We start from the raw sequence: 58,986 nt of genomic DNA on the forward strand, positions 1-58,986 counted from the left end.
CTCAGCAGAAGAACGCTGCTCCCAGCTAACCGAGCCCTCCCCTGTGGACCCTCCAGTCTCTCCAGGGCCCACAGGAGCCGGTTTGGCAGCGTCTGGGCAAGAAGCTAGGTGACATCATCCGGCCAGTTTATGGTCCAGGTTTCTCAGAAATCACACTTGGTTACACATTAACCACCTGGCCCTGGAGGGGGTGGGGAGCCTCAAAGGAGTCCCTGGCCTTTCATCCACAGGATACGGCCCTGCTCGGCAGGCACAGAGTGGGCCTGGTGGAGGAGGGCCAGGCCCCAAGCAGGGGCTGGGACTTCCTCCTAATGCCCTGTCCCTGAGCTCCACAGAACCCAAAGGGGAAGTTGGTTGGGGTCAGAAAAGGGGCAGGGGCTGCCTTGCGGCCACAGAGTTTGGTGGGGCAGGAGGCTGGGCAGGCCAGGGGAGAGGAGACCTTGGCTCAGAGATCAGAGTAGAACGGCCCTCCCCAGGGGCGTCATCGGCCTCCTGCTCTCCAGGGCCCTGTTCCTGCCTGCTCTCATCTTTCTTCCAATCTGCCTTTGGTTTTCTGAAGCTGAGTTTCCTGGCTTTAAATCCCAATCCCACTTTGGCCACATTAGCTGTGTAATTTTAGGCAAATTACTTGACTTTCCTGAGTTTGTAAAATGGTCCTTCTCTCACAGGATTGTGGGGAAGATTCAAAGTGATGACACTTAACTGGGCTTACACAGCATCAGTTTTTTTTGTTTTTTTTTTTGGGTGGGGGGAGCAATATATGAACTCTGTCCTAGGCAAAGTACCCACCTGACCTGGCTAATCAGTTGGTGCTTGAGGACTCAGGCTGAGGGCTGAGCAGACTCACAAAAGACGGACAGCCCTGGGAAGGCTGCCTGGAGGAGGGGGCAATGGAGAAGCTGGCCAACCAGTCCCCCACAGAAAGGCGATGGGAAGTTGGGACCACAGGAAACCACTGCCGAGTCACCGAGTCCTAATTTAGGCTCTTAGTGTGCACTCAGCCTCTGAGTAGCTGAGAGGCTGGGGAAGAGGAACCCCCAAGAAGTGGAAAGTTGCTGTCTACCAGGAGAGCAATTAAGGGATGATTCAGGCGGGTGCAAAGTCATCTGCAACAAAGGCTGGCGAGCTGTAGATGGGAGTTGGGTTGTCCGAGAGGAGGAGGCAAGGCTGTGATGTAGCCACACGGGCAGCTGGTGGCCAGAGCACTGGCCCCACAGAGAATGGGAGGTCACTAAAGGCCCTCACCTTTCTCTCCTGGGGTTCCAAGACCCAGGCCCACTCAGGGAAGGGTCATGGAAGGGCTAAGGCTAGGCACCTGGGTCTCCATCATGGATTCTGCGGTCCGCAGACACCCTCACTAGCCCCGGCCCCAGAGGAGGGAAGAGTTCAGCGCCCCACAAGTTGGCAGGGCTCTGGGAAGGGACTGGTTCCGCAGGGCCTGGCCACTCCCAGATGTCCAGGATGGAGCAGCCTGGGCCTGGGAAGCGTGGCCAAGGGTCATGCTAGCTGGCTCTGAGTTGGGGCTCAGGCCCCAGCCTGGCTGGGTGGACTGGGGTCTCCATCAAATAAGGCCTGGCCCACGGGGACATGCACACTGGAGGAAGACGGTCCCTGCCCCCGTGCCCCTCCCCCGCACACACTCCGCCCAGAGCCTGGCTCTGATTCAGCCCCGCTGAGACACAACAGGGCTGCAGCTTCCCTGTTTCTGCCGGGCCCTCCATCTGGCCCTCCCCCGCTCAGGCCGCTCTTCCTGTCCTCACTGACCCGGCCCCAAGAGGAGCCCCAGTGCTCAGCGCACCCTGGGTTCCAGGAGGGGACGCAGGGCTCCCTCCGTCCTGGAAGCGGCTTCCGCACTCCGGAGAACGTGCCCGTTTCAGGAGCGCCCAGGCCTGGGTCTAAGGCCGCTCCTGGCCACCGTCCCCTGCTGCTCAGGCTGCCTTCCGCCAAAGCTTTGTGGGACCACCCGTTCCTCTGCAGCTCAATTTTCTGGAGTTTCACCAGTCACGCCCGCGCCCACAGAGGAGACCGCGGTAGCTTGGGGGCGGGCTACCCGGACTCTCGGTGGTCTTGGGCGCGAGCAGACGGCACCCGGACAAGCCGATCGAGAGCGCGCCCCGGACGCGGGGACGGGCGTCGCGCGCTCCCGAGACCCCGCCCCCTCTCCCGGGAAGCCCCGCGCGCGCTGGGGGCGGGGCTCTGTGACGTCATCAGCGGGCGCCGCACCCTAGCCGGAGGCGGAAGTGCTGCCGCGGCGACGCGAAGCCACGTGCGGCGCCTCCAGGAGTCGGAGGCCGACGAGCGTCGCCGGTGAGGCTCGGCGGGGCTACAGTGGCAGAGCGCGGGTAGTGTGGGGGGCGTCTCCCCGGCAGGCCCTGCACGTCCCGGCACCCCCCCCATGGCCGCGCCCAGCCTTGTTGCCGGCCTGGCCTGAGCCGCCGTCCCCGGCCTCTACGCAGGCCAGGCCGATGTTGCTGTTTATTGCCTGCTGCACGGCCCCAGCCTCCGCTTGGGGACCCGTGCATTTGCATCGCCCCGTCACCCGTCTGCCCAGGAGCCCGCCACGGGGGAAGGTGAAGAGGGGGTTTTCTGCCTGGCCTGGAGGTGACCTCGCGGGCCCCCCCTGCGTGGTTCCTCTCTTGTCTCACAGCTAGAGAACGGGAGCCAAGCTCCCAGAGAAGGATGCCGAGGGAGAGGGTCAGGCCCTTACTTTGTGGGAATCCTGGGACCCGGCCTCAGTCTCTCCGTCTGAGGTTTGGGCTGATGGCTCTCCTCTTAGGACCAGACCAGGAAGGGCTTTCTCCCTGGATGCCAGGCGCACAGTCCCACCTCCTGGCCCCTTACACGTTCATGCCCACACACCTCCCAGGTCCCCGGCACCTGTGGGACCAGCAGCACCATGAGCTTCGTGGCCTACGAGGAGCTGATCAAAGAGGGTGACACAGCCATCCTGTCCCTGGGCCATGGCGCGATGGTGGCCGTGCGCGTGCAGCCGGGGGCCCAGACCCAAACCCGGCACGGCGTGCTGCGGCACTCAGTAGACCTCATCGGCCGCCCCTTCGGCTCCAAGGTGACCTGCGGACGAGGCGGCTGGGTGTATGTGCTGCACCCCACGCCGGAGCTCTGGACACTGAACCTGCCGCACCGCACCCAGATCCTCTACTCCACCGACATCGCCCTGCTCACCATGATGCTGGAGCTTCGGCCTGGCTCCGTGGTCTGTGAATCCGGTGAGTTCCGCAGGCTGTCTCTGTTGATGAAGGCGGAGGTTAGACCCAGTGTCCAGGCAGCCTCAGCCTGCCCTTCCCAGGCAGAGGCACAGTTACTCACCATCTGTCTCTACAGGGTCTTTCTGGGGGGGCTCACTGCAGCGAGGTGGGGGGACAAACACAGGGAAGCTGGTTAGGAGACTGGTGCTGTCCTCTGGTGAGACTTGATGGGATCTGACCGAGGACAGCCTGCAGGAGGAACAGGCGCCCAGGGGGAAGCCTGCCTGTCTGAGGTGGGGAGGGGGTGGTGAGCGCTGCCTGGCGCTGACCAAGGTGCTGACAGAAGGGCAGGGGTGCCTGGCCTAGGAGTCCCTCACTGCCGCGAATGGGAGCTGAGGCCCAGGGCTGAGAATCGCCTCTTTCTGGAGGGAGGCCAGGGCTGCTCCAGGGTGCTCACTGTGGGGGAAGAGCCTGCCCTGTGCTCCTCCCAGGCCATCGCCTTCATCACTGAGGCCAGGCCTGGGGCGCAGATGAAAGTACCCGAAAGCCAGATATTCCCAGACTCTGCATGTGTGCATGCACACATGCGTGCGTGCACACACACACGTACTGGGGACCGAAGCTTGCAGCCTGGCCAAGAGAAGGTGTGCCTGGATTTCCAGAATGTTCTGCACACCCCGGGCCCCTGTGCTCCAGGCTCATGAAGAGTTCCTAGCAGCACTGCTGCCAGCTTTTGGAGGCTTCAGGCCGTCTCCTCCATCTTTGGGCCTCGGTTTCTCCATGCGGACAATGGGATGGTTGCTTTTGCCTAGCTGATCACTTTGAAATGGAGAGAGTCAGATGCAGAATCTGAACAGTGAGTAGGTTCAGAGAGTGGGTTAGGGGCTGGGCAGGGGCTGGCTGCTCAGCACCAGGGGAGCTGGGGGTGGACAGGATTCAGGGCCAGTTCATCCCCTGGTGCCTCCCACACCCACCCCTGGCCACAAGGCATCCACGGCCAGGACCTGGCTCCACTCAGCTGAAAAGCGCGGTCAGTGAGCGGGCTTCTGGGCTCCTCTGAGGTGCCAGCTCCCCTTCTGGGAACCGTGGTAGAGCTGCGACAAGTCAGGCTGGGTTTCTGCTTCTCGAAGGGGACAGACAGTGGGCTCAGCATGACTGTCTCAGTATTACTGTGGACTGCACATTTGAGGGTGACTGAGAGGAGTCCCTCCGGCTGGGTGGTCATGGAGGACCTGATGGGGAGCCGTGAATAGCCACAGGGGAGGGTCACCCTGAGGGAGAGCCTCGCAGAGACCCTGCATGGGGGACTGTCGAGGAGGCCAGGATGGCAGGAGCAGGAATGAGGTCAGGGAGGAAGTGCATGCCTCCGGGGGTCACAATGAGTCCGACTTGGCCATGGAGCAGAGGCCTGGTCTGACGGAGGCTGCAGAGAACCACCGGCGGCTGTGGAGGCAGGCCTGAGGGCAGGGCTCGGGGGCTGTAACGGAGGCGGCGGGGGGGGGTGGCCCAGGTGGGCGCTGCGGGCAGCTGGGGAGAAGCACCTCCTAGAGAGATGGGGGAGGAGGTACCAGTGGGGGCGGGGGCGGCTCCATGGCGTCTGGCTGGGCAGTCACCGCCCTGGTCACTGGCTACAGAGGCTTGGCAGGGAGTTGCCTGGGCCTGGATCACTCCAGCTCTGCACTCGTAAATGCCGGGCTCTGTTTGCAGTCACAGGGGAGGTGGTCAGTGTGTAGTGGACACAGAGTATCTCCATCAAGCTTGGCACCTGGAGCCATGAGGGCTGGGGAGGTCGTGGGGGTGACCAGGGACTAGGGGGCCCCCCCCCCGGCACTGCAGGACAAGATAGCAAGCAGAGGGGTAGCCTGAGGCTGGAGGAAAACAGGGATGATGACATGGGTGCACGTTGGTCACTGTGTCACGGTGCCATGCGCTCACGCAAGGTGAGGGCAGAGCTGCACCGTGTGGCGGCAGCAGACTGGGGGCAGGAAGGTGGACGGACCTGCATCCCTTGGGCCCGGCCACATGGGGCGAGGCCAGCCTCCGCTCTGCACAGACCCTGCAGGGCCCTGGGGCAGTCTGGCCCCTCTCAGGACCCCTGTTGGAGCCCCCGGTCGGGGCAGCAGGGTTTGCTCCAGAGCTGGGGTGGGCAGGGCTGCCCCCTCCCCCAGCAGGACCTGCACCAGATCAATAGGCAGCTCCCCCACCCCCACCTGGGACAGTCCCTGTGTCCCAGGACCCCACAGGGAGCTCCAGACTGGTGCCTGCTGATAACCCGGGCTGGGCTGACCTCGTGGGCCCTGGTGGGTCTCCCCAGGGTGAGGGTGCGCTCGTTTCCCACCTGACTCCTGCCCCACCCGGCCAGGCACTGGCAGCGGCTCCGTGTCCCATGCCATCATCCGCACCATCGCGCCCACGGGCCACCTGCACACGGTGGAGTTCCACCAGCAGCGGGCGGAGAGGGCGCGGGAGGAGTTCCAGGAGCACCGTGTGGGCCGCTGGGTGACCGTGCTGAACCAGGACGTGTGCCGCAGCGGCTTTGGCGTGAGCCACGTGGCGGACGCCGTCTTCCTGGACATCCCCTCGCCTTGGGAGGCTGTGGGGCATGCCTGGGATGCCCTCAAGGTCGAAGGTGAGCCGGGCTTCTGGGAACGAAAGGGTCAGGGTGGGTCAGAGTGGCCCAGAGAGGTTGGAGGGTGGTTGGAGAAGTCAGGACTGGGGAATGTGGGGCTCAGCTGGGCCCCTGCCCCTTGGCTTGGCCCACTTCCACCCCAAGGTGGGTGATATCTGAGGTCTCTGGGGAATGTCCTCGCAGCCCTGCCTGAGTGAGAGGCAGGGCATGCCAGAAGTCAGAGGTCAGCCCCTGACCCCAGCCAGTCCCTGCAGAGTCTCCCCTCCCCACCAGCCGCAAGCCGGGCGAATGCACCCCTTTTAGGGAAGATGTTGGGTGCAGAGGCGGGGAGGTCGGCTCTGAGCCAGGAGGCGCTGGCGAGGCCTTGGGTTTTTCCCTTTTCTGGAGAAGTTGCTGGCTCTGGCAGCCAGGCCCCCCTGCCTCCTCCCTGCTGAGCAGAGCAGCGGGAGGGGGAAGCCTGGAACCCACGGGGATGGCCCGCCCCTCTGAACGCCGATGCTTGGCCAGTGGGTCCCAGTGGGTCCCCTGCCCGCTGGCCTTGGACTCCCGTGTCCCCGGTCTGTGCCAGGGTGGCCAGGGAGCACCAGCTCCCTTGCCCCCGCCCCTTCGGCTTGGCCCCCGACGCCCGCAGATCCCTCCTGCCCCGGGGACCCCAGCGGGCCCAGGCCCTGGTCCCGTAAGGCCAGAGCTGGGTGCACGGCCTGGGCTGAGAGCAGGCGGTCCCTGGCCCGGGAGCCCTGTGTGTTTTGTCCTGTCCCCTCCGCCCCACTGAGCCCCGCTCTCTGCATCTGCTTGTTCTGGCCCAGAGGCTCCAGACTCCCTCGTGGTCTGGCGGTTCTCCAGGGCTCTCCTGCCTGCGTGAGCCCGGCGCCGGCTCAGTTCAGCCCCCGGGGATCGGCCCTGTCCGGTGGGGCCGCTTCGACTGTGCACACAGGGGCTGGGCTCCCCGAGGTGACCCTGTGCCCTCCAGCTTGACCTCAACTCTGGCTCCGAGCCCAGGCCTCCCTGGCGGGGCTGAGATGACCAGGCCTCGGGGACCTTTGAGGGCTGTCCCCGGGCACCTCCCCTCCCCAACCTCTCCCCTCCCCCAGCCTGGCTTCCCCGCCCCTGCCCTGCAGGGGGGATCTGGGAGGGGCCTGGGCCCGTGCCCGTCTGGGGGCGGTGGCAGGCAGGAAGGGGCTCCCGCCCCCGCCCGTCATCCCTGAGCCTAGGGCTGGCTCCGGAGGCGCCTCCAGTTGCAGAAGCCTCTAATTTTCTTTGACAGCAGCCCCCGCCCCAGGCCGCTCCTTGTGGCTGGAGCTGTTCTGGGCTCAGCGCTCCAGCAGCTGCCGTGCGGAGACTCCACCCTGGCCCCAGCCCTCGGCCGCCAGTGGGGGTCGGGGTGGCTGTGCCCGCTGGCGGCCCAGGGGGTGAGGTGGTGGACTTGGTGCAGGCGGCCCCTTCCTCGTGGGCCCTGCCAGCTCCTCCGCTCTGAGGCCTCAGCTCCTCGTGGCCGGAGGGCTTGGCCGTCCTCGGAGCCCAGAGCCGGGGTCTGGGCGTCCACGCCTCGCACACCGGGGTGTCTCCCAGCACCCACTCCTGAAGGGGCCAGGCTGCATTGCCTCTGCGCTGTGGTCCCGGCCACAGAGCCCTGGGCAGAGGGACGCCGGCGGCGGGGGGCTGGGCTCTGGGGTGGCCGGGGGCGGGGCTTGGCGCCCGCCCTCTGACCCGGCCTCTTGCTTCCCACCCCCACCCCCACGCAGGTGGGCGCTTCTGCTCCTTCTCACCCTGCATTGAGCAGGTGCAGCGCACATGCCAGGCGCTGGCAGCCTGCGGCTTCTCGGAGCTGAGCACCCTGGAGGTGCTGCCGCAGGTCTACAATGTGCGCACCGTCAGCCTGCCCGTGCCCGACCTGGGGGCCCGCCCCGGCCCCGACGCCGCCCCCTTCCGCAGCGGCACGCCCATGAAGGAGACCGTGGGTCACACCGGCTACCTGACCTTCGCCACCAAGACTCCGGGCTAGGGAGCCGCGCCCGGGAGCCCCAGGGGCTGGGAGGCGAGCCTCGGCCTGAGACTGCCTTGTATGGTCAGCGGCCGCCTGCCAGGGCTGGTGTTTAGAAATGGACCTGCAGCGGGGAGGCTGGGGCGAGGGTGCCTCCCCGGACGGCTGGCGGGGTGATGGGTGGGGGGCTGCCGCCGTGTGCAGCGTCATGGCCCTGGCAGGGAGCGCTCCTGCCTGCGGCCCCCCGGGGTCAGTGTGCCCGCCCTGCCGGCTCGTGGCCTCGCAGTCTTCACTTCCACGGGCTCCTCCGGGTGGGCACATGGCCCCAAACAGGGAGGGTGGAGGAGGAGGCCCGGGACGGTGGCCTTGGGCCCAGGACCCCCACCGCCCAGCTGCCAGCAGAGAGGTGGCTTCAGGCCCGACACCCCCACTGGGCGCTGCACCGGCCGTGTGCCCAGGTTCCCTCCTGGCAGGCCCCATCCGCCACCTGGCTTCTCCACCCAGGAAGCGCCTCCTCCGAGGCCCCGGCCCTGCCAAAGCCTCAGGTGCGGATCACGTGGCGGAGAGCAGAGCCGGGCGTGGGCCTGCCTCCTGGCGGCTGGCGGCGCTAGAGCTGGTCTGTGTGCCTGCCCGGAGGGGACCCGGGGTCCTGGACTGAGCTCCGCGCCGCGCCGCACCGCCTCGCCCGGCCTCCGGTTCCGTGTGGCCTCCCCCAGCACCCTGTTTCACAAAGGGCTGGGGTGCCTGCTCTGGTCTCAGCCCGCCCGCAGGAGCCTCAGTGACCCCTTGTTGGCACGAGAGCAGCTGGTCTGGGGCTGCTGCCCAACCACCCCCGGCGGAGAAATAAACGCTGTTGCCCCCACGCAATGACTGGTCCCCTGGTGCCTCGAGCCTGGTCCTCCGCTCCCTGCAGCACCACCCAGCTGGACCTCACCACATGGCCACCCGGCCCCTGCTTCTTCCTCTCCCAGGGCCACTGCCACGGGGCTGTGGACTCCAGGACAATGGCCTGGGACATGGTGGACAAAGGGGCCAGTGTGAAGCCACCCCCACCCGGCTGCAGAGAGGGCTGCTTGTTCCTGGAGTGGGGGTGGGAGAGGGGAGAGAGCTCCAGCTGTGTGTGTGTGTGTGTGTGTGTGTGTGTGTGTGTATGTGTGTATTTCCGTCCATGTCTGGCTTGCGGGGGTGTGTGCATCCGTCCATGCATGTCCGGCTGGGCCCGACCTTCCAGGCCTGCTGTTCTGGCCCCAGCCCACCTCCCAGGTTTTGGGGGTCCTTGGGGTTGTGCCAAATGAGGTGAACCTCCAAGAGGACCAGTCTCCTGTTTCATCACAGGGCAGGGTGGCGGGGGGTGGACACCCTGTCTCCTAGGAAGACCTGTGTCCCCTGTGAGACCCTAGGGTCCCCTGAACGCCTTGCTCTGCTCCAGGGGTCATGTCTGCCTTCAAGGACCTGTGCTGACCTCTGACGACAAGTCTAATGTGGGGACAGGAAGGGCCTGGGCTCTCCTTGGCCTTTGGGAAAGGCCCATGTGGTGTATGTGTCGGGGGCAGGCCCTGTGCTGCCTCGGGGGAGGTTCTGGGGCCTGCGCCAGGGTCCCCATGAGCCGGAAGGGAGGCCAGCCCAGGACGGATGACGGGCGTAGGGCCACCAGGTTCGGGGTCAGGATTCCTGGCCTCCTGTCCGCGTATGTGGTTATACTTGGCACAGAGCTGCTCTTTTACGGATGGATGGTCCTCCAGCCCCTCGACTGGGCCCACACACGAGCCCCCAGAGCTCCACCAGACCTCGATCCCATCCCAGGGGCTTTAGCCTGGAGCCCCACCTGGCCCTGAGCCAGCAGTGAGCTCCCGCGCACCCTTCAAAGCCCCTCAAGCGTCCTGGTGCCTCTCACCCCTGCCCCCAGGTAGTCTCCCACTCAACGCTTCGCTGCGCCCCAGCACCCCAGCTAGCGATCCCCTGCAGACAGATGGCCAGAAGCCAGGCGGTTCCCTTAAATCCTTCAAATGGGGAGTGTGCCACCCAGGGCCCCTGGTGAGCGAGTGACCGATGAGCAGGTCACTTGGTCACCCCCTCGAGGCAGCAGCCTGGGGCTGGTCACAGGACAAGGATTCACCGGGAAAGTCCCGTCCAGCCCCAGACACGCACCCCTGGCCTTCAGTTTTTCCTCGGGAAGTCCTGCACCCACGTGGCCCCGGCCCGAAGGGTGAGACGCATCCCCCCGCTCCTGGGCCCAAGCCCCCGAGACAGCTGGCCTGGCTGTGAGACTCACCTGCCCGAGGGCCCCAGGTTGGGATCAGAGCCCACTTCTGTGGGGGCTGCCTCCAGCCAGCTCCCCTGGAAGACCCCAGGCCCTGCCCCTCAGCCCCAGGGTGAGCTGCCCCGGTCCCCCGAGCCCCCCTCACTCCATCACCTATCAGAGGGGCTCATGCTCTATGCCCAACCTGGGGCGGTGCGGGTAGGGACCCTGGAGGCAGTACTGGCCTCGTAGGGTGTGGTCAGGGTGGGGGTGGGCTTCCCATCCCTGCCCCGCTCCCCATCCCCTTCTCTCTGCCTCCGTGGCCTCTGTTCTCCCAGGAATGTATGGCTTTCGGGCGTCTAGCCTGTGTGGGAGACAGGTGGGCTGTTTGGGATCCTGGCCCGGGATTGGAGCTGGGGATGGTGCGGCTCCTACCCCATCCCAGCCCAATGCGTGGGGGGAGAAACAGGCCTGTGTTGCAGAGGTGAGACTGAGATCCGGCCCATCCCGTCCACCCGGGACCTCCCACATCTGACGCACTGCCCCCCTATGTGGTTGTTGGGTGTGACCACAGAAGCCAAAGAAGAGAGATGGCTGTTGTAATCCTAGAAGGCTCCTTGGAAGAGGTGACAGTCCTGCATGTGGAAGAGCAGACGGGACTTAGAGGCAGGTGAACAGGTGGCCTCCCCAGGCAGGACATCTTCCCATGACCCGGGAGAGTGAGTGGAAAGCGCCAGGAACAGCTGCTTTGGAGCAAAGTTGGATCAGAAGGCAGCCTCTGGCTGCAAACTGCCAGCCACGTTTGCAAGGCTTCTGAGCCCACGCAGATTGCAGGACCAGTGCTCTGCTCTGCCCAAGGGCTGCCGGGCTCCCGTGCCAGCCAGGGTGGTGGTGGTGGGGGTGCCCCTTCCTTCCAGTGGTGCCTCAGGTGAGAGGGTCTCGGGTCGGGGGGTTGGCCCTGCCAGAGGTCTTGGCTCCCAGTGCCCCCAAGAGGGAGCAAGCAAGACCAGTCCTCACGGCAACTTTCATCAGCCTCGGACGCCCTCACCCAGCAAACAGGCTGAGCACCCTGGGGCGCTGAGCACCCGGGCCTCCAGGGCAGCCTGTCCTGTCCTCAAGGGCTCAGGGGAACCAGGCACAGACAGTGCAGGCGAGAAGTGCCTGCTCTCAGCAAAGCAAGCAATGGGGGCAGGGAGGAACAAGAAGGCCTTGCCAGGATGTGGCCTCCGCAGTCACAGGGGAACAAGGACTTTGGATGGGGCCCTGCAGGCCTCCTGTCCCCAGCAGGGATGGCCAGACCCCACGCTGCCCTCCCGAGGATGCGCTTAAGGGCTCAGGCTTCCAGAATCACATCCCCCCTCCCTCCTGCCTGCCTAGGGGGTGCAGGGGAGGGATGGCTGCCAGGAGATGAAGCATCACATGGATGTGTGGACAGTCTGTGTCCAGTGTCTCGCTGATGGTCAGCACCCGTGGGAGCCACCACTGCCTCCAGGAAGACCTGTGATCTTGCTTTTGCCAAGGCCAGAATCTGAGGACGGCTTCTGAATCCGTCTGGGACGTGGCCTCCGCACTTCGTAGCATCGAATAGCTTTTTGCACCTTCAGGGACACTTGCATGTTTATCAGAAGACTTGACACTGAGACTCCTCTGGAAAATCCGGGTCATCCAGTCCCTGTGCCTATAGCTAGTCGTGTAACTAAACCAGAAACAGGCTGTTGGACCACGCACGGGCAGGCAGCACAGCTGACCCGCGCCCCCCCAGGTTCAGAAGTAGGTGTATTAGTTAGCTGTCCCGACAAACATGCTGCATAACAAATAATCACCGCCCCCCACCCCACCCCCGCTCCCAAAAAAGCATTCGGGCTTAAAGCCGCAGCCAGCTGCTCTGGGCCTGTGGCTTGGCGGCACTCGGCCGACCAGACCCGGCTCTTCCCCGTGTGGGGCCCGAGCTTATGTAAACTGCCCCTCCCCTTCCTCCTGGGGCCGGCTCCTCGCGGCCAGCGGCCCAGGCGCGGTAGGGGCGAGCCCGGTCATGCAGGCGCTTTTCAAGCCTTTGGTCACATGGTCTAACCTCGGGTCCCAGTGGAAGGAGACCCTGTGATTTTAGGGGAGGAGCTGCAGGGCCGGGGCCGGGGGGCACGCGGGGCCTCGCCCTCCCCCCGTGTGTGCGCACGTGTGCGTGTGTGTGCCTCCGGCCGGCCTCGGGACGAGGGCATTTCAAAGTCAGGCTGCCTGGGAAGCGGCAGCGCCGGTGGGAGGGAAGCAGTCGCTCCCACCAGGCTGAGAATAGCGCGGAATTGGGTCACGCTCCCGGGAGCTCGGCACAGCCTCCAGCCCCGGACGATAATCAGCTTTCTACCCGACAGCTGTCCCTTCAAAGAGCAGGGCAGGCCGGCTGCTGGCATGTGTTTAGAAGCCGAGGGGGTCGAGACAGACGGAGTGGGGAGCGTCCGCTGACCTGCCCCCGCTTCCTTTGCCGTCCCGCCTGGCTGGCCGCCTCCCTCCTTCCTGCTCGCCCCGCTGCTCCCCGACTCCTCAGGGCTCGGGCACTCCAGGGGCATGCCACGCCCCAGAGGGTGCCCCCCACAGCCTCCCGCCCGGACTCCTTGCAGGATGAAGGTGTCGGTGGGCAGCGGGAGGCCCCACCCCTCCGAGAACGCAGGAGGCTCAGGTCTCTCCAGGCCCTGAGGCCTGGACGTGGCCCCGGGGCACCCACAGTCCCACCAAGCCGCGTGTGCCCACCCCTCACCTGGCACCGGCAGGCCTCAGGCCCCGCCCTCCGCTCCCTCCCTGGGCGGAGCCCCTCCCTCCCGCACAGCCAGGTGTGGGCGCGTCTCTCTGTGTCTGCACACAGCGTGCCTCTCGGGGGAGGCGACAGGCTCGCGTGGCCTCGCCTTTGGCCGGATCCAAAGCTCCGCCCGCCCTCCACGTCCTGTCTTGGTCGGTCCTCCCCAGGACGAATCCTGCCCCACTGCCCTCCCTACCCCTGGGAGGCAGAAGTGTCCTCCCATCGCCTGGCCTTTGGTTCTATCTCTGCTGGCCACCAGCCCTGCCGACTGCTGAAGCGTCCAGACGTGACCCTGCTGGAGAGGCGGAGGTTGTGGGGCTGCTGCTGGGTGGGGGGCAGCCTCAGACCGCCCTCGCCTGCTGCCCTGCACAGGGCTGAGTCCTGCTCCCCCCACACTCTTCCCCCCAGGGACACTGAGTTGTCCCCGGGATGCAGTCTGTGGGCAGCTGCCCCTGCGTGTCTAGTGGGGTGGGCACAGGACTCGATAAGAATCTCAAGCTTGGCCTCAATCCCAAGCCTTGATAAGAATCTCAAGGTGTGTTCTGAACAGATGCCCCAGGTGGTTCCTTGAGAAACACTAGTCTAGCAAATCTTGTTCCCTCTGCTTCAGCCACTAGGAAGCTCAGGGCCGAGTCTGCGGTCCATCTGGCAGATGTGGAGAGAACTTCACCTCTTTCATCTTATTTCCCACCCAGCTTTTCCTGATGTCCCCCTCTCTTCCTCCCACAGTAGCCTTGACAGGACTGAGGAGGATGATGACGCAGGTTCTCCGAGCCCATGTTCCCTTTGGCTCCTGGGTGCCCTGCCACCAAGTGGCACATTAAAATGCCAAACCCCTCCTTGTAGCCATTCGGTAAGTCCCTCTGGCCCGCACGCAGTTACTTCAGTCGTGTCTGACTCTTTGTGACCCCATGGACTGTAGCCACAGGCTCTTCTATCTGTGGGATTTCCCAGGCCAGAATCCTGGAGTGGGTTGCCATTTCCTCCTCCAGGCGATCTTCCCAACCCAGGGATCAAGCCTGTGTCTCCTGCATCTCCTGCATTGCAGGCAGATTCTTTTACCACTGAGCCATTGGGGAAGCCCCAGGTACCCCTGACCGAGATAGATATAGATATGATCCCCTGGAGGAGGACACGGCAACCCACTCCAGTATTCTTGCCTAGCAAATCCCAGGGACGGAGGAGCCTGGCCGTCCATCGGGTCACAGAGAGACGTGACTGGGCGGCTAACACTCCAACTATACATGTATCGTATCTTTCTGCTGTGGACGTTTTCGCCACTGTTCTTGGTTCTTTAATCGTTACAAAGGCACCAGGCAGTCATCACGTTTCAGGTGACAGATCCTGAATGTTGGCTGCGGGTGTGTTCAGGAAATGTTGGAGCTGCTACGGAGCGGGGTGGGGCCTGGATCAGCTGCCTCTGCGTCACCTGGGAACTCGGGGAAGTGCAGATTCCCAGGCCCACACCTGACCACCTGCACCTGGAGCTGGGGGCGGGTGGGGCGGAGGGCCCAGTGACCCCCAGCAGAGGAACTGGGACCTCTCACACTGCTCTTTTCTTTCTTAAACAAAACCTTGACATTCATCAAACTTTGACGTGGTCACAACTCGGGGAGCTTCCAGGGCCATCCACCTGGCTCTTTCCAAGGCCGTGCTGTTGTCAGCGAGAGGTTAATTTTGTCTCCTTTGGTTGGAATGTTTGTACACAGGCCCCAGGCCCCTCTGGGATCATCGTGTCTCCCAGCGGCTTCATCACACTAGGCCCCTGAGATCCCGGAGTGAGAGCAGCAGGGACCTCTTTTGGTTCTGATTTGAACAAACCAAATGTTTTATTTTACAAAATAAGACAGCTGGAACATTGGAAACCCGAGTGGATGTCTCGAGGGTTTGGGAACGACTTTTAGGCGTGCTACTGATACTGTGAAATGACAGGGTGGCTGCAATCTGCCTCAAAATAACCTAGGTGGGGGAGGGGGGAGCTGAAATCCAGGTCCCCCGAGACCTGGCAGCCTCTGGGATTCTCTCTGCTTCTGCATTTCTTTTATATTTTCCATAGTAAAACGTTTGTTTTTGGCTTTTTTTTTTTTTAAGAAGCAGTGCTCCAGGCAACCATTAAGAGGCCAGCAAGGTCAATGCCCAGGGTCACCAGACTCCTCCTAAGTCAAAGGTAGTGGCATGTCCCGGGCGTCGCCAGCGCTGGGGCAGGGAGCCATGGGTCACGCGCTGTTTGCCACGAGAGACACACGGGCTGGTGCCGGCCGGGCACACAGTGAGCCACGCACTCTGCTCCTCCCAGCGCGGGTCCAGTGGCCGCTGACCCGGGAGCCCACTTGCAGATGGGGAGGGTGGACCTCAGGAGCCAGCCCCCTGCCTCGGAGGGCAGGACGGGCAGGGCTGCAGGGACCCCTCACTGCCCCCTCCGAGCTCCGAGGCGGCCCCTGTCCTGGCCCGTCTGACTCCAGACACCCGCCCTGTTCCTCCTGCCAGACCTTCCCGCCGCCCTGGCCCCCTGGTCCCCTGCTGCCACCAAGGCCTGACCTCATCCCTGGCCCCCAGAAAGTAGCTGAGGCCTGCACCCTCTTGCAGTGAGATCTGCATGCAAGGACAGCCCAGCTGGGGGAGTCCTGGGCCCACACACGCACCCCCGGGCCCCCGCCCCTCCCTGGTCTGTCTCCTCCACGCCTGCCCCCGATGCCACTTGTCTGTCCTGTTCCTGTCACTGCATTTGCTGAGAAGGTGAATCTGGGGGGTGAGGGGGGCGGGGGGAGGGCATGAACCAGGGGATGAGGCATCACGGGCACCCACAGGGCCAGCAGCGGGCCAATGGCTGCCCAGGACCCAGGATACGCCGATGGGAAGGCTCAGGGCCACTGGACACGCTTGGTGAGCACGGCCTGGGCCCGCGGGGGCGAGTGCCTGGCTGAGGAATGCGGGTGGCTGGCCCTGGGGTGGAGGCGCAGGGCCCTCCGAGGCCTGTTGCTAAGCTACAGGCACAATGAACATTCCGGGCCCAGGGTGACGGACGGGCCGGAGACCTTCCTGGGTGAGAGGAGAGGGGACCCAGGCTGTCCCACCCCCGCTCCCCTGGCCCCCAGGACACCTGAGACAGCCAGGGCTGAGCTGGGCACCCAGTGGGAGGCTGGTGGGCCCGGGCTCCCGCGGCTCAAGCTGCCCCAGCCTCCTGGCCGGCCGCCCCCGCTGGGCCTCGGCCTCGCAGACCAGGCTTCCTTGATGGTCCTTCCAGGTCCAAGCACAGGGCTCTCACCGGGTTACAAGCAGGGCTTAGAGGCCTCAGTAGGACCCTATCCTCTGCCCCAACCCGTCCCCAGCCTGGAGGCTTGGCACCCCACCTGGCCACGGCCGGCTCTGCCAACGGCCACGCCTGGCAGGGCCCCAGACCCCCAGTGGCTGGCCCCGGCATCCAGCGCGCAGCTTTTGTCTGGGACAAGACAAGGGGCCATGTTGGCTCCCTTCCGGCTCTGCTTCCTCCCTCCGTGGAGAGACTGCTAAGGAGCTCTGGGCCGGCCGCCACCAGCTGGCGCCTGGGGCAGGGGCTGGCAGCCCCCGCCCCGCCAACAGTCCCTGAGCTCCTGGTCCAGCCCAGCCCTCACCCTCACAGCTCTGCCTCCACCTGGGCAGCCGAGACCCCCGTGTCCCCCCGCGGCCCCCAGAGATGGGTGTCCAGGACCCCGCCTAGCCTGCCTTCTCCCTCTCGGTGGTGCCCGGGCTCTGCTTGAACTGGGCGGTCCTCGTGGGCCCGGAGGCAGCAGCTCCAAGTCCACAGGACCGGCGCTGGCCCTGCCCTTTCTCAGCTTTTGTCCCTCTTCTCTGCTGAGCCCCCCAGCCCCCCCGCCAGGTCTCTGCCCGAGGAGGTGCCCAGTGCTGTCTGGAGGGGGGCCCTCACTGTGGACGGTTGGCAGGAGCGTGGGGGTTTCTCTAGTCCCACCGCCCCTGGCGGCTGGGCAGTTTTGGACAAAGGCCTGCAAGCCCCTCACCCCAGCTCACATATGTACACACACATGCACACACGCACACACACGCAGAGATGAGTGCACAGGTGCACATGCCAGGAGTCATGGGATCCGGGGAGGTAACGGATTCAGAGCCCCCCCCCGCCGACGCCTGCCAGTCCTGGGGACCCAGACAGACAGCTGGACCCCCACCCCACCGGGCCGAGACCCCCCCTGCCGGCTGCTGCCCAGCAAAGTATCCGCATGTGTCTGCACCTCAGCAGGTGCTGTCCCTGATCAGGAGCAAGGCGGTGGGGGCGCGGGGGGAGGGAGAGGCTGCTCCTGTCCCCTCCCCGCCCACCCCACCCCACACTTCCCAGAGACCAGCCTGGGGCCTCCAAGGCCGAGCAGGGGCCCCTCGGGGTCTCTTCTCGGCTGAGAGTTGAACACAAAGAGGCAGCTGCCAGAGGGGCGGGTTGGGGGGCAGTGGCCTTTGTGAGCACAGCCCCTCCTGGTGACCTCACCGCCGGCCAGAGAAGGGCCCTTTCTTCCCAAAGGCAGCCGGCCGTTGGGAATCTGCCTGGGGACAAAGCTGCCGCCCTGCGGGGGGCCAGCGAGTAGGGGAGCACGGGGGCCTCGTGGAATAAATTAGGGGGGGCAAGGGTGGGGAGGGGAGGGCAGCTGTAGCTGGCGCCTGGACTAGGACACGCACGCCCTCGTGTGCAGACAAACCCCCCCACACACACACGGGAGGGCGACCTGCCCCTTCAGGGCCTCACTCATTCATTCCCCTCTGCACCTTCATTCATTCCCAGCTGGGCACTGGCCCTGGGACGCAGGAGGGCATCTGGTGGATGAAGGAGTGAGTGGACAGGTGGGGTGGGGCTCCCAGTCTGCAGGGGGAATTGGGACAGCGGGTCACAGTGCCCCTGGGCTCTGGAGCTGGGCAGGGATCTGCCGCCCTGAAGTGGGCGCCTGTGCCTGTGGGGAAGCTGAGGCCCGCCCGGAGAGGGCCCAGGCCTGAGGCCACGGAGCAGGCGCCCGCAGGCTCCGCACGCAGGGGAGGGCCGGAGAGCACCTGGTTTTCAATGCGAAGACACACCTGGTGGGTGTCAGGTGACAGCCACCTTCTGTGGGGCCAAGGGCTTCCTGTCCCCAGGGCCCCCCACTCCAGAACCCCCTCCCTCTTCAGGGCACCTCCTGTGCCCCAGAGATGATGCCTACATGAGGCCCTGCTGGGTGGGTTAGCCCGAGAAGGCCAGTGGTGTGGGCCACACAGACGTCACAGGCATGCCCCATGGATGCCCCAGATCTCCTCTGCGGCTTGCTGAGTCTCCCTGAGCACTGGAGACACTTGTCTGCAGCCCCGAGGCTCTGAGTGCACCAGGCGGAGGCAACCAGGGGGATGGCCCTGAATGTCTGGCTGGTCCAGGAGGCAGGCCCAGGAGGCCTGGTACTGTCAGCAGGGCTGATGTCCAGCCCTAGGGCTCTCCTTCAAAGAGTGACAGCCCTTCACACATCACACCTGCTGTGCGCAGAATCTGGCCCCTGCGTCCTGTCCGCACCGAGGCCAGAGGCCACAAGGGGGTCTGAGCAGGCAGAGGCACAAGCTCAGGACTCCATCCCCAGGGCTCCTGGCTGCCCCTCCCATCCAGACCCTGTCCTGACTTGGGGGCCTTGGCCCCAGTTGTTTGGTTGGGGTCAGAGAACTTCAGGGCTTGCGGTCACTCCAGCAGCACAGAGAGCTCAGAAATTTCTGGGCTGGAAACTTCCAAAGCCCTTTTGCAACCACTGGGGCCCAGCCCCAGGAGATGGGAGGAGCCTTAGGGGGCTGAGCACCATCGGGTGCAGGACAGTTCTGTCCTATCACCCTGCCTGTGGATGAGCAGGCATGGGACTTCCAGGGCACTGAGCCCCCAAAGGCCGGGGCGCATCCTGGGAGCCGTGCACCCCTCCCTGGGGCGGGCGCTAGCGGGCGGGGGCGGGGTGTAAGTAGGCCAGCGCTCCCTGCCGTGTTGCTATGGCGCCGCCATTGCTGCTGTGCAGGCTTCCTCCCAGGCCCTGTTCCCAGGACACCTCGAGCTGGCTGCCAGGCGTCTCTCCCCAGCCCGGCCCGGCCCCACTCAGGGGCGGTTCCCAGTCTCGGAGCCCTCCTCTACCCCAGGCCCCTCGAACACTCGCAGGCTTCTGGGGGTTCTGTGGTGGACTGTTTCACACACAGCACTCATGTTCACACACACACATGCACGCACAGCACACACGAATACGCAAGTCACATGTATGCACGCACATAGCACTCACATGCACACGCAGAGCACACACATGCATGTGCACACAGCACTCACGTGAATGCACACAGTGCACACACGGTACACACATGTACACACATGCACACGCAGCACACATGCGCGCACACCACACAAGCACAGAGCACACACATGCACACACAGCACACATACAGCACACACGCATGAACACACAGCACCACACACCTGTTCATAGGCTCACAGCACACACATGCGGGCACACGAGGCGCTCTGCCTGACCCCAGCAGGAGTGAGGGAGGCAGGCTGCAGTGCAGAGCTTCGGCTCCAAGATGCCCCTGGATCCTGAGGGGCTCCAATGCCCAGGGCTGGACCCCAGGGGCCTTGGCAAGGGGCTGCCTCACAGCCTCAAGGCCGGAGGCCCTGCTGAAGGCGGGAGGGGAGGAGTTCTTCGGGCCTGAAGGGCAGACTGAGCGGGACCACAGCGGTTCACTTGGGGCTGCCCCGGGTCCCTGGGGGCTCCAACACCGTGGGCTTCTGCCACGCCCGCCCTGGCCTCAACCCCAAGGTGAAGTGGCACTCACTACCCGCTTCACAGACAGTGGCCCGTGGAGGCCTGTGGGCAGCTGCCTCGGCGGGGCCTCTGGCGGTGTCCGGGGCCTCAGGGAGCTCACAGAGGCCCTGCATCCCTGGGCGGCCCAGCCTGACATCAGCTGACGTCAAAGCCTCAGTGAGGGAGCTGACCCCGGGGCCCCTAAGGCCTGCCGGCCAGGACCCCGGCAAGGGGAGGCGGGAGGGCGGGTCCCCTGGGGCAGTGCCGGGCAGGAGGGGCTGCCAGACTCCCAGGCCCCCTTTCAGGGTCACAGCCGGGCTCACAGAGCCCCCGCCCATGTCCGACGGCAGGCCTGGCCCGGGGTCCCCACTTCCCCCGTCTGTGGGTGTGCTGGCTCCTCCCCCATGGGGGGCTGCATCCTTCCGAGGTACCTCCTGCGGTGCTCCCCTCCCCCTGGAGCACCTCCATCCTGGGGGTGAGCTCTGCGCCCGTTAGAATCCCGAGGGCCAGGGAAAGGCCTGAGCTCTTGGCAGTGGCAGGCTTCCGTGTAAAGGCCTGAGGGCCCAGGAGGCTGAGGCTTGTTCGTGGGGGTCTTACCTCTGAGCCCTCGTGGCCTCCCCAGTCCACGAAGCCTCTTTGGGTCACTCAAGACCCCCTCTCCCCGCACGGTTCACTTGGGGCCACCCTGGGCCCCACGGGGCTCCAGCAGTGCGGCTTCTGTGGAGGGGCGGCAAGAGGGGCCCGGGACGGGGCGCTGGAAGGGCAGGTGGGCCTGGGGCAGGCTGAGCGGGTCTTAGGGCCCCCACCCCATGCTTCCTTGGGCAGGAGCCTGCTGGAGCGGTGGCAGAGGGAGGGGGTTTCATGGAGGGGCGGGTGGTGAGCTCGAGGTGGGATCGAGCGTCCCAGGTCCTCAGGGGGAAGGGCAAGGCGGGAGCTGCCCGTCAGCACAGGGGCAGTGGAGAGGGCTTTGCTCCTGGTGCTGAGGTGGCAATGTCACCAAGACCTGCCCTGGGCACAGGTCAGTGCCACCCTGAGGCCAGGCTGGGGGCCAGGAGTTAAGGAACCCCTGTGCCCTGGGCCACCACCAGAGCCCGGGGCAGGGTGGGTGAGGCAGCTGGAGCAGGTGCCTCTGCTCCCACACCCGCAGGCAGCACGGGGCGAGAGGCCTGCCTCCCAGGGTGCAGGACCTTGGCCTGGCGCACTGTCGCCCGAGCTGCTATGGTTGCTGTGGACACAGCCCGGGGAGGCCTGCAGCCGGGAGTGGGGCCCATAGCAGAACAGGCCTCCTTGGGCGCCAGGAACACGGGGGGACACCCGGGCATGGTGAGGACCAGCCTCCCCTCCCCAGTGCCCAGAGCAGCCTCTCCAGACCCCAAGGGCCCAGGCCCCCAGCCTGCGCTCGCCCACCTGCTGCTGGTCTTCCAGCTCCTGGGCCCTCCTGCCCTAGACCTCAAAATACAAGAGCCCCAGCGGGGACCAGAGAACAGACGGGGATCACCCGGCTTGGGGTGGGGGTGGCTGTCTGTCCGTGGCCAGAGCATCTGGGAGCCCTGAGGGCCAGCACACCAGGCAGGGGTGGTACTTGCCGGAAGTGGCGTTTGGCTTGGGCTTGAAGGTTGTCCTCAACTGCCCAGGAGGGAGGACCAGCTTGCATGGAGATAGATGCAGGCAGAGGGCGAGGCTGCCCTGCCTGCCAGGCCTCCCGGCTCCACCTGACGGCATGGTGCCACGTGAGCCGTGGGTCGGGGGACTGACCCCGGCTGGGGATGGTCCCGCTGAGTACTCAGCTCTGAGGGGCAGGTCAGAGGAACGTGCGAGAGGCCCCGGCCTCCGCAAGGATTCGGCAGAGCGCAAGGTCGCAGTGAGACAGGTCATGGAACCCGCAGGAGCAGCACGGCCAGCTTGCGGGCAGAAGCCGCAGCCACGCGGCGCCGCGGCCATCTGTCCAGCATCCCGAGGGCAGGTGGGCCCGGCGGGGCCCTGGCCCGATAGCTGCGCGGCCGGCTACTCCCCCGACCCAGCCCGAGCGGGTCCAGGGCTTCGCGATCCCGGGCCGCGGGCGCCGCGTGGCGGCCGCACAGAGAACAACAAGCGGACGCGGCGCGGAGCTGGGGCGCGCCAGGCTCGGGAGGCCGCGCTCCAAGGGCCGGCCGCGCGGCAGCAGGTGCCCCGAGGTGCGGGCCCGGCTCTGTGGGGACCCCGGCCGTGGGGCGGGTCGTTCTAGGTCATCCCTTTCCACCTGCCCCGGAAGGCGCCCCGCAGTGGGGCTCACACAGGCGTCCAGGGGTTCATCTGGGGGGACCCACAGCCCCAACACCCAGGGGCAGACAGCTGGCCCACACTGGCCCAAGCACACTCTGGCCCCTAAACAGCCGTCCAGGGCAAAAGTCCCCGGGCTGCGGGCTGGGCCTGGCGGGTCTCCCACTCCAGAGGCACCGGGTCCCAGTGGCGCCTGAAGGTGGCTCTCTGTTGTGGGGTGGGGGGGGAACTCTGGTCTAGGATGGAGTTGGGCCCCTCCAGGTGCCCTTAGCTCCCTAAGCCAGCGAGGCCCCGAGGGTCCAGTCTGTGGCCTCCCCCGCTGCGCCTCTGGGCCCGGGCACTAGCTGTCGGTTGGCCGGCAGCCTCTTCCCCAGACCCACCGCGCTGGCCCGCTTCCAGGACCACCCCTAGCACACCTGAGGTCGGGGGTGAGGGCTAGATGCCTTTTTCTGGAAAGATGTAACCTGGGCCTCGCAGAGAAGACAAGGCCCCTGAGCACGGCCTGCGCATGAGGAGGCTGCAGACAGCGCCGACAAGACCTCAGGCCCAGGAGCCAGAAACCGGGTTTTCGCTACCCTAGGACAGGGCTGGCTTCTGGGCCTGTTAGATTCTTTTTTTTTTTGGCCACACTGTGCACCTTGGGGGATCTTAGTTCCCGGACGAGGGACCCAGTGCAGGCTCTCAGCCCTGACTGCACGGAGTTCGAACCACAGGACCACCAGGCAATTCCCTCTTTGCACCTTTAATACCAGCCCACTTGGTTACTCAGCTTGACCCAGGGGTCCCTGCACTGCTTATGTGATGCTGTCCCCTTGAGGAGACCCTCCTGCTGTTAGGCCAGGACCCTGGGAGCCCCAGCCCCTGGCGCCACCTTCACCACCCCTGTGAACCCTCCCCTGGCTCCCTCACTCTGCCTGCTTCTCTAGCTGCCCCTTCCTGCGGCCCCTGCCCTGGCTCACTGCTCCCAGTATCCTCCCCCGGCTCCCTCACTCTGCCTGCTTCTCTAGCTGCCCCTTCCTGCGGGCCCCTGCCCTGGCTCACTGCTCCCAGTTCACCCCTTCTTTGCCACTGGGGCGAGCATTCAACAAAGCTCCTAGTCTTCAGAGACTCGAATCCTCCCGTGGCTCACCAGCCCCACCCCCGCCCAGCCCCCTGCTCCCAGCTGAGGTTTTCCCAGGCCTCCCGTTATGCCCGGCTCCAGACTCGGGGCCCCTGCACCGATGCTGCCTCGAGGTCCCCCACTCTGGGAGTCTCAGTGTGAAGGGTGGACCCCCAGCGCAGGGGCCCAGGGCATAAGCACACCCTCCCTACCGGGGCCCCTCACATGGGGGCTGCCGTGTGCCTTTGGCGTCTCACCCAGCTGGGCGGGTGCTCAGAGGCAAGACTGTTACATGCCAACCTGGCCGGCCTTCCTGCCATGCCAGCGTTGGTGGCAAGGTGGGCATGAGGCAATTTCCTGCCAGTGATACCAGGGTTTCAGCTGCAGGCGCAGGAGACCAAGGGTTTTGGAATCCTGATGAGCAAAAAAGGGTCGTTGATTTGATTTGGTTTGTGGCCACACCATGCAGCTTGCAGGATCTTAGTTCCCTGACCAGGGGTTGAACCGGGCCCTTGATAGTGAAAGTGCCAGATCCTAACGACTGGACCGCCAGGGAATTCCCGATTTTAAACAGTTCATGAAGCAATGTAAAGATCTGAGACTTTCCATTTTCTTTATCAGCAAGTGTTTTGGGGGACGTGTATATGTGCCAGGAGCCAAGGACACTTTCTAAAGAGGAGTGCATCCAAAGGAGACCGGAGCGCCTCCCCCTGCCAGGGCCCGAGGCAGCAAGAAGGACGGAGAGACGGCTCTGCTGGGGAGGGCGCCGCCTGGCCGGGGACTGACTGGCAGTGGGCCCTGGTGGGGGGCAGGTACCTGGCCATGCCCACTGGATGGGCAGGAGGCCGCAGAACCCACAGATGGCCCGCCCTGGCACCCTTCCCTCCGTGTCCTGAGTCCCCTGGAGGACGAGGTGGCACGCTCACATGGGCGTGAGGACCAGTAAGCTGGAGGCTACGGGGAAAAGGCACAGGAGTTTGAAGGATTATTATACAGAAGCAGCCTTCTGCTGTGACCCAGGAGTGAAGACAGGGTGTGGCGTTGTTTCTCAAACAGGGAGTCGTGGGACCCGAGGTCTCAGAAGGTCTGTGACTCCCCGGGGGGATGTGCACAAGTTGCTGGGTCCTGACCCTCAGTGCCCCCGGCCCCTTGCTGTCCAGCTGGCCCTTGTGGATGACATCAGAGCCTGGGGTGCGCCCCTCCGGCTGGGCCCTGTGCTTGCATGGGCTGCGGGCTGCCCTCCCGGTTCACCGTGAGGCCTTGGGCAAGTGAAATACATTTAGTACCAAAACTCGCCTCAAGGGTTCCCAGAGTTTAACACGCATGTCAGCTCTTTCTCACAGGGCCCGGCAGATGGAAAGGTTCATTCAGTGATGGCTTGAAGGATGCAATGATAGCAGAGGCCCCGGCAGACACACTGACAGCCGGGTCTCCCCCCACACCTGCACCTGCTCCCCACGGGCCCACAGCTGGTGCTTCTGCACCCAGAAGCCAGAGCCCGGCTCGGCTGTGCTGAGTCCCTCGGCCCCTGTGCAACACCGCCGCCCAGCCTGCTCTGGGGTCTCCGCTGTCTCGCTCCTGACCAGCCTCGGGGGTCCCTGAACCCTGAACCTCAGCCTCCCTGGCCTCTGGCGCCCACGTTCTCTCTCAATGCACCTGCCCAGTTCCGACATCCAGGTGTTTCTGCCTGAGACAGAGGCGGGACGGCTGTCACCGAGTTCCCCACCACCTCCGCATCTGGTTGAGACAGCGTGCTCAGTCGCTCTCTTGTGTCTGGCCCTTTGCCCTTTGCCACCCCATGGACTGTAGCCCAGAGGCTCCTCTGTCCACAGGATTTTTCAGAAAGGCATAGTGGAGTGGGTTGCCATTTCCTCCTTCAGGGGATCTTCCTGACCCAGGGATTGAACCCATCTCCCATGTCTCTGGCACTGCAGGCGGAGTCTTTACCCGCTGAGCCAACAGGAAGCCCACAGGGCCGAGTGCATGTTTCTCACATGTTGGTAACCCATGCCTGATGGGAAGAGCACAGCTTGGTGGGTGGCAGGGGACTGAAGATGTCAAATCTCCCCCAAGTGTCTCTTCTGAACCTCTATGACTCGTTTGTCCCGGCCCTGGCCTTGCACAGGTCACACGTCCGTGGGGCAGGACTGGACGCACGGCTTCTCCGCTTGAATCACTGGAAGGAACATGAAGACAGAGGAGGGCTTGCAGGGAGAGGCCAAACCAGCTGCTGCCCCCGTGTAATGAGCAAGGGCGACAGGTTCTCGGGGAGGCAAAGCTGGGAGGTGGACGAGGGGGCAACCACCTGAGCGTTTTGGAAACGCTGGAAGGACTCCCTGGTCAAAAGTGCCGCTGCCCAGCTGGCTGGGCTGGTGGAGCAGGAGACACTTACATGGTCAAAAGTAGGTCTCCATTAATGAGTTTCCACAGCACACTAACTCAAACCTTTTCTCCGGGGAGCCATTCTTTCCAGAATGCTCCCAGAGCTTTCCCTCTTACATGTTGGGGCAGCTGCCGTGCGCAGCGGCCAGACGGCACCCTCCCCAGGAAAGCAGGGCTGAGGCCACGGCTGCTCTGGTTCTCTGGCCCTCACACCTCCTGGGTTGTTTGAACGGGAACGGTTACCCTTTACCCACCCCCTCAACCCTGGTCTGGGCTCAGGGCAGCTGCCTCCGTGTGTCACTGCCCCCAGCTCGAGTGAAGGCGCCGCCGACCCCTGCCCGGCCCAGGACACACCCAAGTCAGACAGGACCCGAAGGTGAGAGCATGGGAACAGAACTCACACCTCAGACTCAGCCTTTCTCCACTGCAAAGGTAAGCTAAGAGATTGTTTGTTTATTTCATCAATAATTAAGGGTATACTAGTATGTATATCTCAAAATAATACTTAGTTATTTCAGACATGGTATTACAATGGTCACATGGTTGATGGAGGGGGATGGGAACCACACACTGGAATGACACCTGTATTACACATTGACCTCAATGGCAAATATTTCTCCAATGATTCTCAAGAAAAATACTATGAGTTAAAAGCTAAAGAGCTTTGTTTAGAAAAACCTGTATGTACAGGATAAACTTAAGAGCCTCAAAAAAACATTAAAAACTGGCCAAGTAAAATAAATGACAAAAATACTGGTTAAACCTTTCAAATATACTAAATCACGTCAAATATCAATATATTATACCAAGGCAATTCAGCAAAATAGAGCACTAAATTGTATTTAGTAGACACATTGGTTACATTTATCCTCGTGACTACTTCATCACAGGCTGATCAGTCCACCTGGAGGAAGAATGACCTGAAAGCCATGCTGAGGGGAAGGTAAAGAAAGCAAACATTGCCAGCCGTTTTTTTTGCATGAACACGTATGATACAGTTTAATGCAGACCCAAGGCCAAACACTTTGAGGGGGCAGGTAGTAGGTTTTACTTCTAGTACAGATTCTCTTCACGTAAGATCATAAGATACAATGCAGTGAGCCCAACTTAAATTACATGCAGCAGCCCGTGGTCACACGACACCTCCCAACAAGGGACAAGGAAAGCTAAACCCAGGGGTGCGAGGGCTCATTGAGGGAAGAGGGCCATCAGGTACGAGGAGCTAGAGCAGACTGAAGTCAGGAAACGTCACTCCTCAGCAGTCACTCAAGGCTGATCTGATTATCTCAGGGACCAAAATAATCCACGTGAGAAATCCGAGATGACTGGACGGCTCAGTATCCTGTACTCACCCCGACGCTCAGAGCTGAGCCATCCGACCCGTCTCTGCGAGCCACGGGAAACTGCTGGAGATGAACGCGAGGGGAAGATGGACTTCCAGATAATGGTGGGCACTCAAAGCAAGTGCTGACAGTGAACTTTCAAATCTGAAGTTAACGTGGGCAGGAGGCCTGGTGCAGGATGTGGGTACGTCTGAAGTGAGGTTACTGCTTGATCACCCACTGATATAGCTCAAACCGTGCTTGAATTTAACAACTCTTCAAGATTTCATTTGGTTGGAATGAGCTACCAATAAGGGGCACCGAGAGCCCACTGGATGTGCAGACGGGAGGTTCATCACCCAAAGACCTCCAACCGCCCTTTGACCCCACTATCCTATGAATCTAGGATATTTCTAGCAGGAAGGACACGTCAAGGCTTTTCATTATTGGGCAGTACTGAGGCAAAGTGAAAATTCCTTAGGGCTACACATTTAATCTTTTAGGTATTTAGGGCTATTCCTTTATGCACCTTATTTTTTAGCTGTTTACAAACAAATTAATATCTGAAAGAAAACAATGAGTTACTTCAGAATTCAAAAGATGTACTCTGATAGGACTGTTTCGTGAGGGTGACTACGAGCAGTTTGTTGTTATGATGCTGGGGCAGCAGGTTAGCAAGGCACTTCAGAACTTTGGGAAATTCTTTTGTTCACATCAATAGGCAACTGTAAAACTGGTTCCTCAAAATATACAGAAATATGTATACCCTTTAGTGGAAGAAGAAAAATTTCACACAGTGATAGACCTTATTGGCCCTTTCAGGCACTAGAGAAACATCCATGTGCCAGGAACATGAGCTAAGGAGCACAGCAGGGGCCAGGAGCTTAACAGGCTGGGAGACCTGGCCCCGAGCAGCTACTGACGGCCTCTGCTCTCACACGCATCAGGAACGTGGAGCAAGGTGGTCCGTTTCGAGGAAGCCCATCATGCTACATGCAGACTTTTTTGCTTATTTTAGCATAACCTGATAATTGCTAACTGATTTCCATTTTTCACTATCTTACTATGGGTGTGGGTGTTTTATCTTTTTTTTAAAAAAAGTTCATTAGCTTCATTTAAATGTTCTTATCCTTACTGATTTCTAAGGGAAATTTTAAGTTTAGAGCTTATAAACAAAAACAACTTGAAGGTATCAGCTTGTGCTTCATCCCTTCTTTGCTGCAGTCTCAAAGGTGTTTTTGCTACTAATTTTCATAATTTTCTTATATTGCTCACAAAAATATGACTCCCCCCCAAAGGCAGGGTACAGGGGAACATACAGACACTGTATTTCAAACAAAAGCATGTTTATCAAAGAACCAACCATCTAGAAAAAAAAACTCCCACCCTATTAAATTGGGTGGGACCACTGGGTTTTATGAGTGAAAAAAAATCCTGCTTTATTTAGCATAATAACAAAACATACCATTGTGCTGTGTTTGTGCTTGGACCTTACTTCTATTCATCCAAAAATTTCCCCCTTCTTCATAATTGTCTTAGTATTTATCACATATTTCTAGATTCTGAAATAGCTGTATTTTAATGCTTGAACAACCATTAAAAATGTTTTAAAAGCTAAAAAAAAAAAAAAAAGGTTTAAAACCTGCCCCATTTCATTTTCTGATTTTTTAAAAAACCCAAAAAATCACACCACAACATAAGGATAGCGATCCAAATGCAAAAGTTAATACGCTATAATATTTGTTTTGCAACATCAAAAGCAGCAGATACTGAATATAATTTGCTTAAATCATTAAATACTGAGATTGATATATGCATGTATACATCACATTTAGGCTCAATGAACTGAAAGCTCTCTATAGATACAAAGATGTGTGCATAAAGTGCAAAACCAGAATCAGGAGCCGCAGGCTCTCTGGCTGTTCAGTACTCCCACTCGTCCGACTTCAGGTCCAGATAGCTGAGGATGTTCTGCGCCAGCTTCACGGCCTGTTTCCGGGCGGCCTTACACTTCTCCTCGCCCTGTGGGTCCACCGCGTCCAGGGCGAGTAGCTGCTTGGTGAGCAGCTCTTCCAGGCGGATGTAGTTCTTGTCGGTTCGATTGCCGTCGAAGGAGAGCACTTCGCCCTGGATCTCCGACAGGTTTCCTAGCACGTCCCAGACCGCCTTGTGTGAGGGGTGCTCCTCACAAGCCAACAGCTTTCTTTTCTCCAGGGCTTCCTTCAAGTCAATGTAGGTGATGAGGGTCTGCACTTCAATCACCGCTCTTCTCCGGGCTTCCCGGATGCAGGGGTTTTTTTCAAGACTCACCTCGTCCAACTGTCCGATCAAACCCTGTAGTTCTGTTTTGGCACTCAGGTACAGTTCAGGAGGATTCTGTGCTTGGAGAAGTTCAGTTTTGATTTCTCTCATTCTCTTGAGGACCTTTTCTATTTTCAGAATGGAATGGTTCTGTCCTAGGTCAAATGCATGCGTGGTGTCTGCTTCCTCTTCTAAGTCCAAGTATCTCAGTAACTGGTTGATATCTTCCACGACCTCCTTCCGATAGTTTCTGATTTCTGTGTGGCCGCACACATCAAGAGCATCCAGGTCAGCCATCAGCCCCGAGAGCACACAAGACAAGTGCCTGCACGTCTCCTTGTTGTTCACTCCCATCAGAAGGGCAATCAGTGTGCCTCTGGTCTTGTTCACTTCACACATCACAGAGTTGATCTTGGCAACAGAGGGGTGTGCGTCCTCAGAGAGCGGCAGGGAAGGCTGCTTCTTCATGCAGTTCTCAATAATCTCCTGCACGGCACAGATTTTGGTTAAGGTGTGATACCGTGCTTTTCGCAGGGAGACCTTGCCTCCGGTCTTGACATGTGTCAGCCTCAAAATGACATCCTGGATGCCTTCCTCAAACTCATCAGTTACACAGTTGCCTCCATTATAAAACGGCACGACCTTCTCTTTCACCAGGGCCTGCGCTTCTTGAAAAATGTTCTGTATTTCGAGCCGGTGTGGGTGGTTCGCATTCTGCTCCAACTCTTTGAGAAGACGCTCTGTCTCTTGTGCCGCCCTCTTCCTGGCTTGCTGAATATCTCCTTTTCCTTCAGTATCTACAGAGTCTATTTCGAAAAGCTGTTTTGTGAGAATCCTCTCCAGTTTCTTGTAATTCTTGTCATCTGACAGACCACTGAAACCAAGTACTTGCTGTTCTATGCTTTTCACCTCCTTTTGAATTTCCTGCAGCCTACTAATAGAAGGGTGTTGGTTTCCCATCTCCATACTTTTGTTGTGTTCAGTTTCACAAGCACTAAAAGATGACAAAAATAACTTGTTACACCACAAAGCCTGAAGAATGGTACTTGTGTATTATCTCATTCTAAAAAGATATGCTTACGAAAGGGCCTGTTGTCACTGCAATCCAAAGACCACACTTCAGCACAGAAATCAGTCTATCAACCCCTCTCCTGCAAGCAACCTCCACATGGCAGTGATTGAGACTGGGTTATTGCAGTGTGGAAGATAAGCTGGAGCGCTGGGCCCGGGAACCTCAATTTTCCTCAGTTGTAAAAGAGAACAGCGTATGCCTACATAAGTATGGCATGAGGTTGAGCTGTCAGCTTGGAAAAAGCACAAGCACCTCAGGTCGTCACAGTGGAAGCTGCTTCCTGGCAAGAGCAGGGCACCTTTGTGGAAAGTAAACCAGTAGCTCTTCTAACCTTCCGGGCCTTTTGGGGGCATCTAAGCACTCCCACCCGGCCTGCTGCTGCTAAGTCGCCGACCCCAAAGACGACAGCCCACCAGACTCCCACGTCCCTGGGGTTCTCCAGGCAAGAACACTAGAGTGGGTTGCCATTTCCTTCTCCACCCACCCGGCCTAGCTTCCTGTAAAAGGAACTGAGCCGCTGAAACAAACAATGGGCTTCGCAGGCCCTCGCGGAAGTCCCCGTTTCTACATGCCTCTCCACCCGTTAAACACTTCCAGAAAGACGCCCTGTTTCTCGCCCCACCCTTTTTGTACCTCATAAACCTTTCCTGCAGAGGCTTGAAATTCCACAGGGAAGGCGCCTGGCATTATGATAAAGGCACCAGCTTGGGCTTTGGAGGCCTGGTACCCTCTAGGCCCTGTTTATGCTCCCCCCGTCCAAAACACACACCAAGACAATTAGACAACGATGACTAACTCATTCATCAGCCTCCCATTAAGGCTCCAGAGTGGCTTAACGCATTTTTTCCCCCCACGTTCTTGGGTTTCTATCAAACGCTCACGGGCTGGGGATGGATGCTCAATCGAAACTAATCCCCTGCGGGTGTCCCAGCCAAGAACGCGCCTCCGGAGAGGCCCCGGAGCGGCGGGCTGCCTCGGTTCTTTCCTCCCCTCTCGCCCTGTCCTCCCGGCACTTTACCCAGACGCGGTCTAAGCGGGCTTGGTCTTGGCGTCCCGCGGGTGAAGTGGCCAGGTGGTAGGTCAGCCCTTTACGGGGTGCGGCACCGGAGCCGGGCCCCAAGCTGCATCCCTCTCAGCCCTCCCGGCTAGGTCTGGACGGGGCAGCCGGTGAAGGGGCCGGCGGTGGCGGCGGCAGCTACTGGCCGCGGCGGCCGCTCCGGGCGTCTCGCCCGGACCCCACGACGCGCCCGGCAGCCTGACCTCACAATGGCCCGCGCGGGAGGGGGCGGGCGCGCTCGGCCGGGCCGGGCCGGGCGAGCCGACGGGGAGGGAGGGGACTCGGGCCCGGCCGGCTCCGGGACCAGGCCCGGCCGCGTCGGACCCGGGGCGGGGACGGCGTCGACTCCGGCAGGGCCGGACCCGGGAGACGGGGATCGTCCGGGGACCGCCCGCGCCGAGGGAGAGCGGCCGCCCTCGCTCACCTGTGCCGCCCGCGCCATGGCGCGCCTCATCGCCGACGCCCCGCGACTCCGCAGCTCCCGCCGTCGCCCCGGGCCCGGCCGAACACCCGCCCCCCCCGCCTTGGGAAAAACGTCCTTCGGCGTCCGCGCCGCACCTCTCCCGTGGCCGAGCCTGCCGCTGGCCGCCCAGCGCAGAAGCCGCCAAGAATGGCAGCTCCCGAGGAGCTGACGCGCCGTCAGTCCAACCCCTCAGCCTGTCAGACGCCGGGCGAGCGCACGGTCGCCCGCGCCGAGCCCTCCCGCGGACTTTGCGACGGTGCCGTAAGGTAGCGACGTCGCGACTCTGCCGTGCGACGCGAGAGTCGGCGGAGGGCGGCTATGGCGCCCCGGCGGCCCGCGAAGAGGCTCGTCACCGCTCTCTGCCGCGCCTTCTCGGGCCGTGGCTGTCAGCTCGCCCCCAAGCGCGGCGCCGAACGCAGGGATGCGGCGCCGAGCCGGGTGAGTGAGGTTCCTGGAGAGGCCGGGCCGCGCCCCCCAGGGACGCCTGTCGTAGCGTCCCCCGCGTCGGCGGAGCTCCCCAGGAGCGGGGTCGCTGAGCCGTCGCGAGCCGGGCGCCCGGCGGTCCGCCGCGCGGACACAGGCGGCGGGAGAGTGGGGCAGTCCCGAGCCTCCGAGGCTCCTGCGTCGCCGCCACCCTGGGGCTCTTGACAGAACTTCTGTCAAGTCGGGGCAGAGTCCGCTAGCAAGTTGATTTGTCGAGGATAACTAGTCTCTATGGTTAAAGAGCTCTTGATATGCATAGTGTGTGTGCGCGCCAGCGCGTTTGACTTCGTTTAGATTATTAGTGCTTTTCTTCAAGTGGTGGCAAACTTTACTATCGTATTTCGTAGGACCATTCAACACGTTGAACGGTTCTAGTTTGGAAACGGTGTGTGCATATATGCCTGTTCCTGACCAAAGGTCCCCAAAGATGAATATCTGCAGCGGCAAGGACTGGCAAGCAGTTTTTAGAAGTTGCCCGGCTCTGGGGAAGAATGTTTTTGTTTGAGGGAACCCTAGACCTTCATTCCAGCTGTCATATGAAAATATGGACTAACGGCGTGGAATTGGCTGCAGATAGAAAGTTTAAACCAAGTTAAATCCAAATACTAACCGTTCATTTGCCAACAGGCTAAGGAGGGAGGCTGGAAAGCATCCTTTAAACCATCCTTGCTGCTGCTGCTGCTGCTGCTAAGTCGTTTCAGTCGTGTCCGACTCTGTGCGACCCCATAGACGGCAGCCCACCAGGCTCGCCCGTCCTTGGGATTCTCCAGGCAAGAACACTGGAGTGGTTTGCCATTTCCTTGTCCAGTTCATGAAAGTGAAAAGTGAAAGTGAAGTCACTCAGTCGTGTCTGACTCCTAGCGACCCCCTGGCCTGAGGTCCACCAGGCTCCATGGGATTTTCCAGGCAAGAGTGCCGGAGTGGGGTGCCATTGGATTAAAAAGAGCCTGTTAATTCCAAAGCGTGCCTGCCTGTTAGCAGGGCAGCTGGTCACTGGGACCCCAAGCGTCTGGCTCAGTTCCCTGATTCAGTGGCCACAACCCCTCACTTCTATTTCTAGAACATAAAATGCACCCAGCATCCCACTCTTTGGACAGAGAGATACTCAACAGGTATCTGAAAATGCTCTGGGAAGGCAGACAGCTGCCCGCAGGGCGAGGACTTAGCCCAGCTTATTTTGTGAACAAGTGCTGGAAAAAAGAAGAGCGCCCAAACGGGTTTCTCCACTGGCACCCAACCTTTTGTTAAAGTAGTCTTCCCGTGGGTCTGCTCCTAGAGACGCACTCTGCCTTGCATCCGGGTGGCAGCTGGTGCACACCTGTCAGACTGCTGCACCTGTGAAAGCGATGGTGCTGAAAGGGGAGCAGCTGACCCATGAGTCACACCTTCCCAGTTCTAGCCTTCTGACTTGTGTTTTTCTTGGGATGTGTTCCCCATTATGCGAGGTATTGGCTGGGACATTAAAGAACAGTTCCTTCCTCAGGGAAATGTGTAATTCCTGTGTGTTTGGCCTCATCTTTCTATGCTTCCTGAGCACACGGCCAGTTCTCTGGGTAATTCAGTTCCTGCAGCCCAGAGAGATTGTTGATTTTAAATATGAGGTCTTCTTAGAAGTCACACGCTGTAAATCTTTTTTTTTTTTTTTAATCTAAAGAGATATATTTTAATCCTGTATTTCTACTTCATTCTATGTATTTTTTTTATTCTTTGTTCTTCACTTGAGTTAAGGAGGTCTGCTTTTAGAACCTACACGATTTATTTACCTCTCTAATCTCTAGCTACCAGTTTGTTTGTTTGTTAATTAATTGACTAATGTGTTTGCATCAGGTCCTAGCGGCTTAGTTGCTCCCCGGCCTGTGGGGTTTTAGTTCCCTGACTGGGGATTGAACCTGTGTTCCCTGCATTGCAAGGTGGATTCTTAGTCCCTGGACCACCAGGGAAGTCCCTGGACTTTTTGTTTTGTTTTTAAATTGCGTTTCCTTATTGGCTGTGCCGCGTCTTGTTGCAGTGCGGGCTTTGCTCTAGTTGCAGCAAGCGGAGGATACTCTCTAGGTGGCAGGGCTGCTCATTGCCGAGGCTTCTCTTGATGCGGAGCGTGGCCTCCAGAGCACGGGCTCAATGGTTGTGGCCCACGGGTGTGGTTCCACGGCACGTGGGATCTTCCCAGATCAGGGATGGAACCCATCTCGCCTGCGTTGGCAGGAGGATTCTTGAGCACTGAGCCACCAGGAAAGCCCCAGACTACCAGCTTTTTAAAAATTATCATTATTATTATTTTTTGGCTGCACAGCACATCTTGTGAGATATCCGTTACCTGGACAGGGATTAAACCTGGGGCCTCAGTAGTGAAAACGTAGAGTCCTAACCATTGGACTGCCAGGGAATTCTCTGACTACCAGATTTTCGTAGAAAAACATTATAGAACTTAGTGTTAAGCACCACTTGTCCTTCCAAATCCAACTTAAACTCAGTTGTCAGGTCACATGTTCTCTAGCTGTGTCATACTTGCTTATTCTTTATCTTTGTTGTTTATATCATTGTTTTACACCTTTGCCTGCATGTTTGGAATCATCTGGAAGACTAAAAAGTACTGGGACCCTTCCCCGGAGAGTCTCATGTGGTTGGTCTGGGATGCAGCCTGGGCATCAGGATATTTACTTATTTTCCCCATTTCTCTAGTTGTTTCCCCCCCAGTTTTGTTAAGATAGAGCATCAGGATTCTTTTTTAAATTTTAATTTGTTTTTTAATTGGAGGAGAATTGCTTTACAACGTTGTGTTGCTTTCTGCCAAACGACGTGAACCAGCCATAAGTATTCATACACTCCCTCCCTCCCGAGCCTCCCTCCCCTCTCCGTTTCCCACCCCTCTAGATTATCATGGAGCGCCAGGCTGGGCTCCCTTAAAACATCAGGATTCTTGGGTTCAAATCTAATAAGTTCACAAGTTAGAGAACCACGGCTACATGTTATATGCAGTAGTATTTGCTTATAGTCTGAATTTCATTGACATTTATACTTACAGTTAACATTTCTCAAGGATTTGCATGCACTGTTCTGAAAGCTTTGCATATTTTAATTAAACCTCACAATTCTGTTCAGTAGGTTCTTTGATCATCCCTATTTACAGATGAGATTGAATAATTCAGGTCAGTTTAGTTGTTCAGTCGTGTCTGACTCTTTGCGACCCCATGGACTGCAGTGTTGCAGGTCTCCCTGTCCATCACCAACTCCCGGAGTTTACTCAAACTCATGTCCATCAAGTTGGTGATGCCATCCAACCATCTCATCCTCTGTCGTCCCCTTCTCCTGCCTTCAATCTTTGCCAGCATCAGGGTCTTTTCAGATGAGTCAGTTCTTCACATCAGGTGGCCAAAGTATTGGAGTTTCAGCTTCAGCATGAAATTCATGTTCCAATGAATATTCAGGACTGATTTCTTTTAGGATGGACTGGTAGGATCTCCTTGCAATCCAAGAGACTCTTAAGAGTCTTCTCCAACACCAAAGTTCAAAAGCATCAATTCTTCGGCGCTCAGCTTTCTTTACAGTCCAACTCTCACCTTCATAGATGACTACTGGAAAAACCATAGCTTTGACTAGATGGACCTTTGTTGGCAAAGTAATGTCTCTGCTTTTTAATATGCTGTCTAGGTTGGTCACAGCTTTTCTTCCAAGGAGCAAGCATCTTTTAATTTCATGGGTGCAGTCACTATCTACAGTGATTTTGGAGCCCAAAAATAAAGTCTGTCACTGTTTCCACTGTTTCCCCATCTATTTGCCATGAAGTGATGGGACCAGATTCCATGATCTTAGTTTTCTGAATGTTGAGTTTTAAGCCGGATTTTTCACTCTCCTCTTTCACTTTCATCAAGAGGCTCTTTAGTTCTTCTTCGCTTTCTGCCATAAGTTTGGTGTCATCTGCATATCTGAGGTTATTGATATTTCTCCCGGCAGTTTTTATTCCAGCTTGTGCTTCATCCAGCCCAGCGTTTCTCATGATGTACTCTGCATATAAGTTAAATATTGAGTAATTACTTTTCAGTAATTACTTACTTTTACAGTAAGATTGAATAATTTTTTCAAGATCATAATGCTTGCACATAGGAATATGTATGTTTTAGTTCCTTTATTTAAAGGAAGATGAATTAAAATATTTCTTGTAGTAGTTTTTAGATGAACAAGAGCAAAGAAGCAGGCCCCCAGCAGAGAGAGGTGTGCTTACCAATGACAGGGAGTGGGAACTGCCGACGTCACACTTTGTGATCCATTTTCATCAAGGAGACTGGTCTCCAGGACTTCCCTGGTGGTTAAGAATCTGCCTGCCAGTTCAGAGGATGTGGGTTCCATCCCTGGTTCAGGAGGACCCCAGATGCCGAGCCCGTGCCCAGAGCCCGTGCCCCGAAACTAGAGAGTGGCCTCCTCTTGCTGCAGCTGGAGAAAGCCCAGGTGTGGCAGCGAAGACCCAGTGCAGCCAAAAACAAAGCAGACGGAGCTCCAAACTTCCCAAGGTTAGATTTGGAGTAAACTTCATGGGAAGAAGGTGAAACTTGGGATACATGGGGAACTGGTGAGAAAGCAAGTCATTGACTATTAAGGTTAACGTGGATATTTCTAGTATTTAAAAGACTTTCAATAAATAGTTGGAAAACAAAGCTGAGGTGGGAGGACTTTCAAAACCACATAGTTTAACTCTCTTACCATGAAGGTGAGAAGATTGGGATCTGGAGAGGTAAAGTGACTTGCCTGGTATCACAGAGTCAGGACTGAAGCCAAGGCTGGCCCACTCTTACTCCAGGGTTCTAATGTTTCCAAATGCTTTTTCCTCACCTGTTGATATGATCATATGAGTTCCCCTTGTTCTGTTAATGCAGAAAATTACGTTGATTTGTTGGGTTTCTCTTTTTTTTGTTACTAATGGGAAATTTTAAATGTGCAAAGATAGAAGAATATGCATCTTCTCTGGTGGCTCAGTGGTAAAGAATCTGCCTGCAGTGCAGGAGACCTGGTTTTGATCCCTGGTGAGAAGGGATCAGAGATCAGGGATCCCTTGAGAAGATCCCCTGGTGGAGGGCAACCCACTCTAGTATTCTGGCCTGGAGAATCCCATGGACGGAGGAGCCTGGCAGATGGCAGTCCATAGGGTTGCACAGAGTCGGACATGACTGAAGTGATTAAGCAGCAGCAGCAGCAGAATATGAAGAATTGCTCTGTATCCAGTACCTTGCTTCTGCAGTTATCCAGTCATGGCTGTTTATTTCATCCTTACCCCCATCCAGTCCCCACTTCCAGATAATTTTATGGCAAATAGCAGACATCATATTTCATTTGTAAGTACTTCAGTATATATCATTAAAAGATATGAATATATATAAAACTTAATACCATTGTCACACCTAAAACATTACAATAATTCCTAATCCCAGCAAATTTTGAATGTTCAAGTTTGTCTTAGAAATATCAGAAATGTTTCCTTTTACAGTTTGCTTGTGTCCAAATTAGGTCTACACACTATGATTGGTTAATATCCTTTTAGCTGTCTTTTAATCTGTAGGGTTTGCCTCTATGCCCTTCCATTAACAGTTTTTTTTTTTAATTATTTATTTGGCTGCTCCAGGTCTTAGTTGCTGCATGTGAACTCCTAGTTGAGGCATGTGGGATGTAGTTCCCTGACCAGGGATTGAACCCGAGTCCCTTGCATTGGGAGCTCGGAGTCTCAGCCACTGGACCACCAGAGAGGTCCTCCCTTTCCTTTTTCCAAGCAGTTTATCTGAGGGGCTCAGGGGAGTGTGTCCTTTGGATTTTGCCGACTGCCTTCCCACGGTGTAATAAACTGTGTGTCTCTTTTAAAGAGACGTCTGTTCCAGAGCCCTGACTTCGTGCAGGTTTGACCTCTTTATTTTCAGAAGGCTACTTCATCGGTGACTGATTTTCTGATATTAGACCCACCTTGCGCCCCCAGCGTAAACCCAGCTTGGTTGCTATGCGCTGGCCTTTCTGTGTACTGCTGAATTTGGAGTGCTGATTCGTCTAGCTTCCATCTGCAGTGGAAGGCTCCAACCCTCTAAAAGGTTTTCAGTTCCCACCCAGAGGAGTGAGGACTCCAGGCCAGGAAACACAGGAAGGCACACTGAATCTCGCCAGTGGGTGTTCCTTTCAGTATTGCCCGTTGATGTCCCCAGTGGCTGGCTGTGAAATACTAACTCCGAGAAGCTTTGTGTTGTGTGCAGGCACTTCTGGGAAGGAGGGCGCCCTGCTCCAAGTCCCGGCTTCTAGAAGGCGAGGTCCGGGGTAGGAGTGTGCTGGCCAAGCTCAGGAGCCTGCTGTGATGCAGAGGGGTGGAGAGCCAGGCTGCGCCCCCAGAGCTGGACAAGACGACGCCGGCGTGGGGCTGCCGGGCTTGGCAGTTTACGACTAGAGAAAAAGCTGGAAGGTTCACCTCCACCCCACCCCCCAGTCATGAGAGCGCAGTGTGACCAGTCAGAACAGGTGGGTCTGGCGGTTCTCGCACGCCTTCCCACGCACACCCCTGCCACCCCGAGCCTCAGGAAGCTGGGCATTGTGTGCTTTTGCTGTGAGAACCGTAAATTACGGTAATTATTCAAACCTCAAAGGGATTCTTTGTTTTTCTCCCCGAAGCTGCTCTGTCTCCTCCCTTTTAAGTAGCAGTTCTTGGGGGAACAAAGACAGAACGGATGTTTATAGGGGAGAGCAGAGGAACTACTTCCACCATAATTGAAGATACGATCTCTCAAATTATAATGGAAAACTGAGAATGCTTGAAGGAGTCGGTTCACAGAGTTCACATATAAACTGTAAAGCAGTTTATCAGCAATAACTCAGAGATGCCTAGGGACGGTCACCGACACGCCCGCACCTCTGTGACCTGCTTCATCACGTGTGGGCAGCTTGGGCTGGCTTCTTGAACATTTCTTCATAGGGAACCTGTCGGGACAGGTGGGGTACGGTTCTGCAAGGTAAATGTGAACCGTTAGGGTGGAACCTGCGCCCTGCCCGCCCCGCCACCCCCTGCGCCCCCGCCCCCGTCTGCCTGCCGCTGGCAGGGCTGGCTCCTCCCAGGGCTGCTCTGCAGCCTCCCCAGGCTGCTTGAGGGGGAAGGGAGCCCCCAGCCTGCGGGGGTAGTTCACAGCGTGGGGCCCAGGTCTGGCTCTGCCTCCGCTCACTGGGCCCCTTTGTGGGAATTGCCCTCAGTTTCTGAGAACACCTGAGTATCACAGATGCAAAAGCTGTGTGGGAAAAGTCCAGAAATACTTGCATAAAAATAGTTTTGCTTTTTTTTTTTTTTAAAGGGCTTTTTTAAAAGGAAAGGAAAATGTAACCATATATTGTTCTTAGAATAACGAATAAACCATTAAAGATCTGCATTGCAGTCCCGCCTGTGCTAAAAAGGATTCTTAAGACAGTCTCGTATCAAGTGGGTGTATTTCGCCCCTGCTGGTGGGGCACATAGTCTCCGTCTGAGGGGCAGATGCGGATGCCTTTCTGCCTGTCGGGGGCCCTGTTCCTTCCACACACGAAGAACGAGTTCAGTGCCTTCATGGGGACTGGCTGGGCCTTCATGTGAAACTCTCCACTCTGGCTGTGCCTCTTTATGGCTCAGCTTTGCTTCCCAGTGACACCAAGAGAAGAACCAAATGAAAGAAAGAATGGTCACAGGTAAAGACGTCTTGAGTCTGCAAGAACAGATGAACGCAGAGTGAAACAGCCTTGCCGAGCTAGTCTGGTGTGGCGTGCGCACTGGCCGCGCGGAGGTGACGGCTTGTGCCTAGACGTGCCCCATCTCCCTCTGCCCCTCGCCAGCAGTGGTCAGCCTGGCTTTCCCCTCCCCGCAGCTCTGACCTGCCCACCAGCGCCTGGGCCGCCCCAGACCTCCACCTTGCCTAAGCTGTCCTCCAGAGCACACAGCCGGTCCACGCTTCTGCGTTTGCGCTGTGCAGCCTGGGGAGTGCCCCGGAGAACCCGCAGTTGTGTAAGGAGCAGCCTGGTGGCGGCGGCTTCTGGCTGGCTCAGCTGCTCAGCGCCTGGGGCTCCTCACCGGGGACCGCCGGGCCTAGTTACATTGGTTGGATGTCTCTCCACCGGGCCTTTATACAAATCAGGCTTTTTGAAGATGAAAGGGTTTCTCTGCGTTAAGCGTAGAGCAAAGGAACAGAAAAGATTTTTAGCAGCTGGGAAGAGCATCCCTCCACACGCACCTGTGCCTCCAGAGGATGCAGTTCCTGCCTCCGTGGGCTTGCTGTCCAGTGGGAGAGGGCTGTTTCCTCACCTCCCGGGGCCTCAGGACACACTAGGGATGCACCCCAGAACGGACCCTGAGGCCTGTGGAGGGCGGAGGTCCGAAGTCGGCCCTGTGATCATGAAAGGAAGTTCCGTTCGGAGCGGAGGAAGGATAGGTGGGCAGGCCTGGCTGCTAGACCCGGCTGAGGATTTTAGACTTCGTCCTGACGGGGGTGAGGGGGTCACTGAAGGATTTGAAAGGAAGGGCTGGCTCAGGTAGGGTGGGTGCTGCGGAGAGGTTGCTCTGGCTGCAGTCTGGAGAGTTGGTGGCTGTGGGGACCTGCAGCCTGGAGGTAGTTGGTGCTGCTCACGCTGCTGGCTGAGCTCGGAGCTGGAGCTGTCTGCCTGTGCCCTGGGCCTGGAGCCGCCGCCGCGGGAGGAAGTTGGTGCAGCTGCAACTGTTTCAGTCCCCACCGGGCCTGGTGTGAGGATGCCAGAGTTAAGTGTTGCTTGAGCCTGGAGTTTCATAAGCTTATTCCCTGAGCCACAAAGAAGGAGGCTTCTCCAAAGATAGCGTTTGACTCCCTTTAACTTTCATCCACTTCAGGCTCTTACTGCTTCTGCAGCTGTGAGAAAAACTCATCTTAATAAAAATGTTTGCATCAATCATGAAATCAGCATGAAATGGGTAGAAGGTTTTAGTTCTAGCAGTTTCATTCTCCAAAAATCTGATGATTAAAAAAAAAAAAAAGTATCGGAGGTGTTAGAACCTGCTAAGATTTAATATTCATTGCTCAGAAATGAGGCTAATGGGACAGAATTATTCATTGTATTTTTATTTATTTATTTGGCCATGCCATGGGGCATGTGGGATCCTAGTTCCCCATCAGTGATTGAACCCGGGCCCCCTGCACTGGCAGCGTGGCGTCTTAGCCACTGAACCGCCAGGAACGTCTTAAGCTCCATTACTTCTGGGTCAATTTTGGTGAATTTTAGGCAGTATTCCACTTGTCATCAAATCTTTAATTTGTTACTCAATAATATCTTCTTTTCAGTGATTGAACATTTTCTGTCAATCTTTTTTCCCCATTCAAAAGCTATTTTTTTTAACCTAAAATGGCTGTCTGGGGAGGCCTTACAAATAGCTGTGAAAAGAAGAGAAGCGAAAAGCAAAGGAGAAAAGGAAAGATATAAACATCTGAATGCAGAATTCCAAAGAATAACAAGAAGAGATAAGAAAGCCTTCTTCAGCGATCAATGCAAAGAAATAGAGGAAAACAACAGAATGGGAAAGACTAGGGATATCTTCAAGAAAATCAGAGATACCAAAGGAACATTTCATGCAAAGATGAGCTCTATAAAGGACAGAAATGGTATGGACCTAACAGAAGCAGAAGATATTAAGAAGAGATGGCAAGAATACACAGAAGAACTGTACAAAAAAAGATCTTCACGACCAAGATAATCATGATGGTGTGATCACTGACCAAGAGCCAGACATCCTGGAATGTGAAGTCAAGTGGGCCTTAGAAAGCATCACTACGAACAAAGCTAGTGGAGGTGATGGAATTCCAGTTGAGCTATTCCAAATCCTGAAAGATGATGCTGTGAAAGTGCTGCACTCAATATGCCAGCAAATGTGGAAAACTCAGCAGTGGCCACAGGACTGAAAAAAGTCAGTTTTCACTCCAGTCCCAAAGAAAGGCAATGCTAAAGAATGCTCAAACTACCGCACAATTGCACTCATCTCACACGCTAGTAAAGTAATGCTCAAAATTCTCCAAGCCAGGCTTCAGCAGTATGTGAACCGTGAACTTCCTGATGTTCAAGCTGGTTTTAGAAAAGGCAGAGGAGCCAGAGATCAAATTGCCAACATCTGCTGGATCATGGAAAAAGCAAGAGAGTTCCAGAAAAACATCTATTTCTGCTTTATTGACTATGCCAAAGCCTTTGACTGTGTGGATCACAATAAACTGGTAAATTCTGAAAGAGATGGGAATACCAGACCACCTGATCTACCTCTTGAGAAATTTGTATGCAGGTCAGGAAGCAACAGTTAGAACTGGACATGGAACAACAGACTGGTTCCAATTAGGAAAAGGAGTTCGTCAAGGCTGTATATTGTCACCCTGTTTATTTAACTTATATGCAGAGTACATCATGAGAAACGCTGGACTGGAAGAAACACAAACTGGAATCAAGATTGCTGGGAGAAATATCAATAACCTCAGATATGCAGATGACACCACCCTTATGGCAGAAAGTGAAGAGGAACTAAAAAGCCTTTTGATGAAAGTGAAGGTGGAGAGTGAAAAAGTTGGCTTAAAGCTCAACATTCAGAAAACGAAGATCATGGCATCTGATCCCACCACTTCATGGGAAATAGATGGGGAAACATTGGAAACATTGTCAGACTTTATTTTTCTGGGCTCCGAAATCACTGCAGATGGTGACTGCAGCCATGAAATTAAAAGACGCTTACTCCTTGGAAGAAAAGTTATGACCAACCTAGATAGCATGTTCAAAAGCAGAGACATTACTTTGCCAACAAAGGTCCGTCTAGTCAAGGCTATGGTTTTTCCTGTGGTCATGTATGGATGTGAGAGTTGGACTGTGAAGAAGGCTGAGTGCTGAAGAATTGATGGTTTTGAACTGTGGTGTTGGAGAAGACTCTTGAGAGTCCCTTGGACTGCAAGGAGATCCAACCAGTCCATTCTGAAGGAGATCAGCCCTGGGATTTCTTTGGAAGGAATGATGTTGAAGCTGAAACTCCCATACTTTGGTTATCTCATGCGAAGAGTTGACTCATTGGAAAAGCCTCTAATGCTGGGAGGGATTGGGGGCAGGAGGAGAAGGGGACGACAGAGGATGAGATGGCTGGATGGCATCACTGACTCGATGGACGTGAGTCTCAGTGAACTCCGGGAGTTGGTGATGGACACGGAGGCCTGGCGTGCTGCGATTCATGGGGTCGCAAAGAGTCGGACACGACTGAGCGACTGATCTGATCTGAATCTGTCAAGGGTCCTTAAAATTTTGAAAGTTTTTTAAAAAGATACTTTTCTAGAAAACTTTGAAGGTCTGAGGGAACCCTATATGCTTTTCGAGATTTCCTGTGCATTCACTTACTTTAGACTCAAAATAATCTTCTGAATAGTAAGCATTCAGATGCTGACCTGAACCTACCACAGGTTCTAATGAAACATTATGAACGCCAGCGTCATCCTAATGCTGTGTTCGCAGATGTGAGGAAGAGCTTTTCGCATGAGCAGGTGACCCTGGGTATTTCATAACTGGACCTGCTGAACCCTGGGGAGTGATGGCGGAGCAGATGTAACCTCCTGCAGCGTTGTCTGTGGTCTGAAGTGTTCGTGCTGAGTGACTGCACCAAGCCTTGTAACCCACTTCCGACCAAACCTGATGCTATCCTGGTCGTGTTTTAGCTCTTCCTGTTTTTGGGCTGCTTGGGAATTTAGACGATTTAGGAAGGTCATAGCTTCCGAGGCGAGTAGGATGCCGGCTGGTGGTGCTGTGTTTAGCTGTCTGCTTCAGTCAGTGCCAGGTTCTCAGGATGCTTGGTGTGGGTTGGTGGCGAATAGTGGAGGCCATGCAAGCGAAAACTGCCAGTGTTTCCTAAACAGTGACTTGGTTTCCTTTCTCAGTCTCCGCTTGGTGCTTTAGCTGTCGGGGTGAGTCTAGGGACCTAAGAGATGGTCAGGCCACTCCGTGGACGGAAGGCTGAGCTCCCCTGGCCTCGCCCTTCTCCTGTGCTCCTCCTGCCAAGGGGGCCGTTGCAGGACACACGGCTGCCCTGGTGAGCTGCGCTAGTCTGTGAAAGTATTAGGTATTAAACCCACGTTTCTCAAGTTAAATGATCAGTAAGCTGCTTACCGATAGAAAAAAAGCTGCTTTATCTTCAATTTTACAAACCCTGCGTCTCTATCTTTAGTGAGTGGTGAAAGTGAAGGACTGAAATATCCTGAATAAAATGCCTGCTAAATGCAAAAGAACTGTTAGTCATGTTCAGTATACTAATTTTTTCTCCTTGTAAGTTTTACCACTCTTTTTATTGCCTGAGGTGTAGTTGATTTATTTTTTAAAAAGATGTGTTTTAATTTTTTTTTTTTTGGCTGAACTGCTTCGTTACTTCGCACAGGCTGTCTCTCGTTGCAGTGAGCGGCCTCTCCGCACTGCAGTGCCCGCTCCTCTTGTGAAGCTCGGCTCCAGCGTGCGGGCGCGGCAGTCGTGGCACCTGGGCTGAGCTGCCCCTCGGCATGTGGCGTCCTCCCAGACCAGGGGTGGAACCCGTGTCCCCTGCATGGGCAGGCGGGTGCTTAGCCAGGGGACCGTCAGGAAAGTGCCAAGAGATTTCCAAATTTACTGTTATTTTCCCCATGAATTATGATTACATTGATTTTTGATCAGCAAGTGGAAAGCTAGTCTTTTGATTACTTAGCTGATTTTTTAAAATATCAGGTTTATTGAAGTCCAGTTCACATATAATAAATTTACTACTGACAAACACATTGACCACAATTCAAGGTAGTGATCACCTTCACCACCCCCAGAAAATCCCTTTGTGGTCACCCTCTTCCTCCACGCCAGCAGCTCTTTCTGGAGATGCTTCGGCGATAGACTCAGCAGCGCGCGGCCTCGGGTGCCTCCAAGAGCCGCCCGCGCTGCCTGTGGTGCCCTCTCGAGTGGCCTCTGCCCCACCACCGCGCTGCGCTGTGTCCCCCCCATCAGCGGAAAGGCATTGGGCCGTTTGCAGATTTTGGCAGTTATACGTAAAGCTGCTTTAAACGGTCACATCTAGGTTTAGCGTGAGCCTGTGCACTCGTGCGCCTTGGGTGAGCAACGTGGGAAGGGGCAGCTGGGTCGCACGTTAAGAGCTGTTTGCTTTTATAACCGGGGCGGGCTTCCCCGCAGTGCGGTGCTGTTGCCACAAGCAGTGCTGAGGAGCTTGATTGTTTACATTCTTCACAGCTCTTGTTTTGGCAGGGTTTATTTTTTAATAGCCATATTAATAGGTGTGGAGTGCTATCTCATTGTGGTGTTGATTTGCATTTCCCTATTGACTCATGACGAAGAAGGCAGTGGCACCCCACTCCAGTACTCTTCCTTGGAAAGTCCCATGGACGGAGGAGCCTGGTGGGCTGCAGGCCATGGGGTCGCTAAGAGTCAGACATGACTGAGCGACTTCCCTTTCACTTTTCACTTTCATGCATTGGAGAAGGAAATGGCAACCCACTCCAGTGTTCTTGCCTGGAGAATCCCAGGGACGGGGGAGCCTGGTGGGCTGCCGTCTATGGGGTCGCACCGAGTCGGACACGACTAAAGCGACTTAGCAGCAGTAGCAGAAGCATTGACTCATGATGTTGACCATTTTTTTTTTATATGCTTGTTTGCCATCTTTATATCTTCCTGGGAAGTTTTAAGATATTTTGCCCTTTTTTAAATTGGGTTGTATGTTTTCTTATTATGGAGTTTTGAGACATCTTTGTATATTCTAGAAACAAGTCCTTTTACGGATTTGCGTGTATATTCTCCCAGCCTGTGGCTTGTCTTTTGATTTTCCTAATAGTATCTTTAGGAGAAGAGACGATTTTAACTTTGGTGAAAGGTATTTATTCCTTGTTTTGTGGATTGTGCTTTTGGTGGTGTATGTGAGAAATCTTTGCCTAATCTTAAGGCTGTAGAATTTTTACTGTGTTTTTGGAATTTTGTGGATTACATTTTACATTTTAGGTCTTTGATCTGTCTTGTATTAATTTTTGTGTATGGTATAAAGCACAGGTTGACACTTTTTTTTTTTTGGTCTGAGGATGTCAATTATTCCCGTACCATTGTTGAACATGTTTGGTATCATTGTTGTTCGGTCACTGAGTCACGTCTGACTCTTTGTGCCCTCATGGACTGCAGCATACCAGACTTCCCTGTCCATCACCATCTCCCAGAGTTTGCTCAAACTCATACCCATTGAGTCAGTGATGCCATCCAACCATCTTATCTTCTTTTGCCCCCTTCTCCTTCCGCCCTCAGTCTTTCCCAGCATCAGGGTCTTTTTCCAGTGAGTTGACTCTTCACATGAGATGGCTGAAGTATTGTAGCTTCAGCATTAACCTAAAGGTTAATTTCCTTTAGGAGTGACTTATTTGATCTCCTGGCAGTCCAAGGGACTCTCAAGTCTGCTCCAGGACCACAGTTGGGAAGCATCAATTCTTCGGTGCTCAGCCTTGTTTATGGTCCAACTCTCATGTCCACACATGACCACTGGAAAAACCATGGCTTTAATTATACAGACCTTGTTGCCAAAATGACGTCTCTGCTTTTTAATATGCTGTCTAGGTTTGTCACAGCTTTTCTTCCAAGGAGCAAGTATTTTTTAATTTCATAGCTATAGTCACTATGCCAAAGCCTTTGTGTGGATCACAACAAACTGTGGAAAATTCTTCAATAGATGGGAATACCAGACCACCTGACCTGCCTCCTGAGAAATCTGTGTGCAGGTCAAGAAGCAACAGTTAGAACTGTGCATGGAACAATAGACTTGTTCCAAATTGGGAAAGGAGTACGTCAAGGCTATATATTGTCACTCTGCTTATTTAACTTATATGCAGAGTACATCATGCAAAATGCCGGGCTGAGTGAAGCACAAGCTGAAATCAAGATTGCCAGGAGAAATATCAATAACCTCAGATATGCAGGCGACACCACCTTATGGCAGAAAGTGAAGAACTAAAGAGCCTCTTGATGAAAGTGAAAGAGGAGAGTGAAAAACTGGCTTAAAGCTCAACATTCAGAAAAGGAAGATCATGGCGTCCCATCACTTCATGGGAAACAGATGGGGGAACAGTGGAAATGGTGAGAGATTTTATTTTCTTGGGCTCCAAAATCACTGCAGATGGTGACTGCAGCCATGAAATTAAAAGACGCTTACTCCTTGGAAGAAAAGCTGTGACCAACCTAGACAGCATATTAAAAAGCAGAGACATTACTTTGCCAACAAAGGTCCGTCTAGTTAAAGCTTTGGTTTTTCCAGTAGTCATGTATGGATGTGAGAGTTGGACTATAAAGAAAGCTGAACGCCGAAGAATTGATGCTTTTGGACTGTGATGTTGGAGAAAACTCTTGATTGAGAATCCCTTGGACTGCAAGGAGATCCAACCACTCAATCCTATAGGAAATCAGTCCTGAATATTCATTGGAAGGACTGATGCTGAAGCTGAAACTCCAATACTTTGGCTACCTGATGCGAAGAACTGACTCATTGGAAAAGACTGATGCTAGGAAAGGTTGAAGGCAGGAGGAGAAGGGGATGACAGAGGATGAGATGGTTGGATGGGATCACTGACACTATGGACATGAATTTTAGTAAGCTCCTGGAGTTGGTGATGGACAGACAGGGAAGCCTGGCGTGTTTTAGTCCATGGGGTCGCAAAGAGTCAGATGCAACTGAGCCACTGAACTGAACGGTTTGTGTTAATGCTGTTTATTATAGTTCTTTTAATTTGGATATCTCTGGCACATAGTCCTAAAAAGAGGAAGCTAACAAGGGTCTTTAATAAATCTGGACTGTTCGTTTTATAATATGTTATATAATACTAGAGATTCATTTAGTTGTATATTAACCTCACGCTTTTTGTTGAAGGTCTCAAGATTCTGCCCTCCAAGAAAATCTCGCCATGATTGGATAGGACCTCCGGATAAATATTCAAACCTTCGACCTATTCACTTTTATATCCCTGAAAATGAGTCACCGTTGGAGCAAAAGCTAAGAGAACTGAGACAAGAAACACAAGAATGGAACCAACAGTTCTGGGCAGACCAGAATTTGACTTTTCATAAGGTATGTTTAGGTTTCAGGTCAGAATGAGCAATAATACAGTTGACCACTTGGGGGCGCTGGGTCTTTAGTATCTGCTCTGCCTTTTAGTTACTTGGCAGCTTCTCAGTCCCTCCCCTCCCTACATATAGGTGTGTATATCAGTTTAAAATCAGTATGTAACTGTAGAGAAGAAACATTGGTCCTTCAAAGACTCACAGGTCTTGAGGCTCTCCAGGAACTAAAGAGAGTGAGTAGCAGGGCCCGGGCTAGAGTTGCGGACGCCCGTGTATACACGCCTGTGTGTGTGTTTATGGCAACAAGGGGGTCTGGGCTGCGCTGTCACTCTTCCTGAGAATTCGGAATTCTTAACAGCGCGCTCGTCAGTAAGCTCCGCGAGAAAGAAGTCTAACTGCTCTAATCCAGAAGGAAGACTGAGGCGGTGTGTGTTTTACCCATTTGGGCAGGCTAAGTCAAACGGAGTGTATTTATCTTCTGTGGATTTCTAAAAAACAGTGTCTCCATAGGTTTATTAAAGCTCTCATTTTTAAATCCTCTCTCAAGCACGGAACTTTTAACTAAGTTGAGATGTTTTAAAATGGGCTTTGAGATGGACTGCTTCTCAGGAAACCCACATCCAGACTTCTCCAGAGTGCTGAGAGCTTGTCCTAGCCAAGGAAAACAGACAAAGAAAGGGAGTTCTGATAGCTGTCTTCTTTTAGGAAAAAGAAGAATTTGTTCGCTCAAGACTCAAAGCCAAAGGCCTGGATCTGAGAACTGCATCAGGTTAGTCTGTTCTTTTTCTGCTCTCCTCTGCTGGAGCAGCTGTGCAGGAAGGTGAAGAAGAAAGGCTGCTGCAGGCTTCCGTGGCAGACTGCAAGGGGCGCCGGTCGGACCGCTGGCCGAGGAACCAAGATCCCGCTTGTCTCTGCACAGCCAAGAAAGGAAGCAGGGGCCTGGGGGGTGTTGAATGAAGCAGTGAAAGCTCAGGGGACGAGTCTGGTTCTGTGGGGCAGGCAAGTTCTCGGTGGGACGTGTGTCCGTCCTCCCCACATTCCCTCTTCTCCCTCTGGGCGAGGTCAGCCCTCATCATTCTGGGTCCTTCCAGTCGATGACCTCTTGCTGACCTTTGGACTTCCATCCCGAGGTCCCGTGGCTTCAGCAGCCTCTCTCTTTCCTGCCCTGGCCTCTCCCCCTCGATCCTTGACGGCAGTTCCTGGTCCCACCAACCGTGAGCTGGAGGCCGCGGGGTCACCCTGGAAGCCTCTCCCCACCCTGTGGTCTGTCCCCCAGTTTGCCTCTGGCCGTTGCTCAGCACCATTGCTGCCCCCTGTCTGGGAAACCCGGCTGTAGTTCAGGCCCTCGGTAACTCTGCTCAGTGCAGGACCTTCCTGATTGGCTCCCTGGCCCCCCGTCTTGGAATCAGGGGTCTTCAAGCTTTCTGTAAAGAGCTGGATAGTAAATGGTTGAGTCTTTCCTGGCCATGAGGCTCTCTCCCTCAACTACTCAACCCTGCTGTTGGTCTGTGAAAGCAGCTGTGGAAAATACATAAATTAATGGGCATGAACTCGCCCCAATAAAGCTTTGTTTACAAGACCAGGTGTAGGCCAGGCTTGGCCTACAGGCTGTAGTGTAGCCCCTCATGCCTGAAATCCATTCTTTGCAGTAGCCAGACTCTTCTACAAAAACCAGCTTTGACAGCTGCCCCTCAGCTTGTTTAGGCATTTAGATTTCCTGTGGCGGCAGGACAGCCATGCCCCTCCATGTGCTTGGAGCTGGCCCGGCCCCTGCCGGTCTCGCCCCTCCCCAGGCTGCGCCTGGTATGCTGGGCACAGGCTGCACTCGGCTCCCCTGCCTGCCCTGCTGGCCTTTCTTTGTGGATGGAGAGTCTCGTGCTCAAAATAACCTTTCGTCGTTTTCTCCAGCTGTTGATGTTAGACCTGAGTGACGTTTTATACTGGTGCTTAAGCAGATGTCTCCTGCTCAACATTCTGATGGGAAACCTGAAACCACTGGCCCTAAAGCCAGGTCTGTGTTGGGCTGGAGCACCATCACTGCCTGCGCGCTGCAGCCTTGCGGGTGTGCGTTAGGATCTGGGGCTGGGGAGGGTGGGGCAGCCCCCGTGCTGGGCTCGGCTGTGTGCCGTCTGCTGCACGGGCCCATCGGGGTCTAGGAGGGCAGGAGCCAGCCAGAGTGCGGTGTCCCGGCGGGTTTTGTTTGTTTGCTGGGCAATAAATATATTTTTAATTAATTTATTTGGTTGCCTCAGGATCGTCGCTGTGGCACGAGGGGTCTTCTGATCCTGTGCACAGGCTTCTCTTTGGCTGTGGTGCGTGAGCTTATTAGTTGCTCCTTGGCATGTGGGTCTTAGTTCCCAGACCAGGGGTCAGACCTGCATCCACTGCATTGGCAAGCGGGGTCTCAACCGCTGGCCGACCAGGGAGGTCCCCAGCGATACATATTTTAATCTTTGTTTTATTTTTTATGATGACAATCTTCAAGTTTCTTTTTTATCTCACATTGCACACTCCCATTGACTCCCTCCCAGTGTGAGGCCAGGGCGGGGGCTCTCTTCCCAAAGCCTGGAACGACAGTCCCGATTCCAGGACTGCCCTGCCATCTGCATGTGTTTTCTGCAGTTTCCTGCAGTGGCTCCGTGAGTGGGTACTGTTAGTTACTGGTATTCTCTGGAAGGACTGGTGCTGAAGCTGGAGCTCCGGTGCTTTGGGCACCAGGTGCAAAGAGCCAACTCATTGGGAAAGACCCTGATGCTGGGAAAGATTGAGGGCAGGGGGAGAAGGGGACGACAGAGGATGAGATGGTTGGACAGCATCACCAACTCCATGGACATGAGTTTGAGCAAACTGGGAGATGGTGAAGGGCAGGGGAGCCTGGTGTGCTGTAGTCCAAGGGGTCGCACAGAGTCGGACACGACTGACCGACTGAACAGCAACTACTGTTACTTTTACCATTTTGTGGAGGCGGTGCCTGGGGGCAAGCTGTTTGACCTCAGTCACACGGTGAGCGAGTGGAGGGGCCCAGGTGCTGTCCTGGAGAAGGGGTCCCAGGCCACGGCCTCGAGCCCTCTCCCACAGACGGGGAAGTTGTTGTTGTTACTATTGTGGGTTCCTACTGACTTTGTGACTGAGTATTGAAAGATGGGCCTTAATTAGATTTCAGACTAGTTTGTAAGAAAACAGGAAGGAATGTACTGAAGCAAGGGTTCAGGAGGGGAGCTGCCTGCTGTGTCAGCTGTTTAGACAGCTGCCAGCTTGCAGTGGGGGAAGCGCGGTGTATGTGAGGGTAACAGCTGTGCCGCCCCCTTGGGCCAGAACCCGAGTGTGCGATGCCTGAGTGTAGGGGCCCACAGAACCCGGGGAAGAGGCGGTTTGTGTAATAAATGATGGTGGAGAAAGGAAGTGCTTTTAGCCCAAAAGGATCGGTGTAGATTCATGCTCCCTATAATTCGAATATATTCCAAATGTATCAGGTTAGTTGTTAAGAATCAGTTGTTCCTGGAGTAAAAAGTTAAGTACATCACTCCCAACTGTAGAAAGTCTAACAGGATAAAAGTGAGCCTCCATTATTGGAGTGGTGGTGAGTCCCTGCGCTCGCCAGTAAAGGCAGAGGATTCTAGAAGGTCAGAACCGACACTGTCTCGCTTGGGTAGCATTCACCGTGGTCTCTCCTTCTGGAAAGGAGAGTTTGCTCAGGAGACAGGGAAGTGCTCAGACCCGGGTGCAGGCCGCACTGGCCCAGGTCCCCCACTTCTCGTGGGCACTCCGCTCTGCCCCCTGCTTTGGCCTTCTCTTGCTGTGAACGGGCTTTCCCTCCCAAGTCCGAGGAAGTCGCCAGCCCGAGGCTCCTCCCAGGCCGCGTTCTGTCCAGTGAGCGCGGCAGCCCCTCACACGGTGCCCAGCAGGCCCGAGGGCCAGGCAGGCAGAGGGTCCCGCGTCCCGGAGACATGTTAGCAGTGGACAGCAGGCTGGGGGCGTTTGTAGCAGAGATGGGGAGGCAGTCTGGACTCTATGAAATGAAGCCGTAACAAATTCGTAGGAGTAACGGGCACCTACGGATGAAGAATGTAACTCCAAGAAAAAATTTGCTCAAATTCCATATTTTGCAATGTGTGTTAAACCAGCAGCCAGGCCTCATTTGACGCTTAACTGAACCCAAGGTGAAGATGTTTTCCCAGCTCCCTTCCAGAAGGATTCAGCTGCTTGAAGTACTCCTATGCCAGGAGGCAGGGAAATTATGGCCACAGAATATCTAAGAGTTTACCCTGAAGAAAGGGTTCTCCGTATGCCACGCAGCATTATCTCTCAGAGCCAACAGTGGGGAGCGTCTGCGCCGTGCCCTGCTAAGTCGCTTTGGTCATGTCCGAGTCTTGCGACTGCAGCCCACCAGGCTCCTCTGTCCATGGGATTGTGCAGGCAAGAATCCACGAGAGTGGGTTGCTGTGCCCTCCTCCAAGGGATCTTCCTGACCCAGGGACTGAACCCACGTCTCCTGTGGCTCCCACATTGTAGGTGGATTCTTCACCACCTGAGCCAGCAGGGAAGCGTCTGATAATTCTAGATTAGATAAGGCCGTGGGGGCCCACTGGCTCTAGACGTTCGCTGGAATGTTCCTCAGCAGTAGAGAAAGACTTTTGACTTAATTTCAGGTGCAAAAAGCAGAATACCATGACTTCATCTCTGCCTGTCCCCAGATTGACCCTCGTTTGTCGGGCAGATGTGGGAGCATTCTCGCCCCTGGCTCCTTTCACTGCTGGCGTGTTTGTGCAGGTGTGGGGGGTGCCAGCAGAATGGAGTCACCCATCAGCTGGTGTCTATGAAGCGCCTGCTCAGCTCTCGGGGGACGTGTAATGAAGTAGATTGTCCCACCTCGGTCTTCATTTTACCAGTTCAGTGTCACGTTGCAGTGTTGACAGGCGTGGAATCCAAAACACTCAGCAGTTACGGCGCATCTGCTTTACACTGAGCGTCACCCGGGAACCTTTGGGCAGGACCCCAGACTCGACCAGTAGCTGAAGGTGGCACCCTGCCTGTCCTTAGCACCCTGGGGCTCCTGCTCCTCTGCCAGCAGCGGCAATGGGTGCACCCCTGTTTCCGGCCCGGCTTGCCTGCCTCATCGCCATGACTCAGTTTGTCTCAAAGCAGCCTTATGAGGTGTGCTCTGGTGATCTGGGTCCTGGAGACGGGAGACGCCACAGGCCGGCCGTGGGCCAGTGAGGGTCAGAACCCCGTTCCAGGGAGCTGCCACCTGCTCTGCCCGAATGGCGCCGCCCTCCTCTCCGCTCCTCCCGTCCTGGCAGTGGCTGGGGACGCTGGAGGAGGGTGCCCACTCGCCTCTCCTGGAGGACTGCCAGGGCCCCACCTCCTGAAGCTGCCAGCCCTGTGCTCCTGCCTTGCCTGCCCCTCCCTCGGGGCTCCCCACTCGCTGTCTGCAGACCCTCATTTGCTCTGCCTGGGCCTCTCCCCTTTCTCTGCCCTGTGGGATCCTCTTCATCCTTCAAGACCCAGCTTGATGGTCACCTTCCCTGGAGCCTTCAGCTTCCCTCTCCTCCTGGGTTGGCTGTTCCCCCTCTTTCCCTGGTTAGCATCCATCCATTGGTTGACTTCCAGTATTTGTCCAACACCTGCCACATCCAGGCTAGTCTGGGGACTGGTGGGGACAAGAGAGCCATGGCCCCACCTTTGTGGGGCTGGTTTCCTTGGGAGGGGGAGGGTGCCCCGTGCAGTGAATGCGCTCTGCACTCCCGGGTCGTTGACCCCTGGAGGAGAGGGAAGCCGGGAGGGCAGAGGGAGTGGGCGTTTCCACAGGGGCCTGGGGGAAGCCTCTCCTGGGGGAGGCTGGGGGAGGAGCTTCTAGATGGAGGTTTTGAGGAGCAGCAGGGGCCTGGGTCAGAGGAGCAAGGACTTCACGCAGGCAGGGGGTGTCCAGGTGGCACGCGGGCCGCTCGTCAGGTTGGCGGGGACGTGGCCCCTGTCTCCTGTCTGGGGACGGCCATGATCGTGCTGTGTGCTCTGTGTTTGCCTGTGTGCTCTGTGTTTGCCTGTGTGCTGTGTGTTTGCCTGTGTGCTCTGTGTGTGCCTGTGCGCTCTGTGTGTGCCTGTGCGCTCTGTGTGTGCCTGTGCGCTGTGTGTTTGCCTGTGTGCTCTGTGTGTGCCTGTGTGCTCTGTGTGTGCCTGTTTGCTCTGTGTGTGCCTGTGTGCTGTGTGTTTGCCTGTGTGCTGTGTGTTTGCCTGTGTGCTGTGTGTTTGCCTGTGTGCTCTGTGTGTGCCTGTGTGCTCTGTGTGTGCCTGTGTGCTGTGTGGGCACAGCGCTGGCCACGTCCCTCCTGTTTCTGTAAAGCTGTGCCTGGGGGTTGCCTTCCCGATTCTGTCTCTGTCTCCCCCAAATCCTGGTGGGCTGGAAGCGTCAGCGTCGCTCTGGAGATGGCGTCCGTTGGGGGCGGGTGGACTCACCCTCCGCGTGGGTGCGCGCTGCAGGGCAGGAGCGTGGGCCTCCTAAGCCGGAGTGCCCCTCCCGCGCAGTCTCCTTCCTGTACCCGAGCCCCTGTCTGCTGGGCCGCCCCGTGTCACAGGAGCTCTACTGCGCGCCCCGGCAGGCTGTGGCCCCTGTGCTGCGTGGCCTTGCACGTCTGGTGAGCGTGTGGGGGGCAGGGGGATTCCTGAGAGTAGGCGCCACACTGGGCATCTCCTCCCGTGAGGTGACCAGAGTCTAATGATAGAGGAAGATGGTTTCTCCTCCCTAAGTCTTTTTTCAGTCACTGAGATATAATGCACATACCATAGGACGCACACTCTGAAGTGTACCGCTCAGTAGTGTTAGTACTGACAAGACTGTACACCCATCACCACCGTCTCATCTCCGAGAAGAAAGTCTGTGCCCATTGGCCGTCGTTCCCAGCTGCCTCCTCCCACTAACCCCTGGCAGCCACCACTCTACTTCTGTCTCCATGGATTTATCTCTTCTGGACATTTCCAGATAAATGGCATCCTATACAGGCATCCCTTATTTGTACTTTGAAGATGCTGTGCTGTTTTTTTTTTTTACAAATTAGATGTTTTATAGAGCAAGTCCATTGGCATAACTTTTCCAACAGCGTTATTTTGTGATTACGTTTTGTGTGTTAAGAGAGAATGCCACTGCACGCATAGTGGGCCGCAGCGTGGTGTAAACGTGCCTCTGACAGAAGGCTCGTTTGGCCACGTGTGTCTCGGTCGCAGCACCCAGGGGCCTCATTGCGGCAGACAGACCTAGCTGTGGCTCAGGAGCTTAGCTGTTCCTCGGCGCGTGGACTCTTGGTTCCCCGACCAGGGACCGAGCCCTCACCCCCAGCACTGCAAGGCCAATTCTTAACCCCTGGACCACCGGGAAGTCCCTAGAATTGTTTTAATTTTATTTTCAAATTGTTCATCCCACATGTATCAGAATACAGTTGATGTCTGTATATTGATGTGTATCCGGCAGCCCTGCTGAACTCACCCGTTATCTCCAATAGTTGTTTGTAAACCTTCCCCTTGGGTCTAAACGTTTCAGTTGTGTTTAACTTTCAGGTCAGAAAGCAACATTGAATGCAGAAGAAATGGCTGAGTTTTACAAGGAATTTTTAAGTAAAAATTTCCAGAAGCACATGTATTATAACAGGTGGGTGTCTACTTTTTTTCCTGAAAATCACATCCATGTTGGCAAGGATTGTTTTGCTACCTGAATTTAACATTCTTGTCTGTGTTAAAAGTAGACGTTGCTATCAGCTTGGTTTTTGTCCTTTTAAATAAAGTGGCCGGCTCACAGTTACTGCGTGGCTGCCCCTCGCGGCGTGCACCGCGCGCAGGCCGTGGGTTCTGCCCCGCTTTCACTGCCGGAGAGCGGAGCGCAGCCCGGGGCGGGGCAGCCGGAGGGGTCACGGCATCTCGTGTTTGAAAGTGGGGGGCTCGGAGCCCAGCGGGGCAGGGAGAGCAGCCCAGCAGGCAACACCAGGGGCTCCCGCAGGCCAGAGATGAAGCCGTTTCAGCCGTGCGAGGATGACGGCTGTTGACAGAGAAGGAGCAGTGGAGTCAGAAAGGGACCATGTTCCTGATGCAATAATAGATCTGGGCACAATTGCCCGCAACTGCCGAAGGCACTGGGCAGCAAGGCTGACGGGGACTCCGCTGTGGCTGGGCCTGGCTGGCGGCGCCCGGTCTCCCGGGGCCTCTTCATGCCGTGAGGGGCGAGGCCGTGGCCTGTGTGCGAGGCTGTGAGACGCGGGGAGGCCCCCAGCAGCGCCTGTGAGGTCCTCACCCGCGTGGGGGCTGCCCTCGGCCCGGCCCCCGGGTCTGACGCCAGCTTACGGGAAGGAGACGAAAGGGCATGTGTGGAGAGGGCGGTTCACAGGCCGTGCCTCAGTGAGGGCTTGAGGACACAGCTTCCAGATCTGGAGGTGTACGAGACAGCTGTTGCGGTTTCAGCAAGTAACTAGGACTGAGAAAAGTGAACGAGAAGCGGGGGACTGTTACAGAGTAAGAGAGCCTTCATCCAGGCAAACCGCCTATACAGAGATGCCCCTTTCTGACAGAGGAAACCCAGCCGTGGCTGTGCATGAGGCGGTGTTAATGCGCAGTGACTGTGATGCTAAGGTGTTGTTCACTGTATCAGATGGAGCAATGGTAGTGCGGCCCTGGGTGTTTAAGAAGCATTTGACGACGCACAGTAACACATGTTCCCAGGTAGGGTGACAGGATATGGTCTGAGATTTGCTCTGGCATTCCTGGAGCAGTGACCATGCCAAATGGGCGGGTGGGGCAGGGCCTGGAGAGTGGGCTGATGGTCGAGGCTGGAGGAGCTCTTGAGTGGCGCTTGAACGGAAAGCCCAGTCCCGCAGCGCCCAGAGGCTGTTGCGGACGCTGTCCTGTGTCACCCTGAACTAGATGAACTATTCAGTCAAGCCAGGTCTCCCTGGACCTTTGGTTTCTGGCGTGAACATAGCAGGCTGGCGTCTTGCTTCCTCTTGGGCCAGCTCGGTGTGTTGCCTGCGGTGTTGTTGCCTGCCCTCCAAATAGAGAGAGGCGTAGAGAGCGGGTCGGGCAGCATTGGAGCCTGAGCGCCCCCTCCCCATGGACTCACCTCCTCCTTCCCTGCTTTCTTTAAGGAAACAGGGAGAGCTTAGTCTGTCTTCTCCTCTGCACTTTATCAGTCGGGCAGTCTATGCTGCAGTGGAATCTGGCTTTCCCTTAACAACATAGGAACTTTCGTCTCCATGGGATACCAGTTTTCTTTTTCCTAGAAGCCTTTGTTATTTATTCTGGGTGTTGCTTCCCATTTGTCACGTCACTTGTGGAGAGGGATTTCTGTCTGGTCCTGTGAAGGCTCCAGGAAACTAGCATTTTCGCCTCTTGCCTTTAAGCCCTTGGGTCTCTGTGTCTTCCATGCTGAGACCCAGTCCTCTGAGTCCTCTGCGGGCTGGCAGTTCCACGTTCCCTCATTGGCTCATCTGGACGAAAAGCATTGGCCCTTGTTGCATTCTGCTTCCAAGGGCTCAGCACTGGGAGTCTGGAATGTGCGTCTTCCATTGTGGAAACCTGCCAAGTGCTGCCCATTCAGCTGCTGACAACGTGGTGAATTTGCAAGTTCCGACATGTGCTGTAGAGTAACTCACAGGCGAGTGTGCCTGTGACTGCCTGTGACTCCATCCTAGTATTTTATTTCAATGAGAAGCTTTAGAGACACAAGTTACCCAAAAGTCCAGATCACCTAGAAAAAGAAGATATGGAACTTGATGATGTTGGCATTTGCGACAAGCTAGTGTCTCAGGATGGAGTGCTTGTGGTGTGTGCGTCTTATGCAAATAAGGGGCCAGAGCCAGGAGGGTCCCCGCCGCTCCTACGGAGCCTCCAGTCCTGTTGCTAAGTGCTCACGCCCCCATCACTCTGTGCTGTGTTTCCTGGAGAATGCCATGGGGCTCTGGGGGCTTCAAGGCTTCTGAAGGCTCTTTTGGAGCTTCTAGCAAAAACAGAGGAGGGTTGCAGCCGCCTCCAGGAGTGGGAAAGGAGGCCACTGGGCACATCAGCCTGATGAAAGCCCAGGTGCAAGGAGAGCAGGCTCTTGTGGACAGTTGAGCTTTAGTGAGGAGGGAGAAGGCAGAGCTGGTGTGGCAGGGCGGAGGCGGAGGCAGTCCAGATGCCTGGCTGCTGGCCTCTGGTCCTGGGCGCGACTCACCTGCACTCATCTTGTTCCCCTGTAGGGACTGGTACAAGCGTAATTTTGCCATCACCTTCTTCATGGGAAAAGTGGCCCTGGAGAGGATTTGGAACAAGCTGAGACCGAAACAAAAGAAGACCAGCAGTTAGGAGCCCACCCTCACCCATCCAGCCGGTTCCTCGTCTGAGGTTCCTCGAGAAGCAGCTGCCTCTGGGACTCGTTTCACAAGGGTGCTGAAGCCTGTGGGTGCAGGGCAGGCTGGAGAACACGGGTTCTGGTACGGACGCCGAGGCCCACGTGACTCTGTCCTGACTGCGAATTCCGCGCTGGCTCTCGGCCATTGATGTGATAGCAAATAAAACGCAAGCACTGACTTCTGAGTTTTTGAATTACACCAGTTTGAAAGAGAGGGCTTCCCAGGTGGCTCAGTAGTAAAGGAATCCACCTCTAATGCAGGAGGTGCATGTTTGATCCCTGGGTTGGGAGGCTTTCCTGGCGAAGGAAATGGCAACCTGTTCTAGTATTTTTGCCTGGAGAATCCCATGGACAGAAGAGCCCCCGGGCTATAGTCCATGGGGTCGCAAAGAGTCAGACACGACTGAGCGCACACGCACAATTTGGAAGAGAGCGATATAAAAATATTATAAACTTTCACTGAAACGTTCTACTCTACTGACTCTAATGATCTGGAAG

General features: G+C 56.6%; 4 protein-coding genes across 9 annotated transcripts; 3 read left to right on the forward strand and 1 right to left on the reverse strand.

Annotated features, from left to right (window-relative positions):
• Window positions 1–2,226: 2,226 nt before the first annotated feature.
• Window positions 2,227–8,683, forward strand: TRMT61A (tRNA methyltransferase 61A). 2 transcript variants are annotated; one of them, XM_005222179.5, is made up of 4 exons: window positions 2,227–2,570; window positions 2,867–3,227; window positions 5,569–5,835; window positions 7,578–8,683. In XM_005222179.5, exons 1-4 carry the CDS (start codon window positions 2,466–2,468, stop codon window positions 7,835–7,837), a joined length of 993 nt encoding a protein of 330 aa, XP_005222236.1. In that variant the 5' UTR covers window positions 2,227–2,465; the 3' UTR covers window positions 7,838–8,683.
• Window positions 8,683–27,061, forward strand: LOC112443178 (uncharacterized). The gene is made up of 7 exons (XM_059879235.1): window positions 8,683–8,853; window positions 9,370–9,457; window positions 9,723–9,850; window positions 9,978–10,274; window positions 12,074–25,208; window positions 25,661–25,782; window positions 26,241–27,061. Exons 1-5 carry the CDS (start codon window positions 8,683–8,685, stop codon window positions 13,412–13,414), a joined length of 2,025 nt encoding a protein of 674 aa, XP_059735218.1. The 3' UTR covers window positions 13,415–25,208; window positions 25,661–25,782; window positions 26,241–27,061.
• A 1,314-nt stretch (window positions 27,062–28,375) lies between these two features.
• BAG5 (BAG cochaperone 5) lies at window positions 28,376–31,771 on the reverse strand. Of its 4 annotated transcripts, none has more exons than XM_010817252.4 (2): window positions 31,661–31,771; window positions 28,376–29,967 (listed from the first exon to the last, which is right to left on the reverse strand). In XM_010817252.4, the coding sequence occupies exon 2, from the start codon at window positions 29,937–29,939 to the stop codon at window positions 28,596–28,598; it is 1,344 nt and encodes a 447-aa protein (XP_010815554.1). In that variant the 5' UTR covers window positions 29,940–29,967; window positions 31,661–31,771; the 3' UTR covers window positions 28,376–28,595. The 4 variants fall into 4 exon arrangements, with proteins under 4 accessions (XP_010815554.1, XP_005222261.1, XP_059735048.1 ...); XM_005222204.5 differs by having other exon boundaries at window positions 31,527–31,771; XM_059879065.1 differs by lacking the exon at window positions 31,661–31,771 and adding an exon at window positions 30,055–31,028.
• Window positions 31,772–31,853: 82 nt separating this feature from the next.
• On the forward strand, window positions 31,854–58,666 carry COA8 (cytochrome c oxidase assembly factor 8). 2 transcript variants are annotated; one of them, NM_001076459.2, is made up of 5 exons: window positions 31,854–32,003; window positions 47,932–48,129; window positions 48,828–48,891; window positions 55,671–55,761; window positions 58,337–58,666. In NM_001076459.2, the coding sequence occupies exons 1-5, from the start codon at window positions 31,884–31,886 to the stop codon at window positions 58,440–58,442; spliced, it is 579 nt and encodes a 192-aa protein (NP_001069927.1). In that variant the 5' UTR covers window positions 31,854–31,883; the 3' UTR covers window positions 58,443–58,666. The 2 variants fall into 2 exon arrangements, with proteins under 2 accessions (NP_001069927.1, XP_005222303.1); XM_005222246.5 differs by lacking the exon at window positions 31,854–32,003 and adding an exon at window positions 38,292–38,531.
• The last annotated feature ends 320 nt before the right edge of the window (window positions 58,667–58,986 follow it).

This window comes from Bos taurus, chromosome 21, assembly GCF_002263795.3.
Source record: "Bos taurus isolate L1 Dominette 01449 registration number 42190680 breed Hereford chromosome 21, ARS-UCD2.0, whole genome shotgun sequence".
Taxonomy (NCBI): domain Eukaryota; kingdom Metazoa; phylum Chordata; class Mammalia; order Artiodactyla; family Bovidae; genus Bos; species Bos taurus.

Coding starts and splice junctions, on each gene's coding strand:
- TRMT61A (XM_005222179.5), top strand. CDS start 2,466: ATGTTGCTGTTTATTGCCTGCTGCACGGCCCCAGCCTCCGCTTGGGGA. Junction 2,571..2,866: donor GGAGCCCGCCACGGGGGAAG/GTGAAGAGGGGG, acceptor CACACCTCCCAG/GTCCCCGGCACCTGTGGGAC. Junction 5,836..7,577: donor GGATGCCCTCAAGGTCGAAG/GTGAGCCGGGCT, acceptor ACCCCCACGCAG/GTGGGCGCTTCTGCTCCTTC.
- LOC112443178 (XM_059879235.1), top strand. CDS start 8,683: ATGACTGGTCCCCTGGTGCCTCGAGCCTGGTCCTCCGCTCCCTGCAGC. Junction 8,854..9,369: donor TGGTGGACAAAGGGGCCAGT/GTGAAGCCACCC, acceptor TGTCGGGGGCAG/GCCCTGTGCTGCCTCGGGGG. Junction 9,851..9,977: donor TGTGCCACCCAGGGCCCCTG/GTGAGCGAGTGA, acceptor CCTGGCCTTCAG/TTTTTCCTCGGGAAGTCCTG.
- BAG5 (XM_010817252.4), bottom strand. CDS start 29,939: ATGGAGATGGGAAACCAACACCCTTCTATTAGTAGGCTGCAGGAAATT.
- COA8 (NM_001076459.2), top strand. CDS start 31,884: ATGGCGCCCCGGCGGCCCGCGAAGAGGCTCGTCACCGCTCTCTGCCGC. Junction 48,130..48,827: donor AGAATTTGACTTTTCATAAG/GTATGTTTAGGT, acceptor GTCTTCTTTTAG/GAAAAAGAAGAATTTGTTCG. Junction 55,762..58,336: donor AAGCACATGTATTATAACAG/GTGGGTGTCTAC, acceptor GTTCCCCTGTAG/GGACTGGTACAAGCGTAATT.